General features: G+C 50.4%; 2 protein-coding genes across 2 annotated transcripts; one reads left to right on the top strand and one right to left on the bottom strand.

Moving 5' to 3' along the window:
- Positions 1-6,881: 6,881 nt before the first annotated feature.
- On the top strand, positions 6,882-9,323 carry SOX7 (SRY-box transcription factor 7). Its single transcript, XM_065400951.1, has 2 exons — positions 6,882-7,119; positions 8,422-9,323. The coding sequence occupies exons 1-2, from the start codon at positions 6,882-6,884 to the stop codon at positions 9,321-9,323; spliced, it is 1,140 nt and encodes a 379-aa protein (XP_065257023.1).
- A 16,051-nt stretch (positions 9,324-25,374) lies between these two features.
- On the bottom strand, positions 25,375-56,032 carry C3H8orf74 (chromosome 3 C8orf74 homolog). Its single transcript, XM_065400669.1, has 4 exons — positions 55,985-56,032; positions 54,585-54,777; positions 39,587-39,987; positions 25,375-25,596 (listed from the first exon to the last, which is right to left on the bottom strand). The coding sequence occupies exons 1-4, from the start codon at positions 56,030-56,032 to the stop codon at positions 25,375-25,377; spliced, it is 864 nt and encodes a 287-aa protein (XP_065256741.1).
- Positions 56,033-62,134: the final 6,102 nt, after the last annotated feature.

Here is a 62,134-nt window from a genome sequence, read left to right as displayed (position 1 = left end):
TTTTTTTTATTGTGTTTGCGTAACATGATTGAAAACCCCACTGTGATGCAGGCTAACATGTATGAACCTGCATTAGCTGGCCGTGCTGTAGCCTGAGAAAAGCCTACGCTGCAACACGGCCCATTAACATTGCTTCAGACCTGTTAGCCTTCATCTCAATGGGCCTTTGCAACTGTGTCAGGCTAACACAACTGAAAAATGCAGCCTCTTTGCCCATCCGGACATAGCCATTTCCTGCTGTGGGATTACTCCAGATTTACATCAATGGAACTGCTGTTTTGGCCGCCTCTACATTCCACACTGTACTGTTTGCCTTTTAATCCCTGTAACATTTACTTTTCAATGCTATGCAAATATTGGCCATCATGATGCTGCTTTGGCTGGTGCTGCTACATGGCTTTCTTAAGCAACATGTCACTCACACAGTGTGAGTCCAAATAAACTGCAGACCTGAGGGAGAAAAAAGTGTCGTTTTTTTCAGGGAAAGGGGCCAGCTAAACATGCTGTGATTTGCGGCGTGAGCGTTCTAAGTGGGGTGGGCCTGCTTCTGAGCGGCAAAGCAGAGGGGAGGGATAGCTCAGTGGTTTGAGCATTGGCCTGCTAAACCCAGGGTTGTGAGTTCAATCCTTGAGGGGGCCACTTAGGGATCTGGGGCAAAATCAATACTTGGTCCTGCTAGTGAAGGCAGGGGGCTGGACTCGATGACCTTCCAGCTCTATGAGATAGGTATATCTCCATATATTTAGAGTGGCACAGGCAACTCATTGCTCCCAAGGAGTGCTGCCTATTGAGGGCCAAAATCTGACCTTGATCTGCATTGGCTGAGTGTTACCGCCTTTATCATAGATGAATTAAAACTCAAAGATGCTATTAAATGAATAGGGTTTTTTTTTTCCCAATTAACTTTGATCTTTTGTTTGTTCTCTGTATTGGACTTCACTGAGTTTCTAAACGCTAACTGTTCTGGAGGCACAAAAGGCCAGGTTCCAATCTCAGTCAAAACAAGTGTAAAATCAGGAGTAACTTCTTTTTAAGGCAAAGAATTTACAGCAGTTAAATATAATGTAACAGATTAAAATCTGTCCCAAAGATTCTCTGCTTGTACAGGACGAAGTGTAAATTTCACACTAACCCAGGAAGAGTGCAATTTTACATACTAGAAAGTCCTTCAAAGCTGAAGTAAATCTGGGTTGTCGTGAAGAGGAATATTTCTTTCACAATGGTCCAAAAGTGGAGAAAGACTTATGAAAAAGGTCTTCTCTAACTGGCCTCCATTTTTGCAAGTACAGTTTTGTGTTTTGCTGTTTGTTTTATAATTAACTGCTGTTGCAAATGCTGTTAGCACTTACGCCCCAATCTACTTGATTTCCAGGTACAGTTAGGTAGCTAGCAACATAGATGCAGTGCAGTGTCCTGTTGAAGTCAGCGGGGCCCCATGTGAGTGCAGGATTCTGCTCTCGCAGAGCACAATGCCAGAATCAAGGAGGTAGCTATTCAAATGTGGTGATGGCTTTCCAGACTGCTACTGATTATACTGACACGTTCACCATGAAAAGTTCCGTTTTCACGTGGCCATAGTGGCCTTGATGTAACTCAGAACATTAAATGTTCCTAGGGGGCAGGTTTAACCAGTGTTTAAACAGGGTGCGGGATGGAACTGATCTTACAAACGCAATCAAAATGTCAGACCAACAAAAATCAGCGATGCAATGTTTTCCTTCATTCTCCTGTATCCTTGCGAAGCCCCTAAAATGTGGGAGAGACGCAGAGGAAGGTTGCGGAAGAAATTCCAAGTCTCAGTCGTATTTATTCCTTTGCTTTATCGTAGCACTTAGGAGTTGCTGCCATGGACCAGGACCCCATTGTGCTGGGTGCTGTACAAACCTCGATCTATCTACTTGTATGACTACGGCCCTACCACGTCATGGCCATGTAAAAGATGTGGACCGTGAAATAAGCACTTGCCCATGAAATCCGATCTCCCCATGCTGCTGGGAGTGTCCCAGCCGGCTCCTCACTGCTAGTCCAGGCTGGGCTGGGGAGGGACAGGACTTGTCCTTCCCCCGCACGGCCACTCTCGATGGGGGAAATCGGAGCCACCTCCAGAGGCAGCGCAGAAGTGAGGGTGGCAGCAGCCCTGGAGCTGGGCTTAGAGCTTCCACCCCTGTGGCTTCTATCAGTGTCTGGGCTCGGGGCTTCAGCACCCCATGGCATCTGCCAGGGCTCGGGCCACCTGGGCTTGAGGCTTCAGCCCCCCGCAGCTTCTTCTGGTGCTCAGGGCACCTGCTCCCTGCAGCTCCTGCCAGGGCTCAGGGCACCCTAGCTCGGGGCTTCCACCCCCTGTGGCTCCACTCGGGGCGCTTGGGCTCAGGGCTTTGCCACCCGTGGTTACTGCCCGGCCTTGGGGTGCCCATTTTTCTGGGACCCCCCCAAATTGGCTGGGGCTCCTGGGCACAGTTAATCTGCCACTGGCCATGACTGGCGGCTAGGAGCCCCTGGGTGGGGCATTCCTAGCAGCAAGGAGGAGACTGGATCCTCTCCTGCTGCAGGAAGCTCTGTAGCTGCTGCCTTTGGAGCCCAGCTCTGAAGGCAGCACAGAAGTGAGCGTGGCAATCCTGCAAACCGCACCCCTCCCCCCCCTCCCCCCCACACACAACAGCTTTGGGACCCCCCAAAACCCTTTTTGGGTCAGGACCCCCACAGTTACAACACCCTGAAATTATTTCAGGTGTAAACATCTGAAAATAGGAAATTGACCAGTTTTCAAATCCTAAGGACGTGAAATTGACCGGCATGGAGGTGAATTTGGTAATAAAGTACGTTTACAGGAGTTTCTCTGGCTTAAGTCTTTAGACTTGGCGAAAATGCTCCTGCCTTTTTTACAGTGTTTGGGGCAGAGGGCAGGCAGGCGTCTGAGGTCCTGCACATGGTTTCAGCCAGAAAGGGATCCGTCAATCAAGCCACTCCTGCGAGGTGAGTCCCTGCAGATAAGAGCAGAGGCATTTTGGCTGCCCCCGTTTAGCTCCCTGTGCATGGAGGAGTGTGAGGGCATCTCAAGTGAACTGTGGCCAACCGCAGCCCACATCTATAACATGCCCCGCTCAAGGTTGCAGGCTCTGGGGCTTATCTGTTTGAAAGGCAGGCACTGAATTTTCTCTGAAATTGGCTTGGAACCCTTTTTGCTACAATTCACTATCCTCTTCGGGGTGTCAAAACTGCTGGCTTAAAGTTAGAACATAAGCATGGAATAGTGTGTGAAATCAACAGTCCGTCTAGTCCACTCTCCTGTCTTCTGGGAGTGGCCAATGCAAGATGCCATGGAGGGAATGAACGGAACAGGGAAATTGATCCAGTGAGCCCATCCCCTGTCATCCAGTCCCAGCTTCTGGCAGTTGGAAGCTTAGGGACACCAGAGCATAGGTTGCATCCCTGCCCATCCTGGCTAATAGCCATTGATGGACCTATCCTCCAGAAGTGTATCTAGTTCTGTTTTGAACCCATTATAATTTTGACCTTCACAACATCCCCTCGCAATGAGTTCCACAGGTTGGCTACATTGTGTGATGAAACATTTCCTTATGTTCGCTTTAAACCTGCTGCCTGTTAATTTCATTGGGTGAGCCCTGGTTCTTGTGTTATGTGAAGGGACAAATAATGCAATTTCTCCACCATTTTTGATTTATACATCTCTGTCATATCCCTCCCAGTCATCCCTTTTCTAAAATGAATAGTCCTAGTCTTTTTAATCTCCCCTCATGTGGAAACCCTTCCATCCCCTAATCATTTTTGTTGCCTGTCCTGTACTTTTTCCCAATTCTAATATATCTTTTTTAAGATGGAGTGACCAGGACTGCATGATGTATTCAAAGTGTGGGAGTACAGTGGATTTATACTGTAGCATTGTGATATTTTGTCTATTATCCCTTTCCTAATGGTTCCCGATTCCCACATATAAAAACTGAAGCATCTCAGATCAAGACCTCTGCAGCAACTGCAGTGTGCAAACTGCATCAGTGAGACCTGTGCATGTTCCCTGTTAGATTACTGTTGAGGAACGAACTGCACACTTGCAATGTATACTGTAGACTGACAAGAATCGGGTAAATGAGTCCAGGACATATTTGCAGTGAGAGCGCAATCGCTACCGGGAGTTACAGGCTGCACATGTAGAATTCCTCCCCGGAAGTTTGCTGTTGCTGTCTTTCTAGACCAGACCCCCAAAACGCAGATTAGGGGAATAACTACCTCCTTGATTATTTTTTAAAGGAATTTAAAAATCTGTCTTGACATCCAGGAAATCTCCTGTGCCTTTTAGATTTAAGAGAAGTTGCCTTCCTGTTGTGTTCTCAGATAACAGAGACTGAGATCAAACCCACTTGTAAATAACTAGATTTAATCAGTTTCCCTTGGAAAATGTTGATGTTTAAAAGTATTCTGGTTACCGAGAGAGCCTCATAAGGGCAGTTGCTTTTCCAGGGTGTTAGAATAACTTCGCGCAACGTTTTTCTAGCAATTCTGCCCCCACAGTCGTCGTAATACAATTCTTAGTTTAACAGCTCGAAATAATTTCAGATGATGTACAGAGGAGTGTTCTAGGGATCAGGAAGCGGAGCCGGATCTTGGTCCCGCACAACACGTTTACACGCCACGCTTTAGATCACCTTTAATCTGCCAAGTGTCAACAGAACCTGAGACACGTGTTTGAAATCGCCCTGTCTGCGGTCCACCTGTCCAAACACCCAGGTCCCGCTGGGACTGTCTGTGCAGAGCAGCCAAACGATCTCCCGACACTTTGAAACGCCTCTAACCCCCGGCTGAAGGAAACGCCTCCCCAGCTCGGGGCCTGTCCCGCTAGCTGTCTGGCAGCACAAATAGGAAATCCACCATCGTTCAAACGGGAGCCGCTGAAGTGCTGTAAGTCATGTCAGGGGGTCAGAGTCATAAAGGAACCCAGGGCCTAACTAGAACCGTTTCAGCGCGGCGGAGGCGCCGGCTTTTATTTCTCCTGACACCGCCTAGCCCGAGAGGAGGCCAGGATTTCAGATTCCTTTGCAGGCTGGGGTTGGCTGCACCTCGGTCTCTGGTGCAGGGTGGGGGAGAGCTATTTAGACCCCACCATTTCTGGCTGAAACTTTCCAAACAATTCTTAAAACTCATCCCTAGTTCTCTTTCTGACAAGCAGCACCTGCTGTTGGCTCTTGGGTTTTTGTTGTTGTTGTTTTAAGCAACATCTTTGGAGTGATGAGATTTTGACTTGACACATCCTGGATTTCCAACCAGGCGATGCGCAGGGGTGCAAAATCGCAGGGGGTTGTCAAGGAGACAAACTTTTACACCTGGAGGGGGCGCGGGTGGGGTGACAGCGGCTGGATTGTTAAAGGGCAAATTCATGCTTCTGGAGAGAGAAGGGGGGATCTGTAGTGTTGGGGGGACCAGGGTGTGTCTTCGTTTCTTTTAGGCGTGTTGGCTTTTCCTGCCTCCCTGGGAGGCCCTTCTTTTGATGTGTTCCAAGTAGGGTGCCCAGATATCCCGATTTTATAGGGACAGTCCCAATTTTTGGATCTTTTTCTTATATAGGCTCCTATTACCCCCCCACCCTGTCTGGATTTTTCACACTTGCTGTCTGGTCACCCTAGTCACAAGTGTCTTGGAAAAGCAGGAGCCTGGGCTTTGCTTGGGCCATCGTGTGCCTTTGTGGGTAACAAAACCCAGGTCGCCTTCAGCCCCCTTTTGGGGGCGTTGCCCCTTGGATTCATTATTTGCATGGTGAATCTGAAGCTCACGCAAAGTGTATAAACATCTCGGTCGCAAGTCGCCCAGCAACAAGGGCTGCCGGTCTCGGACTGGTTAAAGGTCCCTATAAGGCTGTCAGGTGCCTTCAGCTGATTTCTGTTTGGCTGCGGCCCGTAGGCGTCCACACTGCGGCTCTGCGGAGATTTCCTCGGGTCTGGGGCCCGCCTGACCAGTCGGAAACAAGCACTGTCAGACAAACCCCCGCACGGTCTAGTGGCTGGGGCAGCGGGGGCTAGGGCCTGAGTGGTTTTGCATCTGATTGGCAACTGGACCTTGGTCAAGTCACGTGGCTTCCACGTGCCTCAGTTTCCCTATATTGCAAGTAAAGGGTAATGTGATCTCTCCGCTTTGCAGAGGGCCGTGAGATCTTGGGATCAGAGGTGTGTGTGTAAACCAGGCCTTTGTCCTTTTATTATGAATTTGCAATCAGACTAAGGCGGGAGAATTCAGATCTTGTTGAAAGCTCAGCGTCTTCTTTTCTCCCCTCTTTCAACCAGAGCTGCCCAGCGGGGCACACATCGCAGGCTGGAGTAGCCAGGTGGCTGGATGTTGAACCTGGACGCTTGCCCCCCTCTCCTCCCCCATCACCAGACTTGCTCTGCGGCTGACAGGTGGAGTTGGAGCCTTGCTCGCTTGGTTGCCATTGTCCCCTGGGGGCAGGAGAAGGGAGCCCCGGGGCGGGGCGGGCGCCCCAGCAATCCGAGGTGGGAGAAGCAGCTGGAGGAGGGATGGGGGGGACGGACTGGAAGGCCGGTGGTGGGGGGGTCCCCCCTGGGGCTGAGCCAGCCCCTCTGCTGCGGGCAGGTTGCAGGGAGAAGTTGCTCACAGGCCTCCTGGCTGGGGCGCCGGAGTTTGAAAACAAGGAGGAGCCGCAGGCACCTTCGGTGTCATTGGAGGAAGCTTCTCCGAGGAGCTCATAAATACAGCGCCCGGGCAGCAGGGTGCAGCTCGGCCGGGGGCCCCCTGGATTACGGTGCCAGAGAGGGAGGGGGGGACAGCCAGGGAGCCCCGGGCGCTGCAGGGGGAACTCGGAGCCAGGCGGCGGGGAGCGGTAGGGGGCCAGGGGCGAAGCGGGGGGTGTCCCGGCCATGGCTTCCCTGCTGGGCTCCTACCCGTGGTCCGAGAGCCTGGATTGCTCCGCCCTGGACGGGGAGCTCCCGGAGGGGCTCTCCCCGCCGGCCGCGCACCGCTCCCCGGGGGAGAAGGGCTCGGAGCCCCGCATCAGGAGACCCATGAACGCCTTCATGGTGTGGGCGAAGGACGAGAGGAAGCGGCTGGCGGTGCAGAACCCGGACCTGCACAACGCGGAACTCAGCAAGATGCTCGGTGAGCCGGAGCCCCCAGGCTGCCCGCGGGGCCGGCAGCCCGGATCCGTCCCCCGATGCCCCCTGCGCTGGGTGGCCCCGGAGAGGGAGGGGGGAAGCCCACGCTCCTGCCCCCGGCCTCGACCCTAACCCCGGCCGCCCCCTGTGACCTCCCCTGCCGGTCTAGACTCGGGTATCCAAACACAAGCAGGTGTTCGCCTGGCTCAGACACAACACCCCGGGCAGCGCGACTGACCGGCCCGGTTGTGCGGTTGGTCTCTCCGATCCTGGCTGGGTTTGGGGAACCCGCCTGGGACTCCGTGGCCGGAGCAAAGCGGGTAGAAAGAAGTCCCCGACTCGCGTTATTTTCCGGGGTGAAGTTGTCACGTTGTATTAGTTTTGCGAACTCTCCAATCCGCCCCGTTCGTTAGACCCAGGAGGCAAAGAGCCATTGTCTGAGCCAGGGGGAATAGATCTTCAGGGCGATGATTGTTTATGCCTCCAAACAAAGTCAGGGATTTCTTTGGTCTTTTCTTTTCCTTTTCTCCGGTTTTGTGATGTGAGGGGGAGAAATTCCCTCCCCAAACTGACCGACAGCCCTTTATTGTCCCGGGTTGCTTCCCAAAGTGTAATTAACTTGTGTTCATGTGGTTTGCTTTAAAAACGTCGCATCCCTAAATGTGTCCAGCCCCCCTAGTCTCTGTGGGGAACGGGCAGATTATTTCCATCTTCCCCCTTGGAAACTGCCACCACCACTTGGGTCTGTTTCCTTTTATTTCGTGTTCTGGGGCTCGAGGGCAGGAGATGAGTTGCCCGCTTTGCAGAAACTCGGCTTGGTCTAGTTACAAGACCCAGGGGCTTTCTCCGCAGCTTGGGCAGGGCTGCGAGTCAGGGAGCAGCTGATGAAAGCGGTTGTTTAAAGAGGAAAGGGAATACCAGCCACACATGGCTCTATCCCTCCCACTCCAACCTCTTCATTTTTTGCTATCCTGGGGATGCCCCACTCCCTAGAGCTGTAGGATTCATGCACTCCCCTCGACCTTCATTTTTTGCTATCCTGGGGATGCCCCTCTCCCTAGAGCTGTAGGATTCATGCACTCCCCTCGACCCAATATTTTGTATAGGGTCATATAGCTGTATTGAGGCCAAATCCCAGTTCCATTGGATTCAGTGGGTGTTTGACCATTGTTTTCTCCAAGACTAGGCTCTGTCCCTTGGTCCCAGCCAGCGCTCTCTGGGTGCTTAGGGAAACAGACCCTCCATGCCCAGCGCAGATGCCACAGCTGTGGATTCTAAGAGGAGTTTTGTTCCTTCCTTGTTGCAGGCAAGTCCTGGAAATCTCTGAGCCCTTCCCAGAAGAGACCTTACGTGGAGGAGGCGGAAAGACTGAGGGTGCAGCACATGCAAGATTACCCCAACTACAAATACCGGCCCAGGAGGAAGAAGCAGGTCAAGCGGATCTGCAAGCGGGTGGATCCAGGCTTTCTGCTGGGGAACCTCGCCAGGGATCAGAACTCGGTGCCGGAGAAGCGGGCCTGCGGCAGGACAGTGGGGGGAAAGGAGGGGCAGGGTGAGTACTCGCCTGGCCCGGTATTGCAGAGCATCAGGGGCTACAGGGAGGCCCAGGCCAGCAGCAGCAGCACCAACATGGACACCTACCCCTACGGGTTGCCCACCCCGCCTGAGATGTCCCCTTTGGATGTGATAGACCCTGAGCAGAGCTTCTTCTCCTCCCCGGGCCCGGAGGACCATCACCACCCCCATATGACTGGGGCCCCTTACTCTCCAGAGTACTCCACCAGCCCCCTCCAGTGTAACCACCATCCCCTTGGTCCCATGTCCATCCCTCAACCCAGCACCTCCATGATCCCCCCAATCCCCAGCTGCCCCCCTCCTCCTCCTCCCACCTACTACACGCCAGCCTTCCACCCCATCCACTCCCCCAACCTCCAGGCCCATCTTGGTCAGCTCTCCCCGCCCCCTGAACACCACGGCTTTGACAGCCTGGACCAGCTGAGCCAAGCAGAACTTCTGGGGGAGATGGACCGCAATGAGTTTGACCAGTATCTCAACACTCCCGGCCACTCAGACCACAGCGGGATGATAATCAATGGACACGTCCAGGTGTCTCAGGTTGCAGGTGGCTCGCCCTCTACAGAGACTAGCCTCATCTCCGTCCTAGCAGATGCCACTGCTACCTACTACAACAACTACAGCGTCTCCTAGGCCAGAAGGAGCAGGGCCTGTGGACTGGCCGAGGACAGACCCTACAGTATTATTGGCATGGCTCCATGTACACAACAGCTGGTGGACACCTCGCTCCTCACCTCAGGGTTGCCAAGTCAGAACTGAAACGGTTTTGGAGCCTCCTTTCTGTCCTAGGTAATGGATTTTGCTTCTCAGACATCCACTGGCATCAATATTAAGTATCCTGCTTTAAAAGGTATTTGATATCCTGCTTCAGAAAAGGTCTGTGGTCAAGTCCCTTTTCCAAGCCAGCTGGTCACTGGCTACAGTCCTCCTACCAATTTATTTTATAAGCATGACAAGTCTTTGGATGGTGGGTCTGATTTTTCAGTGGCACCGAGGCCCAGTTCCGTAAAGGTATTTAGGGTCCTAATTTCTTGGATCTGGGCCAGAGCTCCCTCAATTCCAGCTGGATCCCATGGGGGCTGCAGATTCTCAGCTCCACTGAAAAATCAGCCCCTGAGTCTTGTTCTGTGTAGCACTATGCCCTTGTGGTAGGGATGGGGGGGGGGAAGCAAAGAGGTGGCAAATGAGTTAACATAACCCTCTGATCAGTGTGTGCCGCCTTCTGGGCCTGCTGGCGTGACTCCATTACTGCCCCTACCTACAGAACCTGGCTCTTCAAGCTGTAGTCACTAGTTCAGTAATGCAGGTTTCCAGTTCCAGTCCCAGTATTGGCTAAGATGGTGGCTGTCACAACCAGCTATTGCTGTACAGAGAGAATATGATCAGGGGATCATGAATGTCCTGTTCTCACGTAATTACCCTACGTGAAGAGCTTTAACCGAAGAGAGCTCTGAGGCTTTCATTCATAGCCGTGTGTGTTTTCTGTTGGCCTGGTCTTGCATTCCCTATGTACTCAACAGTTTGACAGAAGTGGCTGGGAGTTTTTGAGTGTGCACTAGCATAAGGAATGCAATTCCGGTGAAGTCACTGGACTTGCAATCCCTAGTGCCAGCAGTGTATTTGGTCCTGTGTAAGCAAAGGCATCTAATCTAATCTGTTGCACCCACATAGCCCCGCTCTGTGCCCCTTTGGCTCCTGAAACTTTTTGTGGATTTCAGTGGAACTCTGAGAGTGTATGGAAGGAAAGATCAGACCCAAGGAAGGAAAGATCTGGCCCAGGGTGGAACCCTGATGTCATTCCCACCCCCCACCCTGAACAACTTGAGTGGGAGAGGAGGTTCACAATAACTGGAGCTGTGGTGCGGTGACACAACATGGTCTTGTGATAATGGACTGACTGCTAGCTGCTCCAGCGGTAAGGTTGCGGCTCAGCTTCTGTTTGAAGCTGAATTTTGCACGCTCTATAAAATTCAGCTTGACTTCTCTTTAAACAGAGTTTCACTAGGCTCTGATCCTGCTTTCACTGAGTTAAATGGGAGCAAGATCGGTCCCTGCCTGAGTCACTACAAGTAATTTCCCATGTACGTAGCCATGCTGGTGGCCTTCGTAACAGCTACTCCGAAGGCCAAGAACTTGAGTAATATCCCATCATGTCCCCTTTACCTGCAGCCACAGCTGGAAAGAATTTATTGTGATGAGCACTTTGGAAAAGAGGTGATACGTAGCAGACACATTTGTATCAAGCATCATTTGAAGGCAAATACTTAATGTTTAGAAATGAAATGCCCATTCCTCTTTACGTCAGTATATTATTGCTTGTAATAAAGCTGTACATTGATTTGTATGTTCCATTATTTCTCCGTCATATTTTGTATTGCTCTTTTTTCATAAAGATGACATTTTATTTTAAATCAGTTATGTATCATGATTAATCTTAGGGTTACTGTATGACATTTGGTTATGATTAGTTAGTAGCATGGTTATGATTTTCTGGTTTCAATCTTGAGTGCATAATTAATTGCAAATGATAATATAATTGCAAATAATACTTTAAAAAAACCACAACTTTTAAGCTAACACTTTCCATCTTTTTTTGTGTGTGACTCTTATGCATTTTGAATGCGTGTAGATATGAGTTCGCATAAAATATTTAATTTAAATAAATATGTTTTTATACAATGACTGTTTTATCATTTAGATTGCTGTAGTTCTGGACAAAACTGTTCAAAGGGGAAGCATTTATTGTGCTTGATGTTACATTGGGTTTTTTTAATTTTCAGCCAAACTTTTCTACATCTGTTTTTTTTTTTTTTTTTAAATAAAAAGGGCCTGTGGCTATCTTTAAAAATTGTGTAATCCGGGACGAATTTAAGTCACAATTTGAAATATTTTTTTCCCTTCCCAATGTATCAGTGGAAGTCTCTTTAAGGGTCCTGATTGTGCATTCCTGCTTATCCAAAGCATTCGATATCAGAGTTTTGTGTAGGCGAGGATTGCAGGATCCAATCCAGGCACAATTCGGGGGCCCACTGAAGTTAACGGGGAATTTGCCATTGACTTGGCGTAGGAGTGGACCTCAAAATACGTGGACTGTTTTGCTGAGTATAATATGAGTCTATAGGGCATGATTCTTATTTGCACTAAGGACACTTTACACTAAACATTTACACCCCTTATGAGCCCTCCTTTTCATTGCCAGAGTGATGTAAAGGGGCCTTGGTGTAACTGAGAATCAGGACAAATAGTCTCAAAAGATGAAGTTGTGTGTGTGAAATGTAAGATGTGTGAAAGAGGGGAGGTAAGAAATGCAGTGGTGTATGATGGATGGGTTTCAAATTGTAACTCTGAGACATAGGAGGTGAAGAGCTCTACAGACAGAGCCAGATTCCTCTCTACTCAACTGGTGTAACAGACGAGAGTTTAGCCCTTATCCCTCACCTGATCCTGCAGGCCAAACCTACAGCCCATTCATGCAAAACTTGACTTGAACCTTTGCCTTGTAAGGACTTTGAAATCGAGTCCATGGACTCATATACCTCTGTAAGGCCTCTTTCTTCCCCTCAGATCCACGGGCCAGGAGCCAGTTTTCCAAGACATCTTGTGATGGGTGACTATGAATTCTGAGAGGAGTGAGTCTTGGGGGAGTCCAAACTAATCAATTTCACCGGCTTTATATGCTCCAGACCAAGCATTCTCATGATGCCCTAATATCTATACAACGAGGCCAGAAGGGTGACCGACACTAAGGAAAGCTACCTAGAAATCCCTCGCTCACTGACACAGCCTCTTCTTTTGTTTCTGCTCCTTAGCATACACACTTCTGTGGCTATGATGCGTCTGTATTGCTCAAGTGAGTTTTGATGGGTATTAGGGACACAATATACTACCAAAGGAGCACTTTGCACATTCAAGATGTTTTGCGACCATGAGTGAATTAACCCTCACAATCCTGCAGAGTTGAGGTTCCTAACCCCTTTTTACAAGTTGGGAAACTGAGGCAGAGAGGAATTAAGTAATTGGCCCAAGGTCACATAGCGAGTCAGGAGCAGAGTCAGTACTGGGTCCTACATCTCCAGACTCCTGTTTCCATGCTCCAACCACAATACCAGGCTGCCCCTCAGATGCTAGGGATGACTTCAAAGCACGAGAGCAGCAGAGCCATAAAAGGAAGTCTCCATTTATCAAATGTGGGATAGATTCCGCATTCATAGGGTAGCTTGGAAGTGAACTCAAGCTGCAAAATCCAATCTGGATTTAGTTTTCAAATACCCCCAACGTTCGGGGCTTCTTTGATTCAGGAGTTCTAGTCAGCTCCTGGGAAAGAGAAGAGGGTGCATGCAACATTCAAAATGTAGGGTGAGATTTTCAAAAACAAAATTTCCATTGCCTTGCAAGGTGACGTCTGTTCCTGGGTCAGATGGGTGCTTCTGCAAATCCCATCCCACTGGCCCCATTGAAAGTCAGTGGGGTTTGTACTTCTAAGGCACCACCTAAGTGCTTTTGAAAATCCCCCATGTAGTCTTTCAGCTGAAGTAGTGAGGGCTCATGCATTTAGAGCTGGAGATTGCAGGTTTAAATGCTGCGAACAGATCCAGCAGGGTTGGTTATAGTAGTATCCATACTAGGGTGACCAGATAGCAAATGTGAAAAATCGGGACAGGGGGTGGGGGGTAATAGGAGCCTATAGACCCCCCCCCCAGGTTTAAAACAAATAAAAGGAAGTTCTTCTTCACACAGCGCACAGTCAACTTGTGGAACTCCTTGCCTGAGGAGGTTGTGAAGGCTAGGACTATAACAGCATTTAAAAGAGAACTGGATAAATTCATGGAGGTTAAGTCCATTAATGGCTATTAGCCAGGATGGGTAAGGAATGGTGTCCTTAGCCTCTGTTTGTCAGAGGGTGGAGATGGATGGCAGGAGAGAGATCACTTGATCATTACCTGTTAGGTTCACGCCCTCTGGGGCACCTGGCATTGGCCACTGTCGGTAGACAGGATACTGGGCTAGATGGACCTTTGGTCTGACTCAGTACAACTGTTCTTATGTTACCCAAAAATCGGGACGGTCCCTTTAAAATCGGGACATCTGATCACCCTAACCCATACCCCATCAGTATTGGGCCTCATTGAGCTAGGGGCTCAAAGCCCAGCGACAGACGTGTTCCCTGTCCCAAACAGCTTGCAATCTGATTTGATAGTAAAGTCTGATTTCTCCTCCCGTCTCACAGACAGAGTCTTGTTTCCTGAACAGAGATTGTGTAATGACAACCGAGGAGCGTATCACCAGAGGCGTAGACCTGTCTAAGGAGGTACGGCTAGCAGCGCCCCCTAAAGGCAGTCTGGATCCCTAGTGGGTGCAAGGATGCAAAATGAAAATTGGTCTCACAGCCCAGCGACGGTACAAACAACAAACATGCACCAAAGCCTTGCAAGGAAATTAGAGTTTGGGCTTGTAACAAGCCAATGAAGCTCCCATTATTCTGGCTAATCATGAGCCTCTGGGTAAGTTATAACCGTTTATTACATTATTTGTATCTAATGCAGATATTGGGTCTAATTTTCTGGGCCGCCATTGACGTCACCTGGAGCAATGGGTGCTCAGCACCTCAGAAAAATCACATCCGGTGCATCTTACCTATTGTTCTGAAGATGTAACAGGTATTTTTTAAGCCCTCTAATCCATCTTGCTGGGCAGAAGCTAGATTAATCCTTGGTTTAACTTGGCTGACTTCTGTGGCGTTATGGAAGGGATGACTTTGTCCCCCTTGTTTAACACAGAATCACGGGAGGAAAAGCAGCGTGAGTCACCCACACACCTTACTTGTAGCAGAGCTGGGCTGAATCAAAAACCTTGGACACTGGGGGAATTTGGATCTGAATTCGAACAATGGGTTTGACTCTATAATAGACAAAACTGGCACATGAGGCACACCCATACTTTGGGGAAATCTGCTTCCGGATCAGAACTTGGTCACTGGGGTGGTTTCCGCAGTGGAGAAATTCGTGATTAGTGCCATCAACCCATCTCCTGACAACGTCTTAATAGCCACAGCAAAACGTAGTTCTCTGTTTTCATCCTAGGTAGCTAACTGCAAAGTCAGCTCGCTTGGGAATTTATTTTTAGCTCCAGGGCTTCAGTGGTGCCGGAATGGCACCCTGGAGGGCACAGTCCCTTATTTACTCACCAAACAGGGCATGAGCAAGTGGTAGCCTCCCACTCAGTCCTCCAACAACGTTTCTCAAATCAGACCTGCGGGAACCGTTTCCCCTCTTTGGGGCAGGGACTCTCGATCGCTCACTATGTGTATGTACAGCACATAGCAGAGTAGGGCTCTAATCTCAGATGGGGGCTACTGGAAAATAAATAAAATAGCCATCGGACGTGGTAAGGAACATACTGCTGTCTCTAGGTCCATTCAGTCATTGGCATCTCTGCTGCAAATACCAATGAGAGCCCACTACGAGCCTATTGTGGTGGTGGCTTTTGTGACATGGCCATCTCAGAAAGCAGCTTGTTCCACATCGATACTCTACGCGGGTCTCTCTTTCCCCTGGAGCAGTTGGCCACTCTCCCCAGAATGACCCAGCGTGAGGCCTCGTCTTTGCACCAGGCTGGCGACGATTCTCCATCTCCTGCTCCTAAGATGTGTCGGTCGTCTCCTCCAGGTTGCACAGGGCGGGGAGTGAAAATGAAAATGAGCCCAGGGGGAATTCAAACCCAATCTCTACTGCAGTTTTTGGCATAGATCCAGGGCAGGGATGGGAGGGAGGAGGAGGAGAATTGGAAAAGTCACCTATAGCCTTAGGCTGGGGTCTCAAACCCCACTGTTTGAACCAGCAGGGCAGCGGTTTTCCATACTACAGTCAAGCTGCAGTCAATATTTTTGTTGTGCAAGTTGCAATGTGAGTAACTGTGAGCAATCATGACCTCACCCTTCCCGGATAGCCCTGGAATTCAGTCCGTCTGGGAGTTAGTGTGTGTCATGTGCCTGGCCTCCCGGGAGAACTGATTTCCTTTAAATTCACAGAACAGGTGGTGATTCTTCTCAGTCACTGAGGCCAGAATTGCTGAAGCTGAATCTGTCCTAACTCAGCCACTACGGGAAAGGAGGGGCCGCCAACCCTTTTCTGTCCCTCTTTGATTGACATCTGTCCAGATCTCATTCTGTCTGAGACGTCAGAGGAGAAAAGGTTGAGAGAGAGTCAACCTAGCTATGTGGGGGTCATTTATTGAGTATTTATTGGTGTAAAACGGCCTCGCTCTCTTGCATCCTGTGTGTTTAGTGCTGGACATGGCACAGTCCTGCCCCAAGGAGACTAGATTCTAAAGGGGGCCCGACAGTTCGGAAGCACCATATGTTGGGTTGCCTGTTGCTTGCTGAATCCCAAGTTGGGGGCGGATATTTTCAGTGGAACCCCAGTCGGCTTAATTGGAGCGGGGGGGGACGGACGACAGTGACCATTTGTCGCAGGAGGAGAAGGATTTTTAAGGTCAGGCTTGACAAAGCCCTGGCTGGGATGATTTAGAATCATAGAATATCAGGGTTGGAAGGGACCTCAGGAGATCATCTAGTCCAACCCCCTTTGTTGGGGTCGGTCCTGCTTTGAGCAGGGGGTTGGACTAGACTAGATGACCTCCTGAGGTCCCTTCCAACCCTGATATTCTATGATTCTATGATTTGCAAGCGGCAACAGCAGCCTGGATAGCAAAATCAGTGAAGCACAGGCAACGCCCCCACGGGTGGGAGAGGCTCTCAGCGGAGCAGTCCTAGCATTTGGAAAGGAAGGGTGGTCTTGTGGTCAAGGAGAACTGGGTACATATCCCAGTGCTGCCACAGACTCTCTGGGTGACCCCAGGCAAGTTACGTCACCTCTCTGTGCCTCAGTTTCCCCCATCTATAAAATGGGGATAAGAATGATCCCTTTCTCTGTGTTATCTATTGAAGCCTGATCCACACTGAACAAGTATGTTGGTCAGGGGTACAAAAAAACCCCAACCCCCTGACACAGCTGTGCTGACACTCCCCTCCCCCCGTGCAGACACAGCTAGGTTGATAGGAGACTGCTTCTGTCAACAGGGCTAACTTCGTTTGGGGTAGCGGTGTTCCCCGTCTGTCGGTGCAGGCTGCATCTCCAGCGACATAGCTGTGCCAGTACCGTCTCCGTAGCATAGGCATACCCTTATGCTAAGCTCTTTGGGGCAGGGATTTCTCTTACTATGGGTACGTCTACACTGGAGCTGGAGGTGCAATGCCTAGCTGAAGTAGACTTACCTATGCTAAAAATAGCAGTTTAGCTGCAGCTGCATGGTTGGTGGGCTGGGTTCGCTGCCCCACGTACAAGCCCGTCCAGGGTCCTTCGATCTCTGACTTCTTTACAAGGGAGTGGGGATATCATTGTCCCTATATTACAGGTATGGAAACGGAGGCATAGAGAGATGAAGGGACTGCACCGTGAGTCAGTGGAGGAGACCCCGATCTTCTGATTCCCAGCCAAGGGCCCCGCTTTATTGGACCCAGTGAATGCTGTGAATACAATGAAGTGGGATTGTTTTCTCCTTTCACTCAGAGCGGAGTCTTGGTGGGGGAATAAAACTTGTAACAGGAAGATCTTCTCTTGCTCCTGTTTGTGGGGCCACATCTCCCTGTCCCCAGGGCCGGTGTAACCACTAGGTGAACTAGGCGGCCGCCTAGGGCGCCAAGATTCGGGGTGCCAAAAAGCGGTGCCCCCCCTTTTTTTTTACACGACTGTATTCATTTTTGAAAGTTTATAATAAGTGATGCTCCGGGGGAAGGGGAGGAGGAGAGGGGGGCGCAAGGTGGAAGTTTCACCTAGGGCGCAAAATGTCTTTGCGCCGGCCCTGCCTGTCCCATACCGGCCCAGCAAGCCCTTTCTCCGGGAGCTCTCCCGTTCTGGACAATCAGAGTTTTCCCCCTGAGTTAGGACAGCAGGCTCAGGCCCTCCCTTGATTAAGAGGAGGGAATGAGACAAGTTGCTGAGTCTTTTCCTGCTGAGCGCTGCCAATGGGAGCTGCAGGGAGCGCGGGGAGGATGTGCCCAGAGCTGAGTGTTTCCTGCCTGATAACGCCGGCCCCTCCTGCCGGATGTTATGAGTCCGGGTCCTACCTTCACGATTCAAGTAAAGGGCCGAGGGAAAGCCTGGCTGTTTATGTCAAGAAAAAATAACTTCGCCCTCCATACAATTCTGCAGCTCCCAAGTTTTCCCTCGCTAGCTCCCTCTCACCTCCCCCGGACAAAACGCTGGGAAAATGAAAACAGGCCCAAAGACACAAAGCAGGAGCTGGGTGCCAATGGAGGAAAGGACAGAGGCGCTCCTTGAAACGTGCAAACGGTGGGCCCCCTGTCTCATAGGGTGACCAGACAGCAAATGTGAAAAGTCGGGACGGGGGGGGGGGGGGGGAATAGGCGCCTATATAGGAAAAAGACCCAAAAATCGGGACTGTCCCTATAAAATCGGGACATCTGGTCACCCTACTCCCTCACTGTTATGAAGCAGAGGTCGGGCAGAACAGGAGTCTGGATTTGAATGCAATGGGCCGGACTCCACACTCAGTTACTCTGGTATAAAACTGGAGTCACTTCGCTGAAATCAGTTGAATTATTCTGGATTGACCCCCATGTTAACAGAGAGTGTGATCTGCCCCCACCCCTTTATAATGGGGTGAAACAAACACCCCAATCTGATCACTCCTGAACTCACGGGTGTGAAACCCAGATTCCAATGGGCACTTTCCCAGCGATTGGAGTTCAGATTCTGTTGCAGAGAGAGGCTTAGGCTGCGACCGCTGATCCCAACCCAGAGCCAGGGCTGGAAATTGGCTTCAGGCCCATCTCTGAGATAAAGGACCTCAGTAACTAATAAGCAAGATGAGAGTGGGTGACAGAAGCATTGTGGAGCGATGGTGAGTGGGGAACACTTTTCTGGGAGGTGTTAAGCAGGGAGAGCCAGCTGGTGGGTGGAGAGGGAATGGCACCCAACTCAGTAGGCAAAGGCCATAATTTCTCTAAAAATCTGTAAACACCAGCCCGGGCTGGGACCTCTCTTTTATTTGTAATTGAGCCTTTTGTGCTGCCTCTCTCTCTCTTTTATGCAGGAGGGCTGGGCTCCAGAACAAGACAGTGCTGTGAAAAGCAGAATGACACTTCTGCCATTCCTAGATGGACGTGAAATGACTTTCTTCCCACTAGGTAGCGTATGCACGGTGAAGGGCCTTGGTGTAATCGATAAAGCAGCGCGTGTGGCAAAGCCCTTTATGGTGACAGTCCTTCAGGCTTCCACTCTGGATCTCGGCGTGCTTTGCAGAGGTGAGCAGTCTCCTTAACCCTACTTCACAGGCGGGGAAGCTGAGGGGCATGGACCTGCCTGAGATCACATAACCAAGTCATTTCAGTAGGAGGGTGGTGAAGCACTGGAATGGGTTACCTAGGGAGGTGGTGGAATCTCCATCCTTAGAGGTTTTTACGGCCTGGCTTGATAACGTCCTGGCTGGGATGATTTAGTTGGGGTTGGTCCTGCTTTGAGCAGGAGATTGGACTAGATGACCTCCTGAGGTCTCTTCCAACTCTGATATTCTATGATTCCAGAGCTGGAGGTGGAACCCAGTCCCCTGCATTGGCCCATGCCGCGTGTCCCGAAAGGCTGAAATCCTGGACCCACTGGAATCAGTGGGAGCGTTGCTGTGGACTTCAGCGGAGCCTGGATTTCACCCTAAGTGTTTTCAGTTGTACAGAGCTGCACCGGGAAGCTGTAATGAACAATGATCCAGGAAGCCTGTCTTTGGTGGACAGGTGGAACATTTCAACACACCTAAAGATAGTTAAGACCCAGGCAGACTGCGAAGAGCTACAAAAGGATCTCTCAAAACTGGGTGATTGGGCAACAAAATGGCAGATGAAATTTAATGTTGATAAATGCAAAGTAATGCACACTGGAAAGCATAATCCCAACTATACGTATAAAATTATGGGGTCTAAATTAGCTATTACCACTCAAGAAAGAGATCGTGGAGTCATTGTGGGTAGTTCTCTGAAAACGTCCATTCAATGTGCAGCGGCAGTCAAAAAAGCCAACAGAATGTTGGGAATCATTAAGAAAGGGATAGATAATAGGACAGAAAATATCATGTTGCCTCTATATAAATCCATCACACCCACATCTGGAATACTGCGTGCAGATGTGGTCGTCCCATCTCAAAAAAGATATATAGGAATTGGAAAAGGTTCAGAAAAGGGCAACAAAATGATTAGGGGTATGGAACGGCTTCCGTCTGAGGAGAGATTAATAAGACTGGGACTTTTCAGCTTGGAAAAGAAATGGCTAAGGGGAGATCTGATTGAGGTCTATAAAATCATGACTGGTGTAGCGAAAGTAGATAAGGAAGTGTTGTTTACTACGTCTCATAACACAAGAACTAGGGCTCACCAAATGAAATGAATAGGCAGCAGGTTTAAAACAAATAAAAGGAAATATTTCTTCACACAACGCACAGTTAACCTGTGGAACTCTTTGCCAGAGGATGTTGTGAAGGCCAAGACCATAACAGGCTTCAAAAAAGAACTAGATAAATTCATGTTGGATAGGTCCATCAATGGCTATTAGCCAGGATGGGCAGGAATGGTGTCCCTAGCCTCTGTTGGCCAGAAGCTGGGAATGAGTAACAGGGGATGGATCAATTGATGATTACCTGTTCTGTTCATTCCCTCTGGGGCACCTGGCACTGGCCACTGTTGGAAGACAGGATACTGAGCAAGATGGACCCTTGGTCTGACCCCATAGGGCCGTTCTTATGTTCTTAATTTAACCCGGGGTGGGGGGAGAGGCAGAGGTCTCCCGCCCCCCTTGTGGGGCACAGAGAGGAGCCAGAAGAAAGGAGATGAAACGGCCTTGAAATACAGGAGAGGGAAGAGGGGCAGCTCCACAGCATTCTCCATCCTCCTTCACAGCTTGGGGGGGCCCAGCTCCATGGACACCATCCCGGGTGCAGGGGGAGTTCTGTGGATTTGGGAGGCGTGTGTGGCAGGTGATGTGCAGCCGAATAGCAGTCAAGCGGCTGGACACAGGGTTGCGGTGAAGAATCTGGGTTTTAAAAGCATCCGGATGGAGCTTTGAACTGCCTGCAGCCCATTCACCCACGCACGCCACACACTCTTCTGCCAGCACGGCCCAGCCGCCACCTCTGAGAGCCGCTCCCTGGCCCAGCGCAGCCCTGCCCTGTTGTTATTTGCTCTCCTTTGCAGGCGCCCGTGTGCCTGCCGTGTCACTCAGCCCCAAGAGCTTCCGAGCTAACAAAGCATCAGACGCATTCTGTGCGCTCAGGAAGGAAAGCGGCTCACGTGACGGGGTTAGTCAGATTTCTGTCCGCTCCTTCCCTAGGATCCCAGGCAGCAGGGGAGGCTGCTGACCAAAAACGTGTCTGAGCCCAGACACCAATGGGGATGGCAGATTCTGGCTCACCTTGCTCCCACAGCTGGCTGTTGGGAGCACACATCCAGGGGTGGCAAGGCCCCCTAGAGACCAGCTTGGCAATGCCTCCCTTCTTAACGTGCCTGGCCCAAAAATCTGTTTTTCGCTCCCATCTTCCTGCTCTGAGATCTTAAAAAATGTGGTTAATGGTTTCCTGTGAATTTCCTGCAGGTGAAAAGTGCTAGATTTACAGTCCTGTGGAGGGAAGTCCTTGCGGTAGCCACAGCTCAGGTGCAATTTGGGCAGTAGCAAGACAAGCTTCCCCTCTCTGCCTTTGAATCCTGATTCAAAACCCGTTGAGGCCAATGTAAAGATTCTCACTGACTGCAGCAGGCTTTGGATCGGGCCCCTCATGTCCCGAAGCCCTGACCTGGAGGGACCAGCTCCTGGGAAGAAGAGACATTTAATTCTCCATAGCCTGTTATATCCTTGTTTTCTTGGGCGTCATACAGTGCCAGGTAAACAGAGGCTGTTACAATGCAGACCACCTGTCTGCCGAGAAGTGCCATGAAATCCCTTCCATTGTGTAGAGTTCAGATTTGTTTCTGGCACTGATTGACAGTAGAACATTTTCTCCAAATGAACAATGGACGACGTTTGGGCTACAGGTTCCAGCAGGAGTCGGGAATCCCCAGCTCTGTCACTTACTGGCTGGGTGACCAAGGGCATGTCTCCAGGTCTCGGTTCACCCCACGTATGCTGCGTAGGATGATGTCTGCCTCACTGAGATGCTGGGAGGTTTGAGTCGTTTGTTCGTTTAAGTAATATTCTTAAAGCTCTTAGAGATTCTTGGATGAAAGGTGCTATCAAAGGGGGAAGTATTATTGTTATTCAGTGACAACAAAACATTAAGCTAATACTTAGGGGCTATAAATACATATCAATAACTAAATTGGGCGGGAATTAAAAACATTGAAAAGCCAGGAAACAAGTCCAGGTAAAACTTAAAGAACTAACCATAAAACGTGGAAAAATAGGAAATTATAACATTATAGTCAGAGATATAATTATAGGTGGCACTGGTAGCACCACTCACAGGCCCCGTCTTTCTCATTTCCCCGGGGGTGCTCGACCCGTGCACCCCCCCAGGCCCTGCCCCCACTCTGCTCCTTTCCCTAAGGCCCCCCGCCTCTTCCCGCCCCCACTCCACCTCTTTCCGCCCGCCTCACTCTTCCTGTCTTGTTCCACCCCCTCCCCTGAGTGTGCCCGCCTTCGCTCCACCTCTTCCTGCCCTCGCTCCTCCCCCTCCCCCCAGTGCCTCCTGCCTGCCACTGAACAGACAGCTGATCAGTGGTGGGCGAGAGGCACTGGGGGGCGGGGAAGGAGCTGATCCGCAAGGCCCGCCAGTGGGTGCCGAGTGCCCACTATTTTTTTCCCGTGGGTCCTCCAGCCCCGGAGCACGCATGGAGTCAGCGCCTATGGCCCCGCCTATTATTAAGGTTACCTGACATTTTCCATTATAAGACTCTATTTCCAAATGCTGATAATTTTGCCAAACTTCAACCATTTGGCCTGAAATTTCCCATACTGGGTGTCTGCCACAGTCTGAATTTTTTGGCATGTTTCAGCCAAAACTTGAACGGAGCTAGCGTGAGTCTGTCCAGCCAGGCTGAGAGGCTCACTCCCAGCTGCAGTGTAGACATACCCTCTGTGACTTACCTCCCCATCTGTAAAATGGAGCCAGGACTCTGAGCCCCTCGCCCCTCGCAAGGGGTCTCAGAGCCTGGCCCTCAGCCCGAGCCTGAAATCTGCACTGCAGTGTTATAGCCCTGCAGATCGAGGCCCACACGACTGAGTCAGCTAACCCAGGCCAGCCACTGTGGGTCTTTTATTGCAGTGTAGATACATACTCACAGGCACGTGAAAAACAGCTATAAGGCTGCTTCCTGGGTACTGCCTTCCAAGGGCAGGAGTAGGGGGCAGGCCGGGATGTGGCCTGGGGGTGTGCTGGGGCTGCAGCATGCATCGCTATGCAGATTCTGGGCAATGCTTCAGTCCAGGGTGGCTGCTGTAATGTAGACAGGCCCCCAGAGGTTTCTAAGTCACATCAGAGGCCTCTCCAGCAGCCCAGGCTCAGGGGGGCACAAAGGTGTCTCACAGCTACCTTGGTCCACATGTCCCCGTGGCTGAGTTCTGTGCTCCCCCTCATGCCGTTACTCTGTTCTTTGTATGGCTGTAGCACCTCCGGGTCCCAGTCATAAGTATTGCCAACCGCGTGAGCTCAAAAATCACGAGTCAGCCCCTCCAACAGCATGCGATTGACCCTAAAATCACGAGATTTTTCTTAAAAAGTCAAACCATGTTTTTGAATCTGTCTTTTGACGTGTTGACTCCCCTCTAGTCCTCTGCCATAGTCTCTGTGATGGCTTCAGGTTGCAAAGGCAGGCCTGGTTTGCACTAGAAAATCAGGTCAGTTTAAGTACCTCGGTCAGGGGTGTGAAAACTTCACACCCCACCCGAGTGGCCTAGTTAAACCAACCCAGGTCCCCATGTAGACAGCACTAGGTCGCCAGAAGAATTCTTCCGTCAACCTAGCTGCTAATGCTTGGGGAGGTGCCAAAATCCTGTGACTTGCGATTAGTTCAGGAGAGTTGTCAATGCTGCTTTCCCCTGGCTGCTTGGAGGGGACTCTCCTTCCCCACCACAACCCCTAGGCTCCTCTTCTCCTATCCCCATCACTGTCCTCTGCACCCCCTCAGCCTCCCTCCTGCCTCCACATTCCCCTGCATCCCTCAGCCTCCCTCCTGCCTCCACATTTCCCTGCACCCCTCAGCCTCCCTCCTGCCTCCACATTCCCCTGCATCCCTCAGCCTCCCTCCTGCCTCCACATTCCCCTGCATCCCTCAGCCTCCCTCCTGCCTCCACATTTCCCTGCACCCCCTCAGTCTCCCTCCTGCCCCCACATTTCCCTGCACCCCTTAGCCTCCCTCCTGCCTCCACATTTCCCTGCACCCCTCAGTCTCCCTCCTGCCCCCACATTTCCCTGCACCCCTCAGCCTCCCTCCTGCCTCCACATTTCCCTGCACCCCTCAGCCTCCCTCCTGGCCGCATTCCCCTGCAGGTGCCTCAGCCTCCCTTCTTCCCTCCCACATCTTCCTGCACCCTTCAGCCTCCCTCCTGCCCCCACATCTCTCGGCCCTCAGCCTCCTTCCTTCCCCTCACATTCCCCTGCCCCCTCAGCCTCTCACCTGCCCCCCACATCCCCCTGCAGCCTCTAAATCTGCCTCCTGCTCCCCCTCACTCTCCCATCCCCCTTTCACAGCGTCTCTACTGTGTCCTGTCCAGGCCCCTGAACCATAGTGTGGCAGCCATCTTCTCTGGGCCTGGCTTCACTCCCACTGAAAACAGTGGGAGGTGGCAGCCAGCGCTGTTAAGGACTGCCTGCATGTGCAGATAGGCCGTAGGGAAACAGTGCCCATTTGCTGGCTTTAGTCCCATTGACAGTAATTGGGGACAGTGGCCATTTTGAATATGGGAATATTCATACAGCGGGGCCTTTCATCAGGTTTCATGAGATGGACAAAACCACCCAGAATCGCTGGAGTTGGCGATAATGAGTCATGGACAAGGACCCATCATGAACCTCTAGAGGGCAGATTTTAACAGCCCTGAGGCTTCTAGAGATTAAACCGATTGATGGGAGTGAGGAATACTAATACTTTGTTCACCTTTCGTGTGAGGGTCTCAGAGTTATTGCACTAGGCCTCACGTCACCCCTAGGGAGTGGTATTATTATTATCCTTATCAGCCCTCTTTTACAAACGGGTAAAGTGAGGCGTAGCAATAGTGAGTGACTCATGCAAAGTCACCCAGCCAGGCCCAACCAGGGGCACTAGATGATCCCAGATTGCCCGATTCCCATCAGCAGAATAAGACGGGTCGAGGAGAGTCAGGCCATACATTTGTTTGACGGGTCTCTTGGTCTTTATTGCCAAATTCAGAGGGCCAGCATTGCATCAGGAAGCTGTTAAGAGGACAATAAAGTCGTAGCGCCCAAAGCTATGCTAGCAACACTTCCATCTCCCATATTAATAGCCCATTCCAGCCAGGGCAAGGTGAACAAACAGCCCAGCATCAAGCTATGGATGGAGCGTTTAAAACCCAGGGCAGGTTATATGGTCTTCAGGACTGAAAAGCACAATCCATGATTATTACAGGTCAGTCAGGGATTTCTGCCAAGTGCTACACCAACCCGCATCTCCTCACTTCTTCTTCTTTTTCTGCTCTTGAGCTTTGGTTGATTTCTTTGTTCGTTCTTCAAGAGGAGGAGGTGGGGGGTAGGGGACAGGAGGGTTCAGGCTCAAGGCCCTCTTCTGGAGTCTCAGCTCCAAGATCTCGAAGGTGGTCTGGATCTCAGTCTGCATGATCTCATGGAGAGCTTGGATCTGGGTCCCGATCACTTCTTTCACTAGGGTCTCCAAAATCTGAAGAGCAAGCGGAAGAACAGGAGGGATGTGGTTAATTGCATCTCTCTTTTTACTACCTGTATTACATTACAAAGGGGCCATTCCCTTTGAACTGATCCTAGGCCAAGCTGGCAGTGAATGAAGGAAGTGGGGGGAGGGGGGAAGAAAAGGTGGTGAGGTGCCTCCTGTGTAGCAGCATTACCTTTCCCCCAGCCTGGTGGAAGGTCCTTCTAGGCAGCTCGGTGAGGCTTGGGATCTGCTGCTGGAGAAGTTTCGGGCCTGGGCACGCCTGGGAGGTGGCCATTCTCCAGAGCAGCACCCTCCACTTACCACTACAGAAATTCTCTGCATGAGTCACGGATGACTCTGAAGGCAGGTTCCCCTCTACACTCTAAAACACCAGGGAGGGGAGGGCGAATACATGGGCATACTGCTTCATCGAAGCCACGCTGCCAAGAAGGTTGGGGAGGGGCTATGAGACAGCATAAAAGCACAGAGTGTTGCATTTACTGTCAGTATAACAGAGGCCTCCATGCACATGGCCCAGGCCACCACCAGATCTCCTGAGATCTAACCCGATCTATGGGCCAACTCCCCCTCACCCCAGCTGATTCCGCAAAGAGGAGGAGCAAGACCCCCATCCCACTGAGAGCCATGAAGGAAACTTGGAGGGAGTTTCCAGTCCTATATTGGGACTGACCCACATAAGGAGCCTGCCGTGCTTAAAGAACCAGTTAGACCTTCCTGGCTGCGCTTCTCTGCTGTTTGCGTGAGTTCAAAAGGTGATTTGGGAGGATCGTCTCTGCTTGACTTGAACTTGCCAACAGAGCAATTAGCCACCCGCACATTATTGTACGTTAATTCCATGAGACAGATGGCCCAATAATAAAAGTGCCTCGTTAGAGTTTAATTAAATTTCCAAAACGATTTGCTCCTGGGCTGAGAACCTGTACTGCAAGCTGTGGCAGGTTAATGTATTTTTTTCCCTAAGTGTTACAAACTCTTCACAGCAGGTTATGGAATGAGACTGGAAGTGGAAGCCCAATACATACCCTAGCCATAAAGAGCCTGATTCTGCATTTTTTTGCACACCCAAGACTCCCATTGACGTCATTAGGAGTTCAGTGCTTGCATGGGCGCTGCATGCTCTTGCACCAAAAGACTTGAATGTGATGAATACAGGGTGGGATCAAGAATTAAAGTTGTGGACAAAGCCTCAGGACTGTCACCCCTATTAAAGTGTCACTGTCAAGTAAAAAGCAACAGAGGTTCCTGTGGCACCTTTAAGACTAACAGAAGTATTGGGAGCATAAGCTTTCGTGGGTAAGAACCTCACTTCTTCAGATGCAAGCTTGACAGTAATTGACAGCAAGCTTGACAGCAAGCTTGCATCTGAAGAAGTGAGGTTCTTACCCACGAAAGCTTATGCTCCCAATACTTCTGTTAGTCTTAAAGGTGCCACAGGACCCTCTGTTGCTTTTTACAGATTCAGACTAACACGGCTACCCCTCTGATACTTGACTGTCAAGTAGTTTAGTTCCCACCAGTTAAGCGTGGTTAAAAAAAAGGGTTTGGGCCATCCTAACACAGCGGCATTGTGTGAGGGCAGGAGAACAGGGGGGTTGACTCTGATCTCTCCAGATTCACTGTCCAAGCACGAACAAGCAGCATCAGTGGTGAAATGTACTTTTCTTGTAGCTTTTCCCAAATGAATTTAGTGTAGTGAGGGGTTATCATTAATGCAGGAGAAGAGGATCTGCTTGTTTAAATACAAGGAGGAAAATCCTGCAGCCTTTACTCAAGCAAAACTCCCACAGGGTACGGATCACAGACTTTGGTCCAAGGCTTTTCTCCCTTCCATTAATACACAGGTCACTGAGGTAGGGAGCTGAGAGCAGCCTGACATAGACCCATGAGATGTACCACTCCATGCTGAGATTACAAAGTCACTGGGAAGTAAAACAAACCCAAGTTCCATCACCTCAGATGTGGGTCTCATTCACTCAGAAGTGCCTGGAAAACAAATCTGCATGAATACGAGTCAGTGCCAACAGAGCAAATGATATCTCGATCTTTTGCGTCAGAGCTGATCAGGGTTTTGTTACCTTTCCGTTTCTTTGCTGTCTGCCTTATTAAAAAAAAAATACTACCATTGCCCCAGTGTGTAGAATGCCCTCCCGAGCTCACTGGACCAGTCCCCCCACCCACTTGTGACTTCTTCAGAGCACTGCACGGGGAGTCAGGTGCCCTGGTTTCTATTTCCTGCTCTGCCACTGTCCTGCTGGGGGACCTCACTTTCCCCATCTGTAAACTGGGGATAACGACCCTGCCCTCCTTTGTAAAGTTCTCTGACCACCACTGAGGAAAAGTGCTATACAAGAGCGAGGTGTGATTATTCCCATCCTTATTAAAGCCTCATTTCTCCTGCCAAGACAGTCATGGTGTGGTCAGCCGAGTAACTGTGTCATCACATCCATAACTCACGTCCTTCTTGGCCACGTCCCGTCATCGCGCATGTTGTACCCTCGCTGGTCTGTCACGTCCGTCCTTTGGGGCTGTGTTCTCAAACCCTCACTCACATTAGTACCTTACTCTGTGAGCACTCCCGCTGAAAGTTGCAGTAATGTCTTAGTCAGCAGGGGGAAAGGCGGCTTGTAGAGCTTAAGATCTCCGGGACAGGGACCTGTGCTTTTTGTATGAAATGCCTAATATGCTGTGGATGCCACAAGATTATAACGAGTGGGTCAATAGCATGGCTGCCCCTTTTGGACCCAAGTTGCTGGACAAAGTTTGGGGTGCAGGGAGTGTTCCAGTTGGGAGTAGAAATTGATGATCATCAGGTGTTTCTTTGAGGCAGTTTTGTTGATCTACAAAGAATGCAAAGAGTCCTGTGGCTCTGAACGCAGAATGAATCAAATAAAAGGAAACAGCTTCTTTTGCTCATAGCACCAAGCTTTTCACCCTGCACCCCGACCCGCAAACCCAAAAGGTTTCTTCCAAAGTCAGCCAGACACTTTCAGCTGCTCCTTCAGGCTCTCTCTCTCTCTCTCTCTCTCTGTTCTTGCCTGCCTCATTCTCTGTGTGATCTCTCTCTCCACACACACACACTAGCGTGACCAGATGTCCCGATTTTATAGGCACAGTCCCGATATTTGGGGCTTTGTTTTATATAGGCGCCTATTACCCCCACCCCCGTCCCAATTTTTCACACGTGCTGTCTGGTCACCCTAACACACACACACTACCCAAAACAATACTCAGCTAAAAAAGCTCCTGGGTGAGTTGGCATACACCTTTTGCCATAGGTGGGGCTTATATTTACAGTGATGTTAATTGAAAGGTGAGCTCACACCTACAAATCTCCATGAGGTGTTAACTCAGCCCATAACAAGGTTTCACCCAGCTCATAACAGTACTAACAATAAGAAAGGTGGGAGAAAGTCCCTGATACCATGCTCTGGGTCTCCCATGAGTCCTGGCTTCTCAATGTCTCTCTTTTTGGAGCAGGGAATATAAGAACATAAGAATGGCCACACTGGGTCAGACCAAAGGTCCATCTAGCCTAGTATCTTGTCTTCCGACAGTGGCTAATGCCAGGTGCCCCAAAGGGAATGAACAGAACAGGTAATCATCAAGTCATCCATCCCCTGTCGCCCATTCCCAGCTTCTGGCAAACAGAGGCTAGGGACACCATCCCTGCCCATCCTGGCTAATAGCCATTGATGGACCTGTCCTCCATTAATTTATCTAGTTCTTTTTTGGTGTGAGGTTTTGTACAGCATTATGCACACTGCAGTGACGGTATAAACCTGAAAGGAACGGGAGGGCAGAGTACACACTCCTTAGCGCCGCTGTTTAAAAATATGCCTTTAGTTGCTCTGAGCTGAGCGAGCGATGAGCATTTCACGAGAATCATCCCAAAGCGTGCTTTGTGCCAGGGTGAAAAATGCTCACCTACAACTGAAACGAGACTTGGTTATGGATCACCAGCCAAATTCTGCCCTGGGTCCATTTCGCAGTTACCCCTTATGCCCATTAACTCTAGTGGAATGGCATAAGGGGTAACTGAAGGCACTATTTGGTTCAGCACGTCTTCTATCACTCCAGAGTGGGAACCTCCTATGCTTCTTTTCTGGACACAATGAAGTAGCAACCCGGGTTGAGGAACTCCCAAGCTCCAATATAGCTACGAGTGTATGAACGTGAGGGTGCTCAAAATCCAAGTATCAGAGGGGGTTCAACGTGAATGTGTGCAGAAGGTGAACTGGAATGGTAGTTTGGTGGTGAACTTTGGCTCGGGAGCGGATGAGAGAAGGTTGGAAAGAAGATGGGGGGAGATTACACGTATATTTTCAAAAGGTCATTGGGGGACTGGGCATGATGTGAAGGGGCCCCTTGGATTTATTCCCATTGTTAGCTCTTTGGGGCAGGGACCGTGTTTGCACAGTGCTAGAACAGTGGGGCTCCTAGATGCTGTCACAATAATAATTAATAAGAATTAATGAATAAAGCTTTCCCGAGGCAGTGATAATGAGCACTATAGCTGGTCAAAAACCTTTGCAGTGAAAAATGGCGTTTTGCTTTTAATGAAAAGTTTAATTTTGGTCGAAATGTCCTGTGTTTCAGTGAAAACCAGAAATCAAAACCTAAAAAATTTTCAGCAAGAATTTTCAGTTTTTGGTAAAAATTTTTAGCCAATAAATGTTTTTCAAAAACTAACAATGTTTCCCTTTTTGGCTTCAGTTTTTCACTGAAAAAAAAAAAATGTCCTACAGAAAACGCTCGCCATTTTTCAACCAGCTGTATTGGAATCACATGCGTTCTGCGGCTGGTCCTGCACTTCCGCTCACCCCAGGACGCTGGTGTTCTCTTTGCAACCCCATACTCTGCCCTGCTTCAGTTTTCAGTAACCCTCTTAAAGTTTCCACCAAGGAAAAGGGAGGAGAAGCACAGGTTCACTACGTCAAGGAGAGTCTGCAGAGTTCACTGGGAGTTGGATTGGGCTCTTAGGCAAGGAACACCCTTCCTAACGTTTTTCTTTGTCATTGACTAGGGATATGTCTACACAGCAGTGTAAGCCCGGGTTCAGACCCAGACTTGAGCTCAATCCCCCTTCTATCTACACACACATCTCTCAGACTCCGGTTTGGACCCAGGACCTTGTGAGGGTTGAGGGTTCCAAGCCTGAGTCAAGCCAGGATCCAGGGTTCAAGCTCTTTGGCTTTGCAGATGCAGCCCCCCATGTCTTGAGTGAAAGAACCTATAGTTTCAGCACATGCATTGTGAATGGTATTTTTAAGTTGATCCCAGTGCTCTTGAATGTCAATGATATTGTCAGGCAGGTTAGAGAGTTTCTCAGACAGATGTTGCTGGAACATCTCACAGCTGGCTTGGTCTTGAAGTGCTTTGACATTGTGCCACTTTCACTTAGTCTTTGGGTGTTTGCGGTGTGGTGGAGCGAGCTGCAGATACATGATTGCTCTTACTAATCGATGGTCTGTCCAGCAGTGATCTGTACCTCTCATCGCTCACGTGATACGGACATTAGCGTAATCTCGGGCTCTGATTATAACATAGTCAAGGAGGTGCCAGTGTTTGGACCGAGGCTGTTTCTAGGTGGTCTTAAATTTGTTACTCTGCCTGAAGAGGGTATTTGTGATGAGCAGGTCATGCTCCACGCATTTTCTGAGGAGGAGAATACCATTGGGGTTTACATTTCCCACCCCTTCTTTGCCCATTGTGCCTCTCCAGAGTTGGAAGTCCTGTCTGACTCTGGCATTAAAATCTCCCAGGAGAATGAGTTTGTTCTGCCTTAGGTGTGGCTGTGAGAACTGCATCAAGAGTGCTATAAAACTGCTCCCTGTTGTCTTCCTCATCATCGAGAGTTGGGGCGTGTGCACTGATGACCGTGGCATATTGGTTGTTGCTGAGCTTGAGCTGAAGAGTCATGAGACGCCCGTTGATCCCCACGGGAAGCTCCAAAAGCTGACTGGCGATCTTATTTTTGATGGCAAAGCCAATCCCATGAATGCGTCTGTCTTCAGGTGGCTCCTTTCCAAAAGAAGGTGTAGCCACCTCCATCCTCTTTTAATTGGCCCTCGTCGGCTTGGCGGGTCTCACTAAGGGCTGCAATGTCAGCGTTGGGTCTTGCCAGTTCTCTGGCAATTAGGGTAGTTCTTCTTTCTGGGCATTCCCTGTGCTGAGAGTCCATAAAGTGCGGACATTCCAGGTGGTGAAATTCATTGTCTTATCTCTCTTGTTTCGGCTGTGGAGTTGAGTGATCCCACTGGATACGGCCATCCAGTCGGAAGAGTGTGAGACGGCCTATGTCTGGGGCACCTTTTCTAGCCCCCCTCCCCATTTGGGGTGAGCAGAGGGGATCCTAAAAAGGCCCTGCTCAGCCACAGCCGCTGCTGCCGAAATGCACTTCTGTCTCATCCAAGCACAAGATGACTGTCACACGGCTGCCGGCGGCGTGCAGATTGGTGACTAAAGACTCCCAGAGATCACTGCTCCTGTCTTTACTGCCACTCGTCCATCTTTTAATGTGGGGAATCTGGTGCGCAGGTGGTGACCATACGAGAGTTGACAGGAGGAAAACCCTGACCCAGTGGCAAGGAGATCCAAGATCACCAGGGTCCTCCCTTCTGCTGCAGCCCTCATCTGCCTTCACAGCCACAGATGAGTAAAAGGTCCTCTATAGGCACCTGATCCACCACTGGGGTCTTGTGAAGTTTGGACCGCAATTAGTCAGGAGCCTCGACTCAGATCTGCTTGCCAAGCGGGACCCTACCAGGAGTATGAAAGCTCTGGATGATTGCTCGGGCATTCCTGTTTCTTAAAAATAATAACCTTATGTTTCCATGCCTGTAAGTACACTCCTCTGTAACCACTCAACGGTGTAACTAACTGCCTGGAAACAGTGAACTGTGGGTGGGGGTAGGTGGAAATGGATCTCATTTACAAGTCCAGTTGATTTCAGTTAAAGGTGAAATAGGTGACAAAATCATTTGTCCCAAATATGACTGGGGTTTGAAATTTTGTCCAGATGTGTGCCAGGGAAGGGGGGTGGGGGCTGTGGAGCTCTGTGTGTTTCCATGTAGTCATAACAGGCTAAGCCATGTGGAAGCTAACGCAGCATCCTGTTGATTCCTCCATGAATTCTGACCCAATCACCGGTGCTGAAAGCAGCAAACTTTTCCTATAGCAGGAACTCCGGATAGGTAGTCAATTTCAGGCAAGGGTGTATTATCCAAGGCCACCTCAGTAGCTTACCAGCCCACTCCACTCATAGATGTGCTGTTCAGTCACTACAGATTGGAATACTTCAGTTGCATACGCTGCTGGTTTCCCACCGCAACTTGGAATAACGTCTCCCTTTGTCAATCGGGCACCACGAGAACTGTTATGGCCTCCAAAATGTGGAAGGCCTGAAATGATAGAAAAGCCTTTGGCAGCATAGCCTCTGACGGCACCTCCCAAAACCCAAGTTGTTCTGAATTTTTTTTTAAAAAAAACAACAGATTATATTTTTTAATTCACTATTGTCTCTGCACTTCTTCACTGTGATTAACCTGGCTGTGTCCAGGGTGCTTCTGTGGTCTGCAGCATCTCTCTCACAATATATTGAAGTTCAGTTTGGAAAAGTAACATTTTATGCCCTTGAAATTCCCCAAGGATTTTTTCTGTGCTCCTGCGTTGAGCTATTTGAGACCATAACCTGCTATGCCTTGTCCTATTCTAGGCCCCTCGACCTCTACAGGCTGTTGTATCTCCACAGCTCGCCCTCACTGCAGCAAAAGCCTGGGTGGACCATTCCAAGAAGAAGCGTTTCTGTGTTGAACTGATGGTCACAGTTCTGGACAGGGCCTTATGACAAGAGGAAAGGCTCGGGCTGGCTGCACAAGCTTGAGGACAGGGTTTTAATGTTTGGTGATATTTGGACTTTTGAGAGGCGGTCCAGTACAAATAACCTTAAGAGACAATGCGGAACCATATAGTGTACATATACCTCTGAGGATTCCTATCCCATTACTTCATACAGTGGAAAGGGAGTCTAAGAGAATGGAATCAAGAAAATCTCTGAACCAACAGCATGGTATGCCCCAATGAGATAAAAAGAAAATATCAATCTGTGTGGATTTTAATGACGCACAACCGTGAGAGAAAAATCTAACCTCCCAACACTGGATAATTCCCTCCCCAAAGTGAAAGGAGCTACAGTATTCTCCAACCTGGATACCTGGAGTGGATTCTGGCAAATTCCTTTAGCCAAAGAAAGTGCTAAACTGACTTCACTTATCACACCCTTTGGGAGATTTTGCTTTTGAGGATTACCTTTTGGGAGTACCAGTGCTCCTGACATTTTCCAAAGAAAGATGCCAGAACTGTGAACAATCACAAATGGAGCTGTAGTTTTCATGGATGATATTCTGATATATGGCTCTTCAATGGAATAACACACCAAAACCCTCAGTGACATCCTAAGCCTAATCAGTCAGTCTGGTCTGCAGCTGAACAAGAAAAAATGTGTTTTATGCCTACCCCAAATCAAGTTTTTATGACAGACAATAAACAAAGAGGGAATCACTCCTAGCCATGAGAAAGTAAAAGCAATTTGAGAATTGAAAGCACCAACTACTGTGCCAGAATACTGGGGATGGTAAATTACCTTGGTCAATACCTACAAGACCTTTCTACAGTGACGAAACCATGGAATGAACTGTTAAAGTCCAACATAACTTGGCTTTGGGAGTCAAATCAAGAAATTGCCTTCAAAAAAGGTAAAATAAATTATCTCAACAGCTCCAGTTCTCAAGCCCTACGATGTGAACAGGCCCACCATGGTCAGTGTGGATACAAGCAGCAATGACCTAGGTGGTGTATTGTTCCAACAGCATGGCTCTGAGTGGAAGCCAGTTGCATTTTGTTTTCGCACATTCACAGAAGCAGAAAAACGATATGCACAGATTGAAAAGGAGTGCCTGGCAAGTGTATGGGCATGTGAGAAGTTTAACAGATATCTGTGTGGACTGGATTTGTTTACACCAGGGATCGGCAATCTTTGGCCCGCCAGGGTAAGCACCCTGGTGGGCCGGGCCGGTTTGTTTACCTGCCGCGTCCGCAGGTTCTGCCGATCACGGCTCCCATTGGCTGCGGTTTGCCGCTCCAGGTGGGAAGCGGCGGCCAGCACAAAGAACGGGGGCGGGGAAGAGACATGAAACAGTAGGTGGTTTCTATATTATACATGGTTTCACTGTTTGCACTTGTTCGTGCACTTTTTTTTTTAAAGGTTTGGTTGTAACACTGTGTTTTATTTTATCAAGAAATTGTATGGCTATCACTGCATCCCATCAGACAATGTGTATTTCAAATAATAAAGGTAAACACATGGCTCATCTCTGCCTTCACAAAGATTGTGAAGAGCACAGCAAGCCGCAGTAATGCACAGAGCATTGATGATCGAATGGGTCTGGAGACATCTCCAATGAGATTTCAATCTGCCAAATGCACATACAACAACCATTCTACACCAGCTGAGCATGTAATTAAACCTTCTTTTGCCAGGTCCTCTGATACCAGGATAAGGTTTCATAAGCCAATGCAAAAGGGGGTATGCAGGATCCCCCAGAACAAGGATGGGAATGTCGTTTTTGACAGTGTCATTTGGTGGGAATAGCATCCCAGCTTGTCTGTAAATGTTGACTCCCTATTGGCGAAAAATCCCGGCATCACAAACTTTTCTAGTGCAGCCCATGTTAACATTCATAAATCAAGCGCTGTTGTCCATGAGGACCTGCATACCGATGGAGTAGTACCCAGGGGCGGCTCTAGGCACCAGCAAAGCAAGCATGTGCTTGGGGCAGCCCATTTGCAGGGGCGGCAGGGATCCAGCATGGGAGCTGAGAACCAACAGGGGGCCCTGGGACCTGTAGTTCCTTGGTTAGCTCCCTGCCTATAGAGCCAGCCCTGGAGCAGGGAAAGAACTACATTTCCCAGCATTCCCTTGGCCACTACCAACAGGAAAGAGGGGGAGGGAGTGAGGTAGTTGAGACCTCATGCTGCAGTGAATGGAGAGCTGCACTGTGAGCAGGGATACCATATTTTAACATTCAAAAAATAGGACACTCCACGGGGAGGGAGCAGCCCCACCCTGCCCCCATCCACTCCCTCCGACTGCCCCCCACAGAAACCCCAACCCATCCAACCCCCTCTGCTCCCTGTCCCCTGATCACCCCCCCCCCCGGGACCCCTGCCCCTAACTGCCCCCCAGGATCCCACCCCCATCTAAGCCTCCCTTCTCCTTGTCCCCAACTGCCCCCTCCTGAGACCCCCCCCAACTTCCCCCCAGGACCCCACCCCCTACCTGTCCCCTGACAAACTCCCAGGACTCCCATGCCTATCCAACCGCTGCCTGTCCCCTGACTGCCCCCCCAACCCCTGACCCATCTAACCCCCCTTCTCCCTGCCCCTGACTGCCCCCTCCAAACCTCCGCCCCATCCAACCCTCCTGCCCCCTTACCGTGCCACTCAGACCAGCGTGTCTGGCTTCACGCAGCGCCAGATACACTGCTGCATACATGCTGCCGTGCTCCCCCGCAGAGCCACAGCCCTCTTCCCCCCCCCCCCCCCCCGCCCAGCACCTGCCTTCCAGATTTGAACACCTCCAAATTCAGGAGTGCTCAAGCTCAGTTTGGGCAGCTGTTACTTCATTTCTCCCAAATCAAATATACTGATCCACTGTAACTTGCTGTAGAAAAAGTAGGATAAAATTGAGCAAGAAATGCTTCCCAGTGGTTATTAGGACTGGAATTGCTATTTTCAACAGCCATTGCCTTGTTTGTTTGTTTGTTTGTTTGTTTGTTTGTTTAAAAGGAAGACAGTGATATTGCATTGGCAAATTCCCCATAGAAAGAAAGAGAGGAACAAAAGAATAATAAAGGCACCTCAACTTTTCTTCATTTATGTAGGACAGTCTTATAATATGCATCCAGATATCCTTCAATCACACAAGCTGAAAATTGTTCCACTTTACTGCAGTTCTGTAACCATATGGGAACCAGTCCTGTCTGTGTTCTGTGCACATCCAAAATTCCTGCTGAATGACCTGCCGTGGGAGCGAGTTACCAGTGACCCAGGGCTGCGGCGGAAGGAGGGTGCAGGTGGGGGGGGAGAGAGCCCAGGGCTGGGGCGGCAGGAGGTGTGTGTGGGGGCAATGGTGGGGGGGAATGAGGGAGCCCAGAGCTGGGGTGTCAGGGGGTGTGGGTGGGGGGGAAGAGCCCAGGGCTGGGGCAGCAGGGGGGTCCGGTGAGGAGCCCAGGGCTGGGACGGGGGGCAGGCAAAATTTTTTTTGCTTGGGGCGGCAAAAAACCTAGAGCCGGCCCTGATAGTACCCTTTGTGGTTTATGTACTCATGTGCTCCTTGAGGAGGGCAAATGATGGGCACGTGTTCCATCAATGGTCCTGGTTTGGATGCCCCATTCTCTCAAAGCCAGCAGTTACTTCAGGAATATCTTTTATGCCGGCCACCTTGGGGTAAACCACACCCCTGGTCGCCTCAGAAACCTCCACCACCGCTTTACCAACAGTCGACTTTCCAATACCACACTGGTTGCCCACAGACCAGTAGCAGTCCGGGGTAGCCAGCTTCCAGATGGTTATAGCGACCCACTTCTGAACTGGCAAGGCTGCCCTCATGAGGGTATCTTTATGCTGGAGGGTAGAGGCAAACCACTCACAAAGCTCCAGAAAGATAGCTTTCTTCATGCAAAAGTTCTGCACCCACCACTTATCATTCCAGGTCTGCCAGAGGATGCGGTCCCACCAGTCTGTGCTTGTGGCCCTGCTCCAGAAGTGCCAGTCTATGTAGGGAGCATGAGCGGCTCTACCGAGCATGGTGAGCAACATCACCAGTTCGAGTCAGCCATGTCTGTGTTCTCCTTCTCCTGCTCCATCAGAAGGTCTGTTAGGTGCCTTCGGTAGGTCAGAAAACTCTGCCAAAATGCCCGCCAGCATCTCCTGGAAGCCCTGCCTGTTTCCTGAACCAGGAATGAAAGCGCAAGCGAGATGACTTCTTCACGTTGCCGGGTCTGGTTGGTGGGAGCACACAGACCAAAATGCCTGCATGGCAGGATGTGTTGGCGGGCTGTTCAAACTTCCTGTAATGTGCAGGGTGGACTGCTAACTTTTCCTACATTGTACTACGGTCAAAGAGCTAGAGTGGCTATGTTTTGGGAGGATGCTAGGGAGTCTGGGATACGGGTGGTTTGACTCAAGGCTGCATGCTGCAGTGTGGACATCAGAGTCCCGGGTTCAAGTGTGAGTTAGAAAATTCTTAACCTAGGGTTGACAATCAGTGGAGACACTCAAGCCCTGATTTCGCTAACCCAGGGTCCACTGACTCAAGTCCCGCTAACCCTGGGCTTGCATTGCAGTTTAAACATACCCTAGGTGAAGCCTGACCTTGTACTGGGATAGGCAGGGTTACTTTGCAGGAGCAAGTCACATGCCCAGCACCTCTTGTGCAGGAGTCAACTACCCAGAGGAGCAGAGGTAACTCCACTTCCCATACTGCATTACTCAACTCTTGCTCAATCCCAACAGCTCCTGCTATGTTTCAGAGTAGCAGCCGTGTTAGTCTGTATCCGCAAAAAGAACAGGAGTACTTGTGGCACCTTAGAGACTAACAAATTTATTAGAGCATAAGCTTTCGTGGGCTACAGCCCACTTCTTCGGATGCATATAGAGTGAAACATATATTGAGGAGATATATATATACACACATACAGAGAGCATGAACAGGTGGGAGTTGTCTTACCAACTCTGAGAGGCCAATTAAGTAAGAGAAAAAAACTTTTGAAGTGATAATCGAGATAGCTCAGTACAGACAGTTTGATAAGAAGTGTGAGAATACTTACAAGGGGAGATAGATTCAATGTTTGTAATGGCTCAGCCAGTCCCAGTCCTTATTCAATCCTGAGTTGATTGTATCTAGTTTGCATATCAATTCCAGCTCAGCAGTCTCTCGTTGGAGTCTGTTTTTGAAGTTTTTCTGTTGTAAGATAGCCACCCGCAGGTCTGTCATTGAATGGCCAGACAGGTTAAAGTGTTCTCCCACTGGTTTTTGAGTATTATGATTCCTGATGTCAGATTTGTGTCCATTAATTCTTTTGCGTAGAGACTGTCCGGTTTGGCCAATGTACATGGCAGAGGGGCATTGCTGGCACATGATGGCATATATCACATTGGTAGATGTGCAGGTGAACGAGCCCCTGATGGTATGGCTGATGTGATTAGGCCCTATGATGATGTCACTTGAATAGATATGTGGACAGAGACTCCAACGAGAGACTGCTGAGCTGGAATTGATATGCAAACTAGATACAATCAACTCAGGATTGAATAAGGACTGGGAATGGCTGAGCCATTACAAATATTGAATCTATCTCCCCTTGTAAGTATTCTCACACTTCTTATCAAACTGTCTGTACTGAGCTATTTTGATTATCACTTCAAAAGTTTTTTTCTCTTACTTAATTGGCCTCTCAGAGTTGGTAAGACAACTCCCACTTGTTCATGCTCTCTGTATGTGTGTATATATATCTCCTCAATATATGTTTCACTCTATATGCATCCGAAGAAGTGGGCTGTAGCCCACGAAAGCTTATGCTCTAATAAATTTGTTAGTCTCTAAGGTGCCACAAGTACTCCTGTTCTTCTTTCAACTCATGTCAAAATACCTAAGGATCATCATAAATAGGAAGAACCTCCATGCATGTGCCATGGATTCCTGGCCACCCCAGGCATGTCTCTGGGTAACATTGTCCCAGGGGCTGGTGACAATTGAGGCCACAGAAGGTGAAGTGACATCCCAAGGTCACAATGTGAATCAGTGGCAGAGCCAGAAGCCGAATCCAGGTCTCCTGACTTGTAGTATCCTCGCCTGTGGAGCGCACTGCATCCCTTTCAGTATGAAGTGCCCGTTTCTCTACAACTACTACAGTGTTACCTGTCTGTCTAGGATCTCGGCTCGCAATTTCAGATCATCATACGCTCTTTGCAACATATGCTCCCTCTCCAGGTGTAGCGTCTCTCGGAGGAGCAGCATGTTGGTACGTTTTTGGACCTCAGCGGCTGAGAGGGCAGCCAGCTGCTGCTGATAGTGCCAGACTTCAGCATCGATGCCTGCCATCAGCGGCAGAGGCTGTGGTGGCACACAGATTTCTAGGTGGGCAGACGTCTGTTCGACGTCTCTCTCCCGACACAGCACAAACTGGTAGAGCTGGTAGTGCCTGATGAGCGTGTGATAGAAGTATTCACACAAGACACACGGTTTGAATGGACTCAGCTTTGGCTCACACGCCACGAGTTTATCCTTTAGGACACAGATGGCCTGAGAAACGGGTAAACCTGGAAAGAAACGAAAAGAAAATGTTTCCTAAGTAACCCCTACAAGGTTCTGGTAGCAATCAGAATGGCATTTTGCTGTTTAAAGGATGAGGTGATTGGCACCAACCAATATTTGGTTGGGGGGGAAATAAATTGATATTATCCCACACTGATCTTGTCACGGGGGAAAGATGGGAAGCCGCTGTTTCTTCAGGGCTGTTGTTTACAAAGCCGTGTTAGACCCACGGGGCTGCATTTTACAGGACACCACAGCTCGGGTTGAAGGATGATACTGAGTTATACAAGAAGGGCTGCAACTCATCCCGGAAGTTTACAACAAATGAAACGGTTTGACAAATGTTTTTGGCAGACTCATAGACTCATAGACTCATAGACTTTAAGGTCAGAAGGGACCAATATGGTCATCTAGTCTGACCTCCTGCATGATGCAGGCCACAAAAGTTGACCCACCCACAACAGAATCCTCCAGCCTGCGACCCCTGCCCTATGCTGCGGAGGAAGGCGAAAAACCTCCAGGGCCTCTGCCAATCTACCCTGGAGGAAAATTCCTTCCCGACCCCAAATATGGCGATCAGTAGAACCCCGAGCATACAGGCAAGATTCTACAGCCGGACCCTCATTTTACCCACGATGGCTCGTTAATGCCTAATTGACTAAAATCACGTTATCCCGTCAAACCATTCCCTCCATAAACTTATCAAGCCTAATCTTGAAGCCAGAGAGGTCTTTCGCCCCCACCGTTTCCCTCGGAAGGCTGTTCCAAAATTTCACCCCTCTGACGGTTAGAAACCTTCGTCTAATTTCAAGCCTAAACTTCCCCACGGCCAGGTTATATCCATTCGTTCTCGTGTCCACATTAGTACTGAGCTGAAATAATTCCTCTCCCTCCTTGGTATTAATCCCTTTGATATATTTAAAGAGAGCAATCATATCCCCCCTCAGCCTTCTTTTGGTTAGGCTAAACAAACCGAGCTCCTCGAGTCTCCTTTCATAGCAAAGGTTTTCCATTCCTCGGATCATCCTAGTGGCCCTTCTCTGTACCCGTTCCAGTTTGATCCTAGTGGCCCTTCTCTGTACCCGTTCCAGTTTGATGATGATCCTATTGGGATAACCCCACTCCAGTATTTTACACTGTGATGGTGTTGCTATGCCCTTGAATCAGCTACATGAGGGAAGGGGAATTTTTGGGACAGACACATATACACCTCTACCTCGATATAACGCTGTCCTCGGGAGCCAAAAAATCTTACCGCATTAGAGGTGAAACTTGCTTTGATCCCCCGGAGTGCGCAGCCCCCCGCCCCCCCGGAGCACTGCTTTACCACATTAGATCCGAATTCGTGTATATCGGGTCGCGTTATATCAGGGTAGAGTTGTAACAGATCAAGGGCTGGTTCTGCACCTACTGATTCTGCAGTGCACACTCACACCTCTTGTTGAATTGCCTTTGAGGTCACATTGAGTGCTGCTGTTGTTATTTATTACATGTGTTACCACAGCGCCTAGGAGCCCAGCCAGGGACCAGGGCTCTATTGTGCCAGGCGCTGTACAAATGCAGAACAAAAAGACATAGCTGTTTGGCGGCGTGCTGGGAGGGAGGGGGAGCAGCGGAAATGTGGTGCGCTCAGGGGAGGAGGCGGGGAAGAGGCGGGGCCGGGGCGGGGACTTTGGGAAGGGGTTGGAATAGGGGTGGGGCAGGGGCGGGGTGGCATGAAAGGGGTGGAGTGGGGGCGGGGCCGGGGGCAGAGGGAGGGGGTGAGCACCCAGGGGAAAGCGGGGAAGTCGGTGCCTATGGCATGAGCCTCTACCGCATGAGCTAAAAGCCAACTGCCTGTTAGCTAAGGCTGTAGAGCAGAGTCATTTTATCTCTCTCTCTTTAAGTGGTCTCAGCGCCACTAGATGGGACAGAACACCACACCCAGGGGGTGTGTGGATTACACTTCCTCAAAGTCAACAATGACAAGTCTGAGAGTGAATGACACCAGCTGGAGTAAAAGTAGGTGGAGCCCTGGGAAGTAAAGTCATTGGGGTGAAGAGATCTGGCTCATGAGATTCCCAGTCTCGCCAGCTGACTCAGGCAATGGACGGCAAGACTGTAGCCAAATGCTTCAGGAAACTCACGTGAGTCTACACTGAACTGGCTGATAGGGAGATCAAATACACCATTGTCCCAGCACTTAGAATGACGAGTGACTGCGTGTTATTCCTTCACAAAGGTTTGAACTGCAGTGGTGATGATACTAGTAAGGGCTTTGACTGTCCAGATGCCTCATGCTAATGCAGGTTTTGCCCCCATGAATGGGGCCATGTGCAAAATTGGCCCTCTTGATAAAATGGCCCTAAGGGGAGTGTATAGACCTAGATCATTTGTTATAGTGTTTATATATGTCAAGGGAGAAGCCAAATAATGAAGAACACATCAAATTCAGAAGCCCTTGGCATAGATTTCACTCCACAGCAAGCAGGGAGTGGGCAAAATGTGTATTAATATTACAGTAGCAACTAGAGAGTCCAGTGGTAACATTAGGCACTGCATGCACGTTGAGACCTGGGCTACACCTAAAACGTAGCTTGACCTAGCTATGTCGCTCAAGGGGGGGGGGGGGGTAAAAAAATCACATCCCTAAGGCTACGGCTACACAAGAGAGTTTACAGCAGCACCCACTGTGCCGTTATAAGCTCTCTAATGTAGCTGCTCTAAGCCGACGGCAGGGCGCTGTCCCATTGGCTTAACTACTACAGCCCCTGCGAGCAGCAATAGCTATGCAGCCGGAGATGCTCTCCCGCCGACACAGCACTGTTCGCACCGGCGCTTATGTTGGTGTAACTTATGTCACAGAGGGGTGATTTATTCACTCCCCTGAGCGACATCAATTATGCTGACATAAAAGCAGGGTAGACAAACCAACCTAAGCCCAGAATAGAATCCTTCCATTGACCTAGCTACTGCCCCTAGTGGAGGTGGGTTTACTACAGCTACTATGGCATAGCTGCATCGTAGTCGTGTCACTGTACTGCTTGTAGACAGATCCCTAATCAGTGCCAGGAAGCACTCAGAATTTAAACAGACAAGACAGGCAACAGGTGAGAGAAAGGAAGCATTGTTCTTATTCCCATGTTACGCAGGCACAGAGAGCCTCGTTCTCATTTGCACTAAGACCCCTTTACCCAGTTCTGGCAGGCAGCTGGTAACGTGACTTAAAAACCACTTTACGCTACCAAAGTGGTGTTAAGTCAGAGGTGGGCAAACTACGGCCCGTGGGCCACATCTGGCCCGCGGGACCCTCCTGCCCGGCCCCTGAGCTCCTGGCCTGGGAGGCTCGCCCCCGGCCCCTCCCCTGCTGTTCCCCCTCCCCCGCAGCCTCAGCTCATCGCGCCGCCGGCGCAATGCTCTGGGCAGCGGGGCTGCGAGCTCCTGGCAGCGCAGCTGCAGAGCCCGGCCTGACCCAGTGCTCTGTGCTGCGCGGTGGTGACAGCCTGGCTGGCTCCAGACAGGCCAGCCACCAGTGCTCCAGGCAGCGCGGTAAGGGGGGCAGGGAGCGGGGAGGGGGGGGTTGGATAGAGGGCAGGGGAGTTCGGGAGAGTGGTCAAGGGGTGGGGGTGTGGATAGGGGTCGGGGAACAGGGGGGTTGAATGGGGGTCAGAAATGAGAGGAGGGGTTAGATGGGGCAGTGGGGGGCAGTCAGGGGCGGGGGCTTGGGGGGCGGTCAGGGGACAGGAGGAAGGGGAGGTTGGATGGGGCAGGGGTCCTGGGGGGGCAGTCAGGAATGAGAGGAGGGGTTGGATGGGGCGGCAGGGGGCAGTCAGGGGCGGGGGCTTGGGGGGCGGTCAGGGGACAGGAGGAAGGGGAGGTTGGATGGGGCAGGGGTCCTGGGGGGGCAGTCAGGAATGAGAGGAGGGGTTGGATGGGGCGGCAGGGGGCAGTCAGGGGCAGGGGTTTCAGGGGTGGTCGGGGACAGGGAGCGGGGGGGAGCAGGGGTCCCGGGGGGGCAGTCAGGGAATGGGGGGGTTGGATGGGAGTCTGGGGGGGGGCAGATAGGGGGTGGGGGACGGGCCACGACTCCCTCCCCTAACCAGCCCTCCATACAATTTCTGAAACCCGAGGCGGCCCTCAGGCCAAAATGTTTGCCCGCCCCTGTGTTAAGTGCTCCCAGTCTAAATGAGAATCGGGGTCTGTTGGAGAGTTGTGCATCACACACGGCGCCTGTGACAGGGCCAGGAAATTGAACCCAGACCTTTGAAGCCCCTGGCCAGCGTTTTCACCACAAGATGATCCTTCCTCTCAGAGTGACCATTATTATGATAATTATTATTATTTGTATTGCAGCAGAGTCTAGGACCACAGTCATGGGCCAGAACCCCACTGCGCAAGGGGCTGTACAAACACAGAACAAAGAGATGATCCTGCCCCAGAGAGCTTACAATCTATGTATCCATGAAGCTGAAATAACATGTAAATCAGGCCTGTGATTACACTGGTATGAATGAGTTCCGAATTAGGTCCACCAGCTTCAGTTAAAGAGTGGTTTCAGGGTTATTTCACAAGCCCAAGCCCATAGGGGGCTCAGTTACACCGCTGTAAATCTGGAGTAGCTAGTGGAGTTACTCTGGAGTTACACTGGTGTAACTGAGAATAGACTCTGATCACATTGTTTCTGGATCAAGACCTTCAGGAAAACAGTAGGAGTGGAGAGGCCAAAGTTTTACTGAAGGGAAGTCTATATTTAGGGGCAGTGATTAATAGCACCAAGATGCTACCGGAAAAGGAGAGCTGGACTGGAAAGAGAACTGGAGTCAGCATTGACCCTCCCAATCATCCCCCCCCCCATATCTGCCTGGACGGTTCTGCTGCTACTAAAGTTTTCTCATTTGGACTGCTCAGGATCTGGGGGTACTAGCAAGTTGTGGAGTATCAGCACCTCACCATAGAGGATCTGGGCCATTCCAGCTGGGATATGCAAGGGTGGCAGCTCCCTACGGACATGCACAGCATGTCTGTCTATGAGGAGCCAAATTCGGCTGTATGTTAGGCCTGTGTTGTTCTTCTCATTAGGGCATAGCCAGCTTGTGTTTAACCATGCAATGATTTCTAGCTAAATGTTCCATCACTCCAGCACAACAGCAATTACAGCCAGGCGCTGACAGCAGCCTGCTGCTACCTGAAGTCCGGTGCCCTCCCTTGCACGATGGAGTCTGCCCACTGGTCTCCCCAGCCACATCCAGCATTCTTACACCACGTTAACAGCTGCCCCGCACAGCACCCAGGCACATGAGTGGGTATCGGGCACCCGGGAGCGGATTCTGATGTCACTTACATGGGTGTAAATCTACAGCCACTCCAGTGAAGCCAATGGAGTTACACTGGAGTGAGAGCAAAACCAGCTGCAAGGCATTTAGGTCCCAATCCACTGAGGTAGTTAGGGTGCCTAAACCCCAGACGTAGGGGCTTAAGTCCCAGTTTTTGGCTCTGCTGTGATCCACAAAATTCCCCCCATTATAATTTTTAGCCCAGTGGTTAGAGCATTCCCCTGACAAGTGAGAGACCTCTGTTCAAATCCTTTCTCCCCATCAGGCAGAGGGTAGAATTGAATCTGGGTCTCCTATATCTCAGGTGAGTGCTGTAACCACTGGGCCAAAAATTATAAGGTGGGTACCACCACCTTTTCCTCCTCCTGCAAGTAACTACTTAGGTACCTGAGTCCAGAAGATGGGTTCCTGTTCATAGAATATCAGGGTTGGAAGGGACCTCAGGAGGTCATGTAGTCCAACCCCCTGCTCAAAGCAGGACCAATCCCCAGACAGATTTTTGCCCCCAATCCCCCCGTCCCTCAAGGATTGAACTCACAATTCTGGGTTTAACAAGCCAATGCTCAAACCACTGAGCTATCCCTCCCCCCTCAGTTTGTATGAATGCCTGCATTAATGTGATAACAAGGTATAGCTGTGTGCTGGTGTCCTCTGAGCTAGAAAACAAGGGAGTTTTGTCAGGGAGTTTAGAGAGGGAGTGTGAGTCACTCCATCCAGGTACAGCTAAGAGACTATAACTACTAGAAAGGTTCATGGATTGCAAACAGAGATAGGCACTTCCCTGCAGCCTGGACTTAGACGCCTATCTCGGTGAGAGGGGCGTAGCTTAGGGTACACCTCTGTTGTTGGCATCTCCCATTGGCTAGCAAGGTGGCTCTCTGTCTAGCCACCTTGACAGAGGTGGATCTTTTGTGGATTGCATTCTAAGGCACCTCTCTCTGGCCATTCATTATACCGGGAGCCTAGGTGCTTAACTCAGGCTTTGTGGATTTCACTGTTGTTCCTGTGATTAGCAAGGTGCCATGGTGGTCAGTGCTGCAATGCCGAAGTCCCCTTGTAAAAAGCAACAGAGGGTCCTGTGGCACCTTTAAGACTAACAGAAGTATTGGGAGCATAAGCTTTCGTGGGTAAGAACCTCACTTCTTAAAGGTGCCACAGGACCCTCTGTTGCTTTTTACAGATTCAGACTAACACGGCTACCCCTCTGATACTTGAAGTCCCCTTGTGCGTCTGGGCCCTAGTTCTAGCCATATCCACCTGGAGCAATACATCCTTGTACAGGGAGCAGCCACTGCCTGTGGAGGAGGTGTGATCTGAAGGAGAGAGGGAGCCATGCAATGCACAGAGGGCCAGGGGGCAGAACGGGAGCTGCAGGGTGAGTGGAGAGCTACAGGAAGTGTTGGGCTCTCCTGGAGAGCTGCGGGGAGCAAGCTGCAGCCACATTAGAAACTGGGAAGGGTGGAGGATCCTTAGAAGTTCTGAGCTCTTTCCACTGACTTCAGTGGGCTCTGGTTCAGGCACATACTGGGGCGGGGGGGTGTAGGGGAGAGATGGTCACTGTGAAGTGGCAGCAAAGTGACACTTACAAGGTGCCAGAATGCTGCCCTGAGGAAGCCTAGCCTTCCTTTGCAGACTGTGTCCTGGTGTAGGAAGGTGTCTCTGCCCTTCCCTCTCCTGCAAACCTTCTCTCCCGGGCTTTGTGTGCACAGCCCTAATCTTTGTATATAAAGGAAAACAAATAAGCCTTTGCATTTTTCATTTCAGAGGTTGATGGGGATTTGGCTGGGATTGCAAAAGAAGGCAGCAGACATTCCCTTTCACCTAGCTACCAAGACTGCCTCCTCTCTCGCCACCCCAGCTCTCCCCTTTTCAAAGATTCATCAAATCCCAGGCCAGAAAGGGACCATTGTGATCATCCAATCTGACCTCCTGTCTAACACAGGCCAGAGAACTGCACCAGAGTGATTCCCAAAGTATATACCGGTAGTTAAAAAAACATCCAATCTTGATTTAAAAATGGCCAGTGATGGAGAATCCACCACCACCCTTGGTAAGTTGTTCCAATGGTTAATTACTCTGACTGTTAAGAATGTATGCCTTATTTCCAGTCTGAATTTGTCTAGCTCCAGCTTCCAGCCATTGGATTGTGTTATACCTTTCTCAGCTAGACCGAAGAACATATTATCAAATATTTATTCCCCAGCTATGTACTGATTGACGGTAATCAAGCCAACCCTTTGGCTTCTCTTTGTTACGCTAAATAGATTGACTTCTTTGAATCTATCACTATACGGCAGTTTTCTAATCCTTTAATCATTTTTGTGGCTCTTCTCTGAACCCTCTCAAATGTATCAACATCCTTTTCGGGGGATTCCCCCAATCCATCTTGTATGCTGTTCCCACAGTCTTTCCCCTTGCCAAGCACATCCCCTCCCTCTTCAGATCTCTCTGTTACCTCCCCAACCTTCCACTCCGAAGGCATGATCCAAAGTCCCGTGAAGGAAAGGTGCCACCAGACTCCTTGTTGTTTTTATTGACTTTTGTGGGCTTTGGAGTGGGTCCCTAGTCCTTGCCTTATGGCCATGCACAACATAACACCTCCCTACCTCTCTGCTCTTGTCTCTTTTCACTACCCCTTAACCACTCCACTCTGCCTAAGGCTGCATGAGGAACCAACCCTTCTCCCACTCCCATCTGCATGCCCGAGTCCAAGAGGCCCCCTCTGCCTCTGATCCTGTTCACCGTACCCCTACTTTCTCCTTCATCCACCACACCTCCACCTTCAAATCCCCCCAACGCTTCTTCCAGGTAGTCCATAATCCTGAATCCCCCTTGAAAGAAGAGTTAAAAAGACAATAGAAAACAGGAACAAAACATATGCAACTAACCAAACAGGCGTGAAACGTCACTGCTGGGACACTTTGCTTTTCAATGCACCATCCTTGGCCTGCAAGCTGGCTATTTAGATCAGGGCAGAGGACCTTGGGCCTGCTTCTCCACTGCCTTGCACCTTGAGCAGTCGTTTACACCTGTGCAAATGAGGCAACGCTCCCATATCAGAATTCTCCACTCGCACCAGCATTTTACACCCATGTTGCACAGGCATTGGTGACCTCACAAAGGAGCAAGGCAGTGCGGAATCTTCTTGCTATCTGTAACGCACGGAGCACAATATTGGCACTGTCTAAATAACAAATAACATAGTTAAGCTTTCGCAGCTAACATACTGATGGAAATGGTCTTAACAATATTTCTACCACAGTCTTAGTTTATAAAAGCAGCATTTTCCATCAGTGTCAAAGTTTGGGCTCCTCACCCTGAAATGAGTTTTTGTTTGTTTTTTCCACAAAGAGTTAGTTCTGGAGATTAACTCCTGGTGCACACTGTCTCTTTTGCAAGATTTCAATCTATCATTAGCTCCCTATCCATTATTCAGCAGGGCTGATTATAAACTACGCAGCACAGCTCCTTCCCCTGTGAATTGGCAGGGAAAACTGAGAATGGGTTGCTACTTTATTATAATACCCCATGGCTCTTCCCCACCCTGCAAAGGAAAATTTAATTTGTTTGTGATGTTTTAATTAAACTTAATCTAATTGCTAAGAAGCCATGGATGTCCCAAATAGAATCTGTCTCATAAGGCTCGATTGAGAATCAATATTACGATCGCGGGTGTTGTATGGCAATAACTAGGACACCATTGAAAGGCAGCCAATTCTGAGTGAATTACTCAGACTGGAAACTCCTTGAGGCAGGGACCATCTTTGTACAGCCCCTAGCACAATGGGGTCCTGGTCCGTAATGGGGACTCGTAGGTGCTACAGTAATACAAATAATAAAATTCACCCATACACAGAGGAATCAGAACTGGCCTATGCAGTTCTTAAGTCCCACTTAAGCTCTTGGCATATGTGAGTTGCAAGGAGTGCATAGGCCTGGAGCTGGTCCCTGGCACGAGGTGAATTTCACCTTCTATGTGACATGGTTTTGCTAGGCTGTCATTCACACTGTGCTACCCCAAAAGCCCAAACCCGAGTGGCCTGCAGAACTTTCTTCAAGCCCAGAGCGAATGTGCAGAATAAACGTGTAGTGCAAACAAGTTGGCTACTATGACAACAACAGTGAGGCCTTCGAAACCAGCATTATGCAAACATGACCCACCTCAAACTATGTGCACCAGCATGATTAGCTCATAAGTAAACAGCTAGCAATCTCTGATTGTCCCCATCCTCACCGACTCACCCGTCACAGGCCAGATATGGGGACGTGCAGCGCACCCTCAGCTCCCATTTGCTCATTGGCGGAGGAGGCTGCTCAGCTCCTTGGAGGTGGTACTCAGCACCACGTAGGCCCTAAATGCCATACACCCAGAGGCATCGGCTTTACGGTCAGTCATACAAACGGGCAGTTATTTAGTGAGTGCATTAAAAGCGTAAACATTCTAATGCCCAACATTGCGAAGCAGGGAACGCAACGGCCACGCTTTGTAGCTGGTAGGTTTGTATCCTATCCAGGCATCCCCGAGGGAGCTCTGTTCTCTCTTTCATCCCAAGGCACGTGGGTGGCTCTGATCACCTTGCACGGAGAAGAGAGGGACTATAAGTGACTGGGATGTGAGGTGAAACACCCAGGTGCCCCATGATGGTTAGATGCCCCCTCCCCAGACCCTTACCCCTGTGCTTCCCAGAATGGAAGGTAGGAAAACTGTCCCTTTGTCTGACTGTTGCGTAACGACGGCCTGTCTAACTATGTCACTGTGGCTTTACCGCCCAGGAGCACTGGAAGCTCCCTAAAAGTGTGTGTGTGGGGGGGCACTGATGCCTGAACTGTGGCCCAACCCCTGTGTTGCACTTCCAGTCAAGGCCCCGCCTCTGCACCGCCCCTTCCCCCGAGGGCCTGCCCCGGTGCTGCCTCTTCCCCCCCAAGACCCCGCCCCCCACTCACTCCTCTCCGCCCCCTCCCCCCGTCACTCACCCTTACAGCTGGTAAAAAGTGGGGGGGCATAGCCCCCTGTCCCCCCTTCTGACGCCCCTGTTACCATCCGTTCCTTCCTTCATCTGCTGCTCTTCATTAAAGGGACATGGGGGGAGGGATAGCTCAGTGGTTTGAGCATTGGCCTGCTAAACCCAGGGTTGTGAGTTCAATCCTTGAGGGGGGGCCACTTAGGGATCTGGGGCAAAAATCTGTACTTGGTCCTGCTAGTGAAGGCAGGGGGCTGGACTCGATGATCTTTCAAGGTCCCTTCCAGTTCTAGGAGATGGGATATCTCCATTAATTATTATGACATGAAGGAGGAAGGGATCTGACACTCTCAGCTTATTCTAGATCTGATTCCCCCTCTCATGTATGCTGATGTGAATCAGAAGCAACTCGGCTGAAGTCAGGAGACTTAGACTGGTATAAAATCAGTTGTGTGAGGAGAATCTGGCCCTGTACAGCCTCTAGAGTGGGAAGTGTGTGTGTGGGGGGGAGATCACTCATCCTTTGCGTGGACGAGTGTAGGACAAGCCCTAGAACTAAAGGGGGTGGAATTCAACCCTGAAACCCCAGATATAAAGAAAGGATTTGAGAAAGTTCAAATGAGATCCGGATCCAAACTTTTTGGCCCGAGTCCATCTCTGCTTAAATCTTGTGCTAAACAAACACAACGACACGCCTAAATGGTGTGAACTGAACGTATTATCTCATAAGCAAACAAGGACAGTATTAGCTCTAATTTGTTTCTTGGCAGCACAGTGGGGGCAAAAAAAAAAAAATGACACAAACCTGCGGAGGATGATGTTAAGGTCACCAAAATAATGCATGTAGCAAGAGGCACCGTGCACCTTCCAGGGCAAAGTAGCTCAGCTGAAAGCTATGCCTGAAACACATGCATTTGCATGTTAAAAGCAAGGCAAGCAATGGCTGGGATGGACAGGTGACAACGGGGCTTGATCCTGCAAAGAGCTGAATGCCCTTGGAGCACGCTGACGTCAATGGCGGTTCAGGGTGCCTTATAGGATCAGGTTCTAGAGGTCCAAGCTGAGGCCCGTTGTAAAGACTCATTGTCTTTGGTGGATGATGCATCAGGCCCTAACATGGCACTGGGGTCAATTCTCCCCTCAGTTACACCAGTGCAATGCTGGTGATCCCGGAGGGGACCCCAGTGGGGTTACACCCGTGTAAACGATGGGCCCGAATGGAACCATTATCTGATTAATCTTCACTCCTCTTGTTCGGTCAATATCCCTGTTTTCCAGAGGGGGGACTCAGAGACAGGGAAGTTAGGTGACTTGCCAAAGGCCACCAGAGGGGGCCAGTGCCAAATCTAGACACTTGTGTGGGAAGAAAACTAGTCAGGCGACATTTACACTAGTGGTTTGCGCCTGTGTGGCAGGAGTAAGGACCCGCAGCTAGCTTGTTAATCAGAGACAGCCTAATGAGTTCAGCTGGGCCCCACCTGAGCTGCTTGATTGGCCAAACCCCCGATTGGCTGAGGGGGATCAGTAGACCTGCTCTTTAGATCAGCAGGGCACTGGCTGCACAAAGCACAAGGCTGCAGTAGGCCCTGCGTCTGCTTGTTCCTGGCCTCGTTCCAGCCTTGGCCACACTGCCTGAATGGTGGGAGGAGTCAGCAGGCCAGCTCTTAAGCCCAGCAGCAGCAGTTCGGAGGCTGCTCAAAGCATTCGCCCATGGCTGCGATAGCACCTGCCTTGGGCCCAGCCCTGCTCCTACCTTGCTCCAGATAACCTGACTGACCTTCAGCTCCCATTCCTGGCTTCAGCTCTCCCCCTTGGCTCTGGCATCTGGCCTTTGATCCTGGCTTGACCCTCGGTTCCTATTCCTGGCTACCAATTCCTGCTCCAACCACTTGGCGCGACTGCCCACATCCTGGTCTCTGACAGTGTGAGCAGCCCCCAAAGAAAACACAAATAATAAGGGAACTAGAGCTAACACAAAGGCCAGTATCTCTCTGATGGAGCGAGTGGGACCCCTACAGACCTTGCAGGCTCAGGGTGCCACCCTGCAAGCGCAGAACATGGGCCTGCAAGCTCAACTCATGCTGACTGCAGTGCGGACCCCTGCTCCCTGTGCCTGACAAGTTCAATAGTGATTGCAACAAATGTTGGGGGTTCCTAAATCAGTGTCGGCTCCTATTTCTGCTCCGCCCGCAGGCATGCCCCACTGACCAAGCCCAAGCAGGACTGATTATCAGCCTGCTTATGGGGGTGGCCCTGACGGGGGTGTTTCCACGCCTGGGAAAATCAAGCCGGCTTCGGGGACAATTTGAGGACTTTGTTTGAGCTGTGGAAGTGATTTCGACGTCCGGAGTTGCAAGCGTCCAGCCAAAGCCGCACTTCAGGCCTTGCGGCAGGGAGGCCGGCCAGCTGCTAAATATGCAGCGGCGTTCCAACGCTCGGTAGCAGACACTGAGTGGAACGAGGCTGCCCAGTGTTATCATTTCTGGCTCCGCCTGAACAATGATCTTAAAGATGAACGGGCCTGGGTGGAATCCCCATCTGGCCTGGATATCTTCGCTGAGCTAAGCATCAAGATTGACAATAGCCTGACTGAACGCCGCCAAGAAAAAAGATGGGCCTTCTGGCTCTTGCCAGCCCTGCCGGTCTGGCCCCCCTCCATATCAGTCCCTTCTCCATCGCCCAAACTCATGCAAGTCGATCAGGTTTGGCCCTGCCTCCCCCACATAGAGAAATATTGACACCAGGCATCAGGCCTGTGTCTATATTGTGGGGAACCAGGAGACTTTGCATTGAGCTTCCATGCCAAGATCCGATCTGTGCCCTCATCAGGAAATGTCAAGCCCCAGCCCTGCTGTTCTCCTCTCCCCAACAGTCCACACCAACACTTGTCTGCCAGTACCCTGGTGATGGCCAATCAGCATCCAACACATCTCCAACTCCCTCTCCGGCACCCTGTGATGCCTGATACCAACCTAGAATCGCTGGTGGACTTGGGTGCCTCAGGCAACTTCATGGATCTGGAGTTCAGCCAAGCAGTAGCACACAAGCTCCCCACCCAGTGCAAGGACCCTCCTGAGTTAGCGGAGTCCATGGATGGGTCACTCCTTCTGCCAGAACCGGTCACCCACAAGACAGCGCCCTTAGAGGTAACTACCCTTTGAAATCCTCCAGTTTGCGCTAATTTGTGCACCAAATTCATCAGTTGTCATTGTCGTCCCCTGGCTCATTGCCCTTGATCCATGCATCCAGTGGCAATCAGGCAGCAATCCTGTTTCCCAAGAGCTGACAAGGGACCACCAGCCCTTTGCAGCTTACTTGAATCCAGAGAATTCAGAGCGGCAAAGAGGGGATCCAAAGGTGACCCTGGCAAGCCCCATGACCCCCCTTCCCCCCCCAACAGCTCTAGGGATTCCTGTTAAATATCATCACTCTGCCAACATGTTTGACAAAAAGAAAGCAGACACCCTGCCACCCTGGCACAGCCATGCTGGCCTCCAGCTGGAGGCAGAGGTTTCCTTCGGGTGATTTACTCCTTCTCTGAATCGGAACTACAGGCACCCAGTAGATATCTCAAGGAAAACCTGCAGGGTTCATTCACCCCTCCACGTCTCAAGCCGGGGACTTGAGCTTCTTCATGGCAAAGAAAGAAGGCTTCCTCTGGCCTTGTGTGGACTACCAAACTCTGAACAAGATTATAATCTGAACCAGTACCCCTTAGCATTTATTAATGACCTATTCAAAAGACTCCTTTCTGTCAAGGTCTTCACAAATTTGGACCTCCATGGAGCTTATAACCTGGGGAGGATCTGAGAAGGAGAGGAATGGAAGATCACGTTCCGTACCAGCTGTGGTCACTTTGAATATTTGGTCATGCTGTTTGGGTTGTGCAGTGCCCTGGTGACCTTCCAGCATTTCATAAATAACATCTTTAGGGACATCCTGGACTAATTTGTCATCATTTACCTGGACGACAGCCTCGTTTTCTCCAAAAGTCAGCACTGCCACAGTCATCATGTGCACATTGTCTTGGAGAGACTCTGCCAAAACCATCTCTATGCAAAAGCATCTCTGTGCAAAGCTCAAGAAATGCGAGTTCAGTGGAACCCTCTCCTGGAACCCTGTGTTCAAGTCTCGTCACGAGGGGGCTGCATGGGGACAACTGACCCACCAAATATTAACCCCCTCCCCCCAAACATTTAGGGCTTGATTCTCCTTGCACCAGTTTCACCCCAGTGTAATAGCACTGCCTTCCATGCTTCTGATTTACACCGGGGAGAGACAGACAGGAGAAGCAGGAAGCTGGAGGCAGTTCCCATCGCTAGGACGCACCTTTGGTTTCGTTCAACAGCTCTTCTGCAAGCTTTCCTGCTTCCACGACTGCAGGCCAGGAGAGCCCTTTCTCCACGGCGAACACAATGCTGTTGTAAAGACTGTCGAGCTCTATGCTGTGCCTCAGATCCCTCACATCATCAAACTCCTCCCATCGCAGGAGCTCTCGCAGGCACTGGCGCCCTTCTTCCCTCTGGCACAGAGACATAAACGCAAGTGGCGGGGGAATGGCGGGGGATGCAGGCACTTGCTTGGTCTGTCATGTCTGATATCCCACATCAGAGGGGAGCAAGCAGCTCTCAGAAAGTGACTGGGGGCTTTACTGGGCCAAGTGGGGGAGTCACAGCCACCCACCCCCATGTCCCCTCCGACCCTTGCTTGGCCTAGCTGGGTTTCAGGTCGCGGTCTGGTGCAGCTCACAGCCTCTGCTCTGTGGATAGGTGTGGCTGGGTGGGAAATTGGGTAGAGCCTTGGCTCCAACCCGCATCCCCCCATAGTAGGTCGGAGTAGCCGGCCTGGTACAAGCACTCTTTCAAGTCACTGTGAGGTACTTTCTCCCTGGCGTGGGGAGGGAATTGTGCCTCAAGGCGATTCCTGGGTTGGTGCAGCTTCCACCCCACTCCTTGCTCAGGAATATGTCTAAAGGCGCAATCATGGAAACGGCAAAGTTCCTTCCTGACCCTTATAGGGTTGGTCCTGCAGCAGGAGAGATTTGCCGCATCACTGCAGCCATCCAGCAACAGGCTGCAGCCCAGTGTCTTTGTGGGAGTCAAATCCATGGGTCCGAACCCTGCGGGGTGCTGAGTGCCCAGTGGGAGCGAAGGGCAGGATCCGCATATTTCCTCTTCTGTTGTCTCAGTTCTACCTGCCATAAACTGCCCTTTGGTTTGAGGCCAAGTGTACAATGGCCAGCCATAAATTTCCCAGAGCTGATATAGGCCATTTCAGCAACACTTCTAATTCCCAGATGCTTAGAAGGAGGTGTGGGCCTTGTAACGGTGTGGCATGCAGGGATCTAACCTTTTGTTCCCCTCACTCAGTATTGCAATGGGAGGGGGTATAAACCCTCATCTGATTCTGAAGGTGAAAAGAAGAGAAAGAGAGCAGGTCTGGGGGCCAGAAAGAGGCGGAGGGAAAGGACTGTCAGCATCACAGAGACACCTGGTGGGTGCTGTGCTGAGGTTCAGAGCTAACTCCGCTGAGCCCCGGCTGTGCTGTGGCGTTAAAGACCCAGCTTCTGAGCTCAGAGAGGTAAATCTGGAGTAGCTCCCACTAGTGTCAATGAGGTTCTTTGGAATTTCCACCAGTATTGCCTAGAGTAGGATTTGACCTAATGGCTCTGACCTCTCAGTATTTCCGGGCTGCTTTGACACACCTGAATGAATGACAGCTATCCTTACCTGAAGCTGACAGACTCTCCTTACCCCCTCTGCTGATAAGGCTGCCATCCTTATCAGAACCCGTTACTAAGGGGGCGCGGCTTGTCTTATACAATCACAAAGGCGGCAAAGTTCCATTGGGTGGTAATGTTCCAGGAGCCAATCCAAGCCTGGGCAGAACTCTCCCCTACAGCAGATTCCCTAGAGTTGTGTCAAGTTTGCTTTTAAATGTCCCAACCGATGGAGCGGCTACCCCCGCCCCATTACACAGTCTAATAGATCTTGCTGCCAGGAAGCTTTTCCAGGTATTGGATGCAGCCACTGAGGTCACTAGAAAAATGGATTGACTTTAGTGTGGGCAGCAGCGGGCCCCTTTCTGCCTAAATTGTCCTTCCCTTTGTTTCATTCCAGCCCTCTTTGTTACAACACCCATTTGCATTTCGCGGCTGTGACCAATACCTCTGCTTCATAGCAGCTGTGCATTCCCACAGTTCCTAAAGCTGGCCCTGCCCACCCCACCCCATTGGCACTGTGTAGCCAGAACGTACAGATTCATGGCCAGATTGTGATCAGTCCTCATGCGGAGGCTGGGGTGGAAGAAGCCTGCCCTCTCTGCCTGGACCACTAACGGGGCTGATTGCAATAGCAGCAGCCCTTAGGAGCAGGGGCTGCTCAGTCCCTCCTCCCGCCATCAAGAAAATTGCCAAAAGGGTCATGGCAATGGGGACATGAGGCCATAGCCCTGCCAGCCCTCTGCATTGGCTCCTGGGGCAGGGAGCACACACACACGGGAGCTCCAGGAGGGCACAATGTGCCAGCGTTTCCCCGTGAGCAGAGAGGCTCTGCGCCATCCTGCACATAGGGATGGGGACAAATCGCACAATCTAGCACTTAGATCTTTTAGGGCCTGATCCCAAGTCAATGGAAAGACTCCCACTGATTTCAGTGGACTCTGGATCAGGCCCTTTCTTCATCACTCGGCCCTTCCAGCCTCTTTGCCATGTCTGTTGCTCTTTCTCTTAACTGCCTCCCGTTTTTTTCCATACATCTTTCTCCTATTGAGAACTGGGCCTGGAGTTCCAGGTAAAGCATCCCTGAAGGGCTAACCACTTTCCTGACCTCTGACATGGCATACGCAACCAGCCGTGCATGCACACAAACTCCTCCCGGTGAGCCACGTTCTGCCATCGGATCTGCACCGACTCCGCTCCAAAAATAGTACATGCAAATATTTGTGAGAGCAACTCAGGGATTGCTAACCACTTTCTCTCTCAACCAAAGAGTCTGTGGCTGGTTTATGGCCTGAAGCATGAGGGAATTATCCTGTCTCTCTCTCTCCCACTCATACACACACTCCACTGTGTATATCTGCATCAGGGGGTTGAAAACATGTGGCACTGGGTCATATACAGTATACTCCTGATTTTCGGAAACTCTATTATCTGACCAGCCGCATTATCCAAATCCTTCCTTGTCCCGCAGCATGCTGTTAATTTTGTTGATGCAGAAGCCAGACTATGATAAAACGTAGTTCACTCCCCCATAGCATTATCGGCTCTGCAGAGCCAACGGGACAAATTAGTAACTTTGTTCTTACTCAGATCCTGGACTGTAAAACACCCAGGAAGACGATTCTCTTAGTAAGCATGTGATGGTCACTTTACAGAGCAGAGCCCCACTAAGGATTTTTGTAGACCCTCTTCCTATGTTTGTCCAACATTTCCTCGATGGAAATGTAATGCTGACGTAGGCCAGCAGTGTTGTTCCCAGGGGCAGAATCTCAACTGGAACAGTTTTTATAGTGGGGGTGCTGAAGATGGACACCATGTGTTTGTGATTACTACTTCAAGCCAGAGGGTGCGGAAGCACCCCCAGCACCCCTCGTTCCAGCACCACTGAACAGCCCCACATCTCTGAGGGCACTCACATTATTACAATCTAAATGTATTTCGAAGATTCGGCTGAGGCAAGAAGACCAAGAATCACTAGACTATGTGTAGAAAACTAGTGCAGGGAAGGGTGTGAGGCTTCTATACAAGGGAGATAAACTGGCACACTGAGGGTTTCTGTCTGTGATAAGGGTAGATAAGAAAATCAGAACAATGCAACTCAGCAGCTGCAGTGGTGACAAATGTCTAGAGGCAGAGCCACGTGTTTTAGTCTGGGGAAGAATAACATTGGTACCATTCCTGGACTGCAGCCCAACTCACCCCCGCAGAAGAACTGAGGTTAGAGTGAGAATCTGGAGTCGAGAGGCTACACAGCAGAGTCTGAACCAAGTGGAGCTGCAGCGTGCTTTTCGTTCCCATCTGATAAGCAAGGCAGCATGCACACCCAGACAGGTCTGAGGGAACGTTGGCAGCTGGAAGCTGTATGAGACAAGGAATGCATTGGGATAATGCAGAGGTTGGGATAATAGAGCAGAGACCGCCCGGCTGTGGGGGAGGCCACCCTACCGCACCTGCAGGAATAGGCTGTCACTGGCTGTGGGCAGCAGAGAGAGCCCTCTGCATCCCCGCTATCACAGGAGGGAGGGAGTGGGGCTGTGACAGCCGAGCTGCATGGGGCTCCTGGTTGGGGTCTCTGCTCTGCCCCGCCTGCACCATACCCTTCCCCGGCACCTTGCCCCTGCAATAATGGAGAGGGCTCCCTGCACTACCATTCCTGCCCTGGCAGTTCTCCAAACTCCCTATTATCTAAATAAAATCACTGTCCTCATCGCTAGCTGGGTTCTCGGGGGTACGCTGTATGTGTTAACTTCTCTGCATGCCGGGCATTTGCTGCCATGAGTGTCCGTGTATGTGTAAAACGTGCCTGGTGCTTTCGTTGTTCAGGCCCTAGGTCTTCTGGCTAACCCGGATTTCAGCGGAGGTGAGCTGGAGCGTAGCAAACACTAGCCGTTGGATACGGCGAAACGTAAATGTGCACACCTGGGAACAAAGAACGTGGGCTGTACTTATACGAGGGGGGACTCTATCTTGGGAAGCAGCTGAACTTGAGCTCCCAGTGTCACGCTGTGGCCAAAAGAGCTAGTGTGATCCTGGGATGCATAAACGGTGGGATCTTGAGTAGAAATAGAGGTTATTTTCCCTCTGTATTTGGCACTGGTGGAATCCTGTGTCCAGTTCTGGTGCCCACAATTGAAGAAGGATGTTGATAAATTGGAGAGAGTTCAGAGAAGAAGCACAAAATGTACAAAAGGATTAGAAAACCTGCCTTGCAGTGATAGACTCAAGGCGCTCAATCTTAACAAAGAGAAGGTTAAGGGGTTCTTCATCACAACTCCCTAATTATCTACATGGCAAAATATAACATCTCATAATGGGCTCTTCAGTCTCGCAGAGAAAGGTGTAACATGATGCAGTCAGTGGACGTTGAAGTTAGACTGGAAAGAAGTTGTGAATGTTTATCAGTGAGAGTAATTAACCATTGGGACAATTTTCCACGGGTTGTGGCAGATTCTTCATCACATGCAGTTTTTAAATCATGATTGGGTGTTTTTCTAAAAGAGCTGCTCTAGGCCTTATTGTGGGGAAGTTCTCTGGCCTGTGTTAGACTGGAGGTCAGACTAGATCAGGGGTCAGCAACCTTTCAGAAGTGGTGTGCCGAGTCTTCATTTATTCACTCTAATTTAAGGTTTCGCGTGCCAGTAATACATTTTACCGTTTTTAGAAGGTCTCTTTCTATAAGTCTATAATATATAACTAAACTATTGTTGTATGTAAAGTAAATAAGGTTTTTAAAATGTTTAAGAAGCTTCTTTTAAAATTAAATTAAAATGCAGAGCCCCCCAGACTGGTGGCCAGGACCCGGGCAGTGTGAGTGCCACTGAAAATCAGCTCGCGTGCTGCCTTCGGCACACGTGCCATAGGTTGCCTACCCCTGGATTAGATGATCACAATGGTTCATTCCGGCCTTGGAATCTATGAATCTATGATTAGTGATCATGAGGGGGAAATTCAAAACCTGGCAGCAGAGGCATATGTTAATGCATTCAAAGCACCTGACAGGGCTTTCACACAGCCTGGGAATAGCAGTGACTGACGTCAGATGCAGCAATAGCCCCAGCCACAGGGATGATGCTGTCTGCAAGCACTTTGCCATAGGAGAAGGCTGCTTTGCTGCTTGAAGAGTGACTTGTGTTGCATATCTCACCATATGCTGTTGTGGCCAGATCCTGAGCTCCTAACTCAGGGACAGGTGGATTGTTTTTCAGAATGCAGGGGCCTTCTGCACACAATTCCTCCCCGTTCTGTGCATGCTCTGTGTGTGACTGTGTACAGGAGAATGGATCAAAGCCAGGGGTAGCCTCCCAGCAACCTGTGCATTCTCTCACAGTTAGGACTGCATTCACTTTCCCACAAAGCCTCCCTGCTCTGCAGAATCCACATGACAATGGCTGAGCTGGTGCACACTGCCACCAAAGCAGCGTTATTGTGTGGCCACAAGAACTGGCAATGTCTGTTTCCAGAGCCCCCTGGTTCCAGGCAGAGGAGCAGGGATAATCTAGGTGGGAGTGCAGACATAGTTCCCATTGCTGAGCCGGGGGTGGGGGTGGGGTTGTGTACACACCACCCCCCTCCCGCGCCGCACACGTGTCCCTGGCCCTCATGTTCTACCCTGCACCCAACCTCTGTGATTCTTGTCTCACAGGGTCTATAGAGCAGCCTTTCAGCCAGGTGCCGGGGGAAGCTATTACCAGGGAAGGACCTTTCTGCTCCATGCTCCCCCTCGGCCCACAGTTTTTGTGGCTTGAACCCAGAGCTGCAGAGGCAAATGTGCAAGTGGTGTTCTGTCTCGCTCCACCCGGCCCCGGCTCCTGCGTTCTGTTCTGAGAGGGGAGACGGCACATGAGTATGAGTAAGGTGACCTGGTGCCTGATTTTGAAACCTGTCCGCCTCACGCCGCTGAAGACAAACCGGCCTGCGAAGGTTGGAGGCAGGAGAATGAGGCCTTCAGGGTGGCTGTGCATTAGCTGCCTACCAATAAAGGGCCAGATTCTAATCTCCGAAGCTGATGCTAGCCCCACCGTGTAGACAGCAGGGTAGCAGGGTTTTTTCAAGCTGTGCAGCGATAACGCGCTGTGCTTCTGCAGTCAGGCTCTGGCTCTGGGTGTTGAACTGCTGAGATGAACCTGTCAAGATATGCAAGAGGGCAGCTTCCAGCAGAGATCAGATAAGCTCAGCACAGCTCAGCCAGGCTGCAGTTCGCCTGTGGGCTCACCTGGGGAGCTGCTGTTCATGGAAGGGTTCCGGTCAGATTCTCACCTGTGGTAAACGAACTACCCTCTGCTCATCATCAGAGAGAGACCCAGGCAAAACTTTGGGTGGGGAAGGTGTTTCAAAATCTGGCTCTCCATTTCACGGAGGGCTCTTATCTCTATAACAGCCCAAGCAAGACACAGCTCCCCCACACCCCTGCCACTATTCAAACACCGCCAAGCTCTGGGTGGTTTGAAATTCAGACCTCGATCTGAGTCTTGTGGTTAGAGCCCCTTCCATTAACTCTGGTTGCGTCTGCTTCAGTGGCTGTTGGCTGAGACAAGACAAATCTGTTGTCCGTGGGCCTGACTGTGCCAGGCCAGTTAGCTGTTTTTTAAAAGGCTATCGTATAGGTTCTCAGTGATGCAGGGGTGAGATCCCTGTGATAAACAGCAGGAGCATGTGCAATCCTTGAGGGGGCCACTTTGGGAGCTGGGGCAAAAAATCAGTACTTGGTCCTGCTAGTGAAAGCAGGGGGCTGGACTCGATGACCTTTCAAGGTCCCTTCCAGTTCTATGAGAGAGGTATATCTCAATATAATGTGCTAAATTCCATCAGTCATTCAGGACTGGCCTTACAGCTGGGCAACGTGGGCGACCTCCGAGGGTGCTGTGATCAGGGGGGCACCATGGCTTACGCTATGTCCTGGCTCGGCAGAAGGGGCAGGCAGGTTGGGCCGGCTCCCAGACGGGGGAGGGGCTGAAGTTGCAGTGGGTTTGCCCAGGGTGCCATTTTCCCTAATGCCAGCCCTGGTCATGCCCTTGTAATAAGGTGACCAGATGTCCCATTTTTAAAGGGACAGTCCTGTTTTTTGGGACTTTTTCTTATATAGGCGCCTATGACCCCCCTACCCCTGTCCCGTTTTTTCACAGTTACTATCTGGTCACCCTGTAATCACTTCACCTGCACT

This window comes from Emys orbicularis, chromosome 3 (assembly GCF_028017835.1).
Source record: "Emys orbicularis isolate rEmyOrb1 chromosome 3, rEmyOrb1.hap1, whole genome shotgun sequence".
Lineage (NCBI taxonomy): Eukaryota > Metazoa > Chordata > Testudines > Emydidae > Emys > Emys orbicularis.
Note: the sequence above shows the minus strand (reverse complement) of the source record. Positions and strands in the feature narration are given on the sequence as shown.

Excerpts from the sequence above, each read along its gene's own strand:
- C3H8orf74 (XM_065400669.1), bottom strand. The coding sequence starts at position 56,032 with ATGGCAGCCTTATCAGCAGAGGGGGTAAGGAGAGTCTGTCAGCTTCAG. Across the intron at positions 39,988-54,584 it reads GCTGTTGAACGAAACCAAAG|GTTTACCCGTTTCTCAGGCC; the intron begins GTGCGTCCTAGC and ends GTTTCTTTCCAG. Across the intron at positions 25,597-39,586 it reads CCGAGATCCTAGACAGACAG|ATTTTGGAGACCCTAGTGAA; the intron begins GTAACACTGTAG and ends CTTGCTCTTCAG.
- SOX7 (XM_065400951.1), top strand. The coding sequence starts at position 6,882 with ATGGCTTCCCTGCTGGGCTCCTACCCGTGGTCCGAGAGCCTGGATTGC. Across the intron at positions 7,120-8,421 it reads GGAACTCAGCAAGATGCTCG|GCAAGTCCTGGAAATCTCTG; the intron begins GTGAGCCGGAGC and ends TCCTTGTTGCAG.